The 72,089-nt window shown below is 38.4% G+C and overlaps 4 protein-coding genes across 4 annotated transcripts; 1 reads left to right on the top strand and 3 right to left on the bottom strand.

Annotated features, from left to right (window-relative positions):
- Window positions 1–10,157: 10,157 nt before the first annotated feature.
- Window positions 10,158–11,102, bottom strand: LOC126079565 (olfactory receptor 502-like). The gene has a single exon (XM_049890657.1). The coding sequence runs from the start codon at window positions 11,100–11,102 to the stop codon at window positions 10,158–10,160; it is 945 nt and encodes a 314-aa protein (XP_049746614.1).
- A 12,292-nt stretch (window positions 11,103–23,394) lies between these two features.
- On the bottom strand, window positions 23,395–24,340 carry LOC126079572 (olfactory receptor 502-like). The gene has a single exon (XM_049890665.1). The coding sequence runs from the start codon at window positions 24,337–24,339 to the stop codon at window positions 23,395–23,397; it is 945 nt and encodes a 314-aa protein (XP_049746622.1). The 5' UTR covers window position 24,340.
- Window positions 24,341–36,286: 11,946 nt separating this feature from the next.
- On the bottom strand, window positions 36,287–37,231 carry LOC126079562 (olfactory receptor 502). Its single transcript, XM_049890655.1, has one exon. It carries the CDS (start codon window positions 37,229–37,231, stop codon window positions 36,287–36,289), a length of 945 nt encoding a protein of 314 aa, XP_049746612.1.
- A 19,232-nt stretch (window positions 37,232–56,463) lies between these two features.
- LOC126080103 (olfactory receptor 10T2-like) lies at window positions 56,464–57,414 on the top strand. Its single transcript, XM_049891407.1, has one exon. The coding sequence runs from the start codon at window positions 56,464–56,466 to the stop codon at window positions 57,412–57,414; it is 951 nt and encodes a 316-aa protein (XP_049747364.1).
- Window positions 57,415–72,089: the final 14,675 nt, after the last annotated feature.

Consider the following 72,089-nt stretch of genomic DNA (forward strand, 5'->3'; position numbering starts at 1 on the left):
AGTAGTAGTGGTGTTAACTCTTCTCTGAAAGTTTGATAGAACTCTGCAGTGAAGTCATCCGGGCCATGGCTTTTTTTTTGTTGGGAGTTTTTTGATTACCTTTTCAATCTCTTTTTTTGTCATGGGTCTATTTAGTTGTTTTACTTCTGATTGTGTTAGTTTAGGTAGGTAGTGTTTTTCTAGGACCTCATCCATTTCTTCTAGGTTTGCAAATTTGTTAGAGTACAATTTTTTGTAATAATCTGATATGATTCTTTTAATTTCAGTTGGGTCTGTTGTGATGTGGCCCATCTCGTTTCTTATTTGAGTTATTTGTTTCCTTTCTTGTATTTCTTTGGTCAGTCTGGCCAATGGTTTATCAATTTTGTTAATTTTTTCAAAAAACCAGCTTTTGGCTTTGTTAATTCTTTCAATTGTTTTTCTGTTCTCTAATTCATTTAGTTCAGCTCTAATTTTTATTATTTGTTTTCTTCTCGTGCCTGATGGATTCTTTTGTTGCTCGCTTTCTATTTGTTCAAGTTGTAAGGACAGTTCTCTGATTTTGGCTCTTTCTTCTTTATGTGTGTGTGCATTTATCAATATAAATTGACCTCTGGGCACTGCTTTTGCTGTGTCCCAGAGGTTTTGATAGGAAGTGTTTTCATTCTCGTTGCATTCTATGAATTTCCTTATTCCCTCCTCAATGTCTTCTATAACCCAGTCTTTTTTGAGCAGGGTGTTGTTCAGTTTCCAAGTATTTGATTTCTTTTCCCTGATTTTTCTGTTATTGATTTCCACTTTTATGGCCTTGTGGTCTGAGAAGATGCTTTGTAATATTTCGATGTTTTGGATTCTGCAAAGGTTTGTTTTATGACCTAATATGTGATCTATTCTAGAGAATGTTCCATGGGCACTAGAAAAAAAAAAGTATACTTTGCAGCTGTTGGATGGACTGTTCTGTATAAGTCTATGATGTCAAGTTGGTTGATTGTTGTAATTAGGTCTTCCGTGTCTCTGTTGAGCTTCTTACTGGAAGTCCTATCCTTCTCCGAAAGTGGTGTGTTGAAGTCTCCTACTATAATTATGGAGGTGTCTATCTCGCTTTTCAGTTCTGTTAAAGTTTGTTTTACGTATCTTGCAGCCCTGTCATTGGGTGCATAAATGTTTAATATGGTTATATCTTCCTGATCAATTGTCCCTTTTATCATTATGTAGTGTCCTTCTTTATCCTTTGTGGTTGATTTAACTTTAAAGTCTATTTTTTCAGAAATTAATATTGCTACTCCTGCTCTTTTTTGATTGTTGTTTGCTTGATATATTTTTTTCCATCCTTTGAGTTTTAGTTTGTTTGTGTCTCTAAGTCTAAGGTGTGTCTCTTGTAGGCAGCATATAGACGGATAGTGTTTCTTTATCCAGTCTTAGACTCTCTGTCTCTTTATTGGTGCATTTAGTCCATTTACATTCAGTGTAGTTATAGATAAGTATGTGTTTAATGCTGTCATTTTGACGCCTTTATGTGTGTTTTGTTGACAATTTCATTTTTCCACTTACTTTTTTGTACTGAGGCATTTTTCTTTGTAAATTGTGTGTTCCTCATTTTCTTAGTAGTCGAATTTATGTTTGCTGAGTCGTTATGTTTTTCTTGGTTTTTATTTTGAGTTATGCAATTGTTAGACCTCTTTCTGGTTACCTTAATATTTAGCCCTATTTTTCTAAGTAAAAACCTAACTCGTATCATCCTATATCGCCTTGTTTTCCTCTCCATATGGCAGTTCTATGCCTCCTGTATTCAGTCCCTCTTTTTGATTATTGTGATCTTTTACATAACGACTTCAATGATTCCCTGTTTTGAGCATTTTTTTTTCTTTTTAAAATTAATCTTAATTTGTTTTTGTGATTTCCCCATTTGAGTTGATATCAGGGTGTTCTGTTCTGTGACCTTGTGTTGTGCTGGTATCTGATATTATTGGTTTTCTGACGAAACAATTTCCTTTATTATTTCTCGTAGCTTTGGTTTGGTTTTTGCAAACTCTCTAAGCTTGTGTTTATCTGTAAATGTTTTAATTTCGCCTTCATATTTGAGAGTTTTGCTGGATATATGATCCTTGGCTGACAGTTTTTCTCCTTCAGTGCTCTATATATGTCATCCCATTGCCTTCTTGACTGCATGGTTTCTGCTGAGTAGTCTGAACTTATTCTTATAGATTCTCCTTTGTAGGAGACCTTTCTTTTATCCCTGGCTGCTTTTAAAATTTTCTCTATATCTTTGGTTTTGGCAGGTTTGATGATAATATGTCTTGGTAATTTTCTTTTTGAATCAATCTTATATGGGATTCAATGAGCATCTTTGATAGATATCCTTTCGTCTTTCATGATGTCAGGGAAGTTTTCTGCCAACAGATCTTCAACTATTCTCTCTATATTTTCTGTTATCCCTCCCTGTTCTGGAACTGCAAACACACGCAAGTTATTCTTGATAGAGTCGCCCATGATTCTTAGGGTTTCTTCATTTTTTTTAATTCTTTTATCCGATTTTTTTCAACTATATTGGTATCAATTGCCTTATCCTCCTCCTCCCCCACTCTGCATTCCAATTGCTCAATCCTGCTCCTCTGACTTCCTATCGAGTTGTCTAATTCTGTAATTTTACTGTTAATCTTTTGGATTTCTGAATGCTGTCTCTCTATGGATTCTTGCAGCTTATTAATTTTTCCACTATGTTCTTGAACAATCTTTTTGATTTCTTCTACTGCTTTATCAGTGTGTTCCTTGGCTTTTTCTGTAGATCGCCTTATTTCATTTCTGAGGTCATCCCTGATGTCTTGAAGCATTCTGTAAATTAGTTTTTTATATTCTGCATCTGACAATTCCAGGATTGTATCTTCATTTGGGAAAGATTTTGATTCTTTAATTTGGGGAGTCGTAGAAGCAATCATGGTCTGCTTCTTTATGTGGTTTGATATCGACTGCTGTCTCTGAGCCATCTATAAGATATTGTAATGATTTATTTTATATTTGCTTACTGAGTCTTATCTTGTTTTGTTTTCTTTCAGTATATGTAGATGGGCTACTAGATTGCGCTGTCTTGATTGTTGTTGCAGCCTTTGAAACACTTATGTCCTATTACCAGGAGGTTTGGACTTTTACCAGGTATATAAGCCTAAGAGTCTATTCACTATTCTTCATTAGAATCTGATTTTGGGTCTCCAAGTATGTGGGGCAGATTGTCACCTATTCACTTAGAGGAGTAGTGGTGATAGTTGTGTGCACCAGATTCTAGTAGGAGCAGGGGGTCACACTCTGGGGAGGGGGGCAGAGTGCTGACTGGCTTCCCCCAAGTGCCAGTGAGGTAGGTGTGTCTCTATTCCTAAAGCACTTTCGTGGGTGGCCTCTGCAGCTGTACCTTAGGCACCTAATGCATGTACCTCTACAGATTGGTAGGTTTCACTATCCTCAGACCACTATGGCAGGAAGTTAGGTGGTTTAGGTGGAGCTTCAGCCCTCAGTTCCCCATTGTAGGTCAGTGAGGGCTCTGTTTAATAGGTAAAGATATCAGACCTGGGAAACTTGTCTTTCCAGTAATCCGCTAAAACAATTACAGTCAGATCACTAGCAAAATTGCCTTTGCATTATAATAGCCACCTTGTTCCCTGTAGGGATGAAAGCCTAAGACCATGGATCTCATATGCATGGCTGGAGCTGGTTCTGTATTTTTAGTCCAATTTCAGGAAGTCAGGGAAGGTTTTTTGGTCCCTGGATTTTTTGTAGCTGCTTCTCTCAGGCCAGGAGAATGGATTAGGAAAAGACAAAAAAAAAAAAAAAAAAACGCAGAGCACTTCACTCTCTGGCCCAGGAAATTCCAATGTTAATGAAGCCGCCTGGGAAGGGGAGGTAAGGGATCAGATTGATAGGAGAGAGTAGCACCCAGGAATATAGACAAAGTTACTTATCTTACTTGGTGAGGACTGTTTTATCTGAGATTCCCGAGGGGTGTGTAGCCTGTGTGTGTTGGCTGGGTCGAGATTGCCCCCGAGGGTCAGGCCCGAGTCTGGTGCTTGTGCTGTCTCAGAAGCCGTGGTCAGTTCCTCCGCTCCCAGTCCAAAGTCCAGCGCCATGGTTCCCCAGCTGGGACACCGCACTCCAGGCTCCAAAACCAGTCGCTGCCTCCCAGTGACTTCTCCTACTGTCTGCTGCATTGCTGTGCTGCCTGCATGTACTGGCTGGGCTTCCCCCGAGTTCACTTCTGGGGGCTAGGGCTGCATCCCGTGTTTGCACTGTCTCAGGAAGCTGTGCTCAGCTTCCCTGAGCCCAGTCCAAAGCCCGGCGCCAAGGTTTTCTGACTGGGATGCTGGCTCCAGGCTCCGAAAACAGTCAATGTTTCCCCGTGGTTGCTCATTCTCTCGTTAGCGCATCAATGTGCAGTCTGCTTGCACTGGCTGAGTCCCTGTCACTCAGATCAACTCTTTAGATCTGTGTTTGATGGTCAGGATTTGTAGATTGTCATGTATGTGATCGATTCACTTGTTCTTCTGAGTCTTTGTTGCAAGAGCGATCCAAGGTAGCTTCTACCTAGTCAGCCATCTTAGCCCCGCCTCCTGTATTTATTTTTAAGTTTCTTTTATTTCTTGAAGCTTAGCAGTATTATAGCCTCTGTTAATTCCCATATCTTAGTGATTCTGTTTCTGTGGTCTGTTGTTCCTACTGGTTTCTATGTTTAGATTCTTGTTTCCTTTTCTGTTAGACATTATTTTTCACTCTTTGATGATCATAATTATTGGCAGGAGAAAAAATGGCTTAGAATGAAGACCTTTCTCCAGATAGGATGTTCATGTATTTATTCAAGTCACCTTGTCTTAGACTACCTGAAGCCAAGTGTGGCCCTTTCTGTCTCTTGGGCTCGTAATTACCTCGTGACTTTGGTGTTCTTCATTCTCCTTTGTCCCAGGTGGGTTGAGACCAATTGATGCAACTTAGATGGCCTCTTACTAGCATTTAAGTCCCCAGACACCATTCTCGAAAGTGGGATGCCAAATGTTATCTTAATAGATTTTATTATGCCAATTAACTTAGATGTCCCCTGATACCATAGTCCCCAGACCCCTGTCCCTGCTCTCCTGGCCTTCAAAGCATTCAGTTTATTCAGGAGACTTCTTAGCTTTTGGTTTAGTCCAGTTGTGCTGACCTCTTCTGTATTGTGTGTTTTCTTTTCCTTCACCTAAAATAGTTCTTATCTACTATCTAATTAGTGAAAACTCATCTCCCTCCATCACTCCCTCCCCCCTGTCATAACCATCAAGGAATATTTTCTTCTCTGTTTGAACTATTTCTCCAGTTCTTAGAATAGTCGCCTTATAGAGTATTTGTCCTTTTGCAACTGACTAATTTCACTCAGCATAATGCCTTCCAGATTCCTCCATGTTATGAAATGTTTCATGGATTCATCATTGTTCTTCATTGATGCATAATATTCCATTGTGTGAATATACCATAATTTATTTCTCCATTGTACTGTTAGGGGCACCTTAGTTGCTTCCATCTTTTTGCTATTGTAAACAGTGCTGCAGTGAACATGGATGTGCATATATCTGTTTGTGTAAAGGCTCTTATTTCTCTAGGGTAGATTCCAAGGAGTGGGATTGCTGGATCATATGGTAGATCTATTGTAGCCTTTTAAGAAAGTGCCAAATCGATTTCCAAAGTTGTTGTACCATTTTACATTCCCACCGGCAGTGTAGAAGTTTTCCAGTCTCTCCACAACCTCTCCATCATTTATTGTTTCATGTTTTTTGGATTAATGCCAGTCTTGTTGGAGTGAGATGGATTTGCATTTCTCTAATGGCTAATGATCATGAGCATTTTCCTCATGTATCTGTTTGCCACCTGAATGTCTTCTTTAGTGAAGTGCCTGTTCATATCCTTTGCCCATTTTTTAAATTGGGTTATTTGTCTTTTTGTAGTTGAGTTTTTGCAGTATCATGTAGATTTTAGAGATCAGGCACTGACCGGAAATATCATAGCTAAAAACATTTTCCCAGTCTGTAGGTAACCTTTTTACTCTTTTGGTGAAGTCTTTGAATGAGCATAGGTTTTTGATTTTTAGGAGCTCCCAGTTATCAAGTTTCTGTTCTGTATCGTTAGCAATGTTTTGTGTACTGTTTATGCCATGAATTAGGGCTCCTAGCGTTGTCACCATTTTCTCTTCCATGATCTTTCTTGTTTTAGATTTTATATTTAGGTCTTTGATCCATTTTGAGTTGGTTTTTATGCATGGTGTGAGGTATGGGTCTTGTTTTTTTTTTTTTTTTTTCAGATGGATATCCAGTTATGCCAGCACCATTTGTTAAAGAGACAGTCTTTTCCCCATCTAACTGATTTTGGGCTTTTGTCAAATATCAGCTGTTCATATGTGGATGGATTTATGTCTGGATTCTTAATTCAGCTCCATTGGTCTATGTATCTGCTGTTGTACAAGTACCAGGCTGTTTTGACTATTATGGCGGTATGATAGGTTCTGAAATCAGGTAGCGTGAGGCCTCCCACATTGTTCTTCTTTTTCAGTAATACTTTACTTATTCAGGCCCTCTTTCCCTTCCATATGAAGTTGGTGATTCATTCCTCCATCTCATTAAAAAATGTCATTCGAATTTAGATCAGAATTGCATTGTATCTATAGATTGATTTTGGTAGAATAGACATTTTTAGAATGTTAATTCTTCCTATCCATGAACAAGGTATGTTTTTCGACTTATGTAGGTCTCTTTTGGTTTCTTGCAGTAGCATCTTGTGGTTTTCTTTATGTAGCTCTTTTACATCTCTGGTAAGATTTATTTCTAGGTGTTTTATCTCCTTGGGGGTACTGTAAATAGTATCAATTTGGTGATTTCCTCTTTGATGTTCTTTTTGTTGGTGTAGAGGAATCCAACTGATTTTTGTATGTTTATCTCATATTCTGATACTCTCCTGAACTCTGCTACTAGTTTCGGTAGTTTCCTTGAAGATTCCTTAGGGTTTTCTGTGTATAAGATCATGTCATCTGCAAATAGAGATACTTTTACTTCTTTCTTACCAAACTGGATGCCCTTTATTTCTTTATCTAGCCTAACAGCTCTGGCTAGGACCTCCAGCACAATGTTGAATAAGAGTGGAGATAAAGGGCATCTTTGCCTGGTTCCCAATCTCAAGGGGAATGTTTTCAAACTCTGTTCATTTAGGATGATGTTGGCTGTTGGCTTTGTATAAATGCCCTTTATTATATTGAGGAATTTTCCTTCTATTTCTATTTTACTGAGAGTTTTTTATCATGACTGGGTGTTGAACTTTGTCAAATGCCTTTTCTGCATTGTTTGATAAAATCATGTGATTCTTGTCTTTTGTTTTATTTATATGATGGATTACATTAATTGTTTTTCTAATGTTTAACCATCCCTGCATAGCTGGTATGAATCCCATTTAGTCATGGTGAATTGTTTTTTTGATATGTTGTTGAATTCTGTTGGCTAGAATTTTGTTGAGGATTTTTGCATATGAGTTCATAAGGAATATAGGTCTGTAATTTTCTTTGTGGTGTTTATACCCGGCTTTGGTATCAGGGATATGCTGGCTTCATAGAATGAGTTTGGGAGTAACACCTTTAGTAATAGTGGTGTTAATTTTTCTCTGAAAGTTTGGTAGAACTCTGCAGTGAAGCCGTCCGAGTGAGGACTTTTTTTGTTAGGAGTTTTTTGATTACCTTTTCAATTTCTTCTTTTGTTATGGATCTATTTATTTGATCTACCTCTGTTTGTGTTAGCTTACGTAGGTAGTGTGTTTCTAGGAATTCATCCATTTCTTCTAGGTTTTCAATTTTTTTAGAGTTCAATTTTTCATGGTAATCTGATATGATTCTTTTAATTTCAGTTGGGTCTGTTGTAATATCACCCATCTTATTTCTTATTCAGGTTTTTTGCTTCCTGTCCTGTTTTTCTTTTGTCAGTTTGGCCAACGGTTTATGAATTTTGTTAATTTTTTCAAAGAGCCAGCTTTTGGTCTTGTTAACTCTTTCAATTGTTTTTCTGTTTCCTATTTTATTTAGTTCTGCTCTAATTTTTATTTTTTCCTTTCTTCTAGTGCCTAAAGCTTTCTTTTGTTGCTGTCTTTCCATTTGTTCAAGTTTTAGGGATAATTCTTTGATCTTGGCCCTTTCTTCTTTTTGTATGTGTGCATTTATTGATATAAAGTGACCTCTGAGCACTGCTTTCACTGTGTCCCAAAGGTTCTCACAGGAAATGTTTTCATTCTTCAGTATAAATTTGTAATGAATGAAATGATTAATGCCCTGTGATGATTATTTTATGACATCATGAATATGCTGTGGTGCCCAGTTGTTTGGACAAACACTAGTCTAGATGTTGCTATTGAGCTATTCACATGGGATTAACATTAAACCAATTAATGTTAAACTAAGCAGATTACCCTCCAAAATGTGGATGTGCTTCATCCAAACTGTTGAAGGCCTTATGAGAAAACTATGGTTTCTTGAAGAAGGATTTGGCTTCAACACTGTAAGTAAACATTGCTAGAATTTTCAGCCTTTTACCTGACACATGGATTTTGGACTTTCTTGCCTGCCTAATCCTGTGAGCTAGTTTCTCAAAATCAGTCTCTCTCTCTGGTGGCACAGCAGTTAAGCACCTGGCTACTAACCAAATATTTGGCATTTGGAACTACCTGCCAGTCAGTAGGAGAATGTTGTGGCAGTCTACTTCCCTAAAGATTACACCATTGGAAACTCTATGTGGCAGTTCAGTTGAAATCAACTTGACCGCCATGAGGCTATTTACATATATTCCAGAATATATATACAGCTCTGGGTGATGCAAATGGTTTGCTTTGGTCTGCCAACCTAAGGTTGACAGTTCTAACCCAATCAACAGTGCTATGGATGAAAGAACTGGCAATCTACTTCCATAAAGAGTATAGCCAAGAAAAACATATGGAGCAGTCTAGTCTGTAACACGTGGTGTCACCATGAGTCTCAATTGATTGACGGCAACAGGTTTAGCTCCCATAATCATGTGAGCCAGTTCCTCTAGAAAAATCCCTCTCTCTCTTTAGCTGTGCTCACCACGAGATTTCCTCAAAATGACCAAACCTGCAGTTGCCGGAACAGAAGGCTCAAAGGTATGTTCTCTGTTTTTCTCTCTCTACTGGTTCTGTTTTTCTAGAGAAACCTGAATAAGACATGCTGTGTGTTCCTATTTACAAAAAGATTGAATTTGTGTCTGAATCACCAAGTCAGGAAAGAAAACAGAAATAAATGTAGCAGTCATCAGCATATAGAGATTAATTTAGCCTGTCCAGAGGGGTAGTCACTATTTCAGCTGAGAAACAGCCCCGTCCCCTTGAGTTTTATGAGCAGGATGTGGGCCTGATCATAAATTCCTCCAAGATTTTCTTCCTCACAGACTCAATGTCATCCAGTTTGCTGGATTCTCCTGGTAATCCTTTTTTGCTTTTGCTCTGCTTAGTCGCTGATGAGTTTGGGAACTGTGTTCATTCCCTCAGAGGAATTCATCTCTTCTGATCTGATAGCGCAATTCACAGGTTGGTCGGGGTGGTCTCATCCTCTTAGACTCTGGGGACACCTTATATCCAAGGCCACAGTCAGAACCCAGAAACACAGGCTGGAATTTTGAGAGTCTATAGAGACCAACCCTAGCAGATAAGCTTTCTTCAAGCACCATGTCTACAGCAGTTTTACTGTCAGGTTCCACTTTGTTATTTCCCCTCAGAAGGTACTCAGTCAAGACAAAACCAGGATTATCAGGCTCATCTCACCATAATCTGCTGTTGAAAATGAGCATGGCCTTAAACGTTTGTAGGTACAATAACTGTGACTTATGACATAGAATTGCTTTTGAAAAATCATATATGAATAAAACTTGAAAAGGATTTTCAGTAGATTAAGACTTTTTTATGTGAACCAATTTGTGTTTCTTAAATTTAAATTCAATTTAATTTACTAAAGTTAACTCACTCTTGTCTAAGATTTACTGTCTGAAGATCCACCCCCACGTATACTATGAAGCCTCATATGGCTAATTATTTGCAGATATATTTTGCTCACAGGAACCAAATTTCTTTGAATATTACGTTAATGGAATATTATTGCATCAAACCCTACAAAATAAGAGGTATTGCTAAGAAAATATTTTCCTACCCAGCTGTCTCCTGAGAGCAGCCTTAATCTCATTATTCCTGAGACTGTAGATGAGGGGGTTCAACACGAGGATCACCACCGTGTAGAGCACAGATACCAGCTTGTTCTGGTCAGTAGAGTAGCTGGACTTGGGCATCACATAAATGAATGTAACTGTCCCATAGTACAGGGTGACTGCAGTGAGGTGGGAGGTGCAGGTGGAGAAGGCCTTGTGGCGGCCCTGGGTGGAGGGCATCTTCAGGATGGTGATAAGGATATAAACATAGGAGATGGCTATTATAAACAGTGTGACCATAATAATGGAGAGAGCAGAAAATGAGGGGACCACTGCAGGGATACTGACATCAGAACAGGAAAGTTCAACTAAAGGAGCAAAATCACAGAAAAAATGGTTGACTCGATTAGGTCCACAAAAAAATAAAGAAAAGAAGGAAATGGTAAAAGAGGAAGCATTGAGAAAACCACCTACATAAGCCTCAGAGAATAACTGATCACCGACTTGCGTGGACATTTTAGTTGAATAAAGCAGTGGGTTGCAGATTGCTACAAAGCGATCATAGGCCATGGCAGCCAGAAGAAAGAACTCAACTGTCCCGAAGAAAGCAGCTGATCCATGTTGGATCCCATATCCAAGATAGGAGATTGTATTTTCTTCCACCAGGAAGCTTATGAGCATATTGGGTGTGACAGAGGATGAAAGCCCTATGTCAGTCAAAGCCAAGTGGCTCAGGAAAAAATACATAGGATGATGAAGCTGAGAAGAGATTCTGATCAGAATGATTGTGCTGAGATTGCCATATATGGTCACCAGATAGATACAAAGGATGACCATGAAGAGGATGACCCAAAGGGTAGGATCTTCTGTTAAGCCCAATAAAATGAACCCTGTCACTGCAGTGTGGTTCCCATCCACCAGGGAATCCATGAGACAATGTAGGTGGTATGAGAAATGATCTGTGATGAAAAAATTGCATTAAAGAAGTTATAAATTTCATGGCTCCATTTTCATTAACACATATATGGAAAGTCATTATAAATAAAGTTATCATTCAAATGTCATTGCGTATTACCTGTTCATATGCAATTAAATATATATACACACACACACACATTTTTGTCATTGGCAAAAACACCAGAAATTTCAACATATGATGATTTTCTTTTTCATATTTTTTTCCAAAAATGCATTTAAAGTGGTTTTAAAGCTAAAGAATAAAAAAAATAGAAACTGATTAGAATAACAAAAAGAATGGTGAGTATAATTCCAAACAAAATACAGGATTGTAAATGAAAACTTAAGAAAAAGCTATGATTAATCACAAGCTTAATAAATGATAAGAAGAGGGCTAAGATTTATATATATATATATCTGTATGTATATATATGTGTGTGTGTGTGTATACACATATCCAAAATCAAAACAACCCTTTTGCTATTGAGTCTATTCTGACTCATACTAACCCTATAGGACAGAGTAGAACTGCCTCATGTGGTTTTCAAGGAGCAAGTTTTAGATTTGAACTGCCAACCTTTTGGTTAGCAGCTGCAGCTCTTAACCACTGCACCACCATACATAGTTCCATTTTCAATAAAGTAATACTAAGTGCTGTCATTATTATTTTGTAGATGAGGAAACCGAGTGAAAGAGATTATGTAACTTGCACAAGGTTATATAGCAAGTGGGGAGTCAAACTGTGAAGGCCAGCAAGCCTGACATTTCTTTAGTAACTATTCTACAAATGAAGTTAAATAATACCTCAAAATCCAACACAGTTGCCAATAGATGGATATTAGGTTATCCTTTAAGGATTTTCACAGCTCATATATAAGGACTAGTTGTTAATATATTTTACAATGTCTGTGGGTCACCATGGAGCTCTGGTGGTGCAGTGGTTAAAATCTAGGCTGCTAACCAAAAGGTTGGCAGCTCAAATACTGATTGCTTCTCGGTAACCGATGGGCAGTTCTACCCTGTCCTATAGGGTCGCCATGAGTCAGAATCACCTCCACAGCAATGGGTTTGATTTTTGGTTTATTGGTTGAATAAGATCATCTAAAAAGAATAGAGATGCAACTGCTTTTGATAATAGTACCTGAAGGGAATTTCAAATTAGGGATGAATGGAGTCAGCTTTTTTAAATGTATTCAATTTATAAATACTTATAATTAAAATATTATTGTTTTATCAAGTACAGATAGCTCCCGACTTTGACCAGTTTCAATTCTGAGAAACCCTGTGTAAATTGGTTCTGAGGCAAGTCAAATACTTCTTTTTGTTTGTTTGTTTTCAGTTTTCATAGCTTTCTATACAGCAGTGTTTTAAACAGTAAATCATAACGTTGAACATCTTTGAGTGAACTTTTGAGAATGATAACATCAGCAAATTATGCCCTGCAGCACTGTATGTAGTACATATTACTAACAATAAAACAATAAAAAAAAATAAATAAGATAAAGAAAAAACAAAAACAGTCCTAAGTGTGGTTCATCTGTAACTCATAAATCGGGGACTACTTAGTGTTTGAAACATTAGTCTAATTACTACGCAAAACACTATGGGATTGATAATCAGGACATTAGTGAGGTGCATTTATTCACACAAATAATCATTTCCTATGGTAATAACGTTTTTATGGTAATAACGTTTCCTAATTGGAGCATTGTAGAATAAAATTTTGTTGTCTTCAACATAATACAAGTATGCATTGGTCCATGATAATGAGAACCAAACCCAGTGCCATCAATTCAATTTCAACTTACAGTGACCACATAAGACAGAGTAGAACTGGCCCACAGAGTTTCCAAGGAGCGTGTGGGAGATTTGAACTGCTGACTCTTCTGTTAGCAGTCGTAGCACTTAACCATTTCCCCACCAGGGTTCCCATGATATGTTCTGTGAAATAGGATGTTATGTGATTTGGAAGTTATCCATATTAAAAACCTTATAGGAGCCAGCTTCCAGTCGTCCTCGTCACAGCTATTGTCACTGCTGTTGCTCCTGGAACTGCAGGCAGAGAGCAGTGGAACCGGTGGTGGTAGGATCCAATCCAGGGGAAGTGAGGGAATGAAGACGGGAGAGGGCAGAGGCACCCAGCCCCACCCTCTGTTCTGCAAGCCTGAATAGTAGAAGCAACTCAGGCCCCCCACAGATCCAGCCTCAGCCACTGTATGACAATACTCAAGAGCCCAGCCCAGAGCCAGGTCCTCTGATTCACCTACCTGTATCCCACTTGTTGTCCAGTGCTGCAAGAGTCTGGGTTTGGGGTCTTTAAAGCTGTTAAAAAAACAATAATAAAACTCATTTCAGGCAAGTCAATTCCTACTCATAGCAACCCTGTGGAACAGTGTAGAACTGCCCTATCGGTTTTGCAAGGAGCAGCTGGTGGATTTGAACTGCTGATGTTTTGGTTAGCAGTCAGCTCTTAACTACTGGTCCAACCGAGCTCCATTAAAACGATTAGAGGGAAATAAATAAAAGGAGAGCTGCCTTCTATTAGAAAAAAAGAAACACCGTGGGACCGTGGACTATTTGCTGTCCAATGTTTTAAGCCACACACACTGTGTACAGCTGAAGAAAGTATAACCTAAAAATTTTAAAAGTTTACCCAGGATCACCCAGCTAGTGGCTAGGTTTGCTCACATCTCCAAATTTTCTGGCTTTATATTCTGAGCTTTGTCCCCTGTTAAAAGCATTCAGACCCACAAGCAGAGTATGTTTATCTGCCAAGCTATTTACTAACAATAAATACCCAGTGCATCTCAGAATCCACTCCATGGCAGTGGGTTTTTTTGTTTTTTGTTTTTAATGGCTAAATATCTTGTTTAGATAGTGTCCAACGATCCTATGAGTTTCTGGTCATATGGAATCCTGGTAACTTGGATTATCCCTTTTTACTTACATGAAACTGATTGTGGAAACAGGAATTCAGCCAAAGATTCTTACTAGCTGGTTGATGGCTTGATTACGTTTGCCCTCTTTCCCACCCTTGGCTTGTGAGTACGGACAGCCTTGTAAAGTGATGTGTTCTCAGATGGTAAATGAAAATCAATAGTTCAGATTCATTCACACACAGACACAAACTTTTGGAAAAAAACTCACTTATCTTTGGTAATAATTCTAAAGTCACCGTGGTTACATAGATTATCATTTATTATTCTTCTCCTTTGGAGATAAATCTCTGAAGAGTCTAGAGATTCAGCTGTGAATTCAGAAGCGCCGTGGAGCATCACCACGACCTGGAGCGCACACTGAGCAGTTGCGGTCCTCACAGGATTCTGCACATTCTCCAGTGGTCAATGTATTCTTTTGTTTCTCCGTAGACGTTCAGGCACAGGCCTATAACTTGCGTTTAATAATTATTGAGGAGTAAAAAAAAAATTTTTTTTATAATATAAATTGTCTCAGGGCATCTATGAGTCAGAATCGACTCTATGGGAACTGGTTTGGTTTTGGTTTTCTACCTAAATATTGGTTCCACGTTTACTTTGATATTTCTGATTAAGGGATAAAACCAAAAAACCAAACCCAGTGCTGTTGAGTCGATTCCGACTCATAGCAGCCAGCCCTATAGGACAGAGCAGAACTGCCCCATAGAGTTTCCAAGGAGCACCTGGCAGATTCAAACTGCCGACCCTTTGGTTAGCAGCCGTAGCACTTAACCACTACACCACCAGGGTTTCTGATTAAGGGATACTCAGTGCTCAACTTCAGATATAAAAAGGTAAGCTTAGCTTTTTCTGTTCTGTGTTGTTCATTGATGAAAATTTTTCCTGATATTTATAAGACAAGTCATTGAAGTACCTTGGGGAACATGAGGTGGAACTTTATGCAAAGTTGAATTTTAAATAACAAGAACTTTTAAGACATGTACGATAATTATTATAGCAAAAGTTAGAAAACACACATCTTGAAAATTGTATAGATAGGTAACTTGTAAAAAGAGGTTTGGAGGAATTCCAGATAAGAAATAGTCTTTCAGTCGCTGTCAATGCCTCAAAGGGTTGCCTTTGGAAGGATAAAGAAAAAAAACAAAAAATAGTTACCATCGAGTCAATTCTGACTCACACCAAACATATAGGACAGAGTGGAACTGCCCCATGGAGCTTCCAAGGAGCAACTGGTGGATTTGAACTGCTGACCTTTATGGTTAACAGCCATAGCACTTAACCACTACACCACCAGGGTTTCCATAGGAAGGGTAGTCATGGTAAACAGGTATTGTCAATCTGAAGACAAAAATCTTATCTTAATTCTCTTGCTAATCCTAATTTTAGAAACTCTTATCTCCCTCCCTAAAGAATGAGTGAAGTAGGGTTTTCCTCCAACAAAGAACCAACATTCATTCAGAGCTTATTTTGTGCTAAGAACTATGCTTAACATTTTACATAAGTTCAAATTCTCACAAGAATTTCGCGAGGTTACCTACTTCTATTATCCTTATTTTTCACATGAGAAGACTGAGAATGAGGAGTTGAAGCAACTTGTGCTAGTGGGAGAAATTTATTCTTGATATTAATACAACACAGGAATTTCAAACTAGGGAATAGTCACCTTTTGTAAATTTATTAAATATTTGTAGTTAAAATATTCCTTTATGAAGGAGTGTGAAATATCAATCTAATCAGCGTACAAAACACTATATGACTAATACCAGGATGTAATTAAAGTACAATTATTCAAAAAATAAAATCCTTTTCTACCGTAAAAATGTTTCTAATTGGAGTATTACAGAATGATATATTATTTTTGACATAATATACTGTTGAATCAAGTGTAACCTCACAAATTAAGAAGTTTAGTGAGGATCACTCAGCTAATGGCCAGGTTGACCCTCATTTGTAAATTTTCTTGCTTTTTATCCCGGGCTTTGTCCATTATGTCTCCTTTACTGTGATCCTAGAGCACTGAGACCCACAAATAAAGTAAATCTTTCTTCAAAGATGTTTAAAATAAATCCCCAAAGAATATAGAAGCTAATGAATATATTAACATTGTGAATGTCACGTGTAGATAGTGTTAAAGATCATATGAGTTTCTGGACTTACGTACGGGTGGATAAATAAGGAGTCCTGGTAATTTGAATTAAGCTCATTTTTTCACTCTAGCCTGACTGGAAACCTAAGTGAATTCAAACTTACTTGCTAGCTGACTGCTTGGTTACATCGGCCAGGTTACCCAACTATGGCTTGTGAGCACAGACACAATCTTAGAGAGCAAAGTGTTCTCAACGGTAAACTATAAACAATACGTCAGTTTCACTCCAAAACCAAACACCCAGTGCCGTCGAGTCGATCCCAACTCATAGCGACCCTACAGGACAGAGTGGAACTGCCCCACAGAGTTTCCAAGGAGCCCCTGGGGGATTTGAACTGCCAGCCCTTTGGTTAGCAGCCGTAGCACCTAACCACAATGCCACCAGGGTTTCCCCTCAGTTTAACTCACAGATGCTGAAATCTCACCTCTTGAAATAATTCATTCATCTTTCGGTAATAAATCCAAAGTCACTGTATTTATACAGCGGCCACGCTATCTTTCTAGCTCTGTGTTATTGTTTGCCTTTGGGGATCAATCTCTGAAGATTCAAATGTGAACTCAAAAGCGGCAAAGATCATTATCACGTTCTCCGGGGGAGACTGAGCAGTTCGAATCCCGCAGGCCAACCAGCCTTAGGGTTCTGTCGGTTCCCAAGCGGCCTATGTATTAATTTTTTTATTTTTGTTTCTATGTAGGTGTTGGTGCACTTTCATTTGACAATTATTGGGGTATAATAAGATAAATTTCTCTTAACTAAATATTAGTTTTAAATTTTCTTTGATGTTTAATCTTAAGGCAGACTAAAGTTCACACATAAAAAAGGTAACATTATGTTCATTCATTCAACTTGTTCAATTTGTAAGTATTTGGAACTGAGAATAAGAAAGTCTGTTTGATACCTTGGGGAATATGAGGTAGAACACCATGTGAAGTTGAATTTTTTATAACAAAATTATTTAAGACATGTACATATTTTTTCTAGCAAAAGTTTTTAAAGTAAGTACCTTAAAAGTTGTATGGATTGAGAACTATGAAGTAAAAAAGTTATGCATGGTTTCCAAATAAGACAGTCTTTCATACTTCATGCCTCAAAGGGTTGACTACTGGTTTGTGGCTTATGTGACTAGGGAGATGATGGTAGAAGCTAGTATCTTCAACCCAAAGACTCAATGTAATTCTCTTGCTAATCCTCAATTTACAAAGTCCACCTGATGCTCCCCATGGCAGAAGTGGGAAAGTGGCTCATAAGAAAAATAATGGCCCAGCACCCCATTCTACACAAATACTAATAAGCAAGTAGAGAACAACAAGGACTAATGGCTTTGAGCATCTTTTCATGTATTTTTAAGCCATTTGAAAGTCCTCTTCAGTGATCCTTTTGCTGTCATATACGATAATCCATCATTAAGAAGTACATGCTGTAGTGTGCCCCTATATTTTCTTGTAAGAATTTTATGGTTTCATATTTTGGTTCTTCATCTATTTTATTTTATTTTATTTTTTATATACTATTTTTTTTTTTATGAGGCGTGGACTCTGATTCATCTTCCTGCACATGGAAATCCAATTTTTCCAGCATAATTCATTGAAGAGACTTCTTTCCTTACTAAATAGGTTAGCCCTCTTGTCAAAAATCAGTTGATCACAGATGTATGATTTTATTTCTGGACTCTCAGTGCTATTCCATTGGTCTATGTGTCTATTATTTTACCATTCCCAGGTTGTTTTAATTACTGTAGCTTTATAGTATGTTTTGAAATCAGGAAGCCTGAATCCTCCAACTTTGTTCTTCTTCAAGATTGCTTTCGCTATTTGGGGTTCCTTCTCCTTCCATATAAATTTAAGAATTGGTTTTCCATTTTTTCCAAAAAAAAAAAAAAAGGCTGTTAGAATTTTGATGGGGATTGCATTGAATTTGTAGAAATTTGGGGTATTACTGACAGCTATGTTAAGCCTTCCAATTCATGAACATAAAATGTCCTTTCATTTATTAAGGTCTTCTTTAATTTCTTTTAGTAATGTCTTACAGGATTTTATGTACAAGTCTTTCACCTTCTGCAATGACATAGCAATAGTGTCGGACCTCGTCTAAATTCAGGGAGAATGAGAATCAGCATCAGAACAAAGCTGATTGATATGAGGCTGAGGTCAGACATACTTCTACTCTTCAAAGTTTTTACTAATTCTGACACCAGCTGTCCTCCCCACTGCACTCTGTACTTCTTTGGTGGATTCGATAATTTGTTACAACAGCCACACACAACTCACAGGCCATACTCACAGTTACATGGTTTATTAAGGAAGGAACATGGGATCAGGATTAACTTGGAAGTGTCATGATAAAACACCAGATTTATTTTTTAGTTTACTTGGAATTGTCTCAATAGCAATGGGTTTGGTTTTTTTTTTTTTTAAAGAAATAAAAACAGAGTTTTATTGAAGGATAAAACGTTTCACAAAACGGGCAAGCACACAAGCACCCAGGCAAGATTCTGTGGTGTGTTCCAAACTGTAGGGAGAATGGTGAGGTTTTATCAAGTGGAGCAAACAAATGACTGCAGTTCCGGGTGGAGGGGATTACATGGCAAAAAATTACAAGGAGTTTCTTCAGCTACAAAATTTCCTAACATTAATTTCTAACCTCTCTAACATATCTGACCAAGACATTTTTCTTATAATTATTAAGTCTATTTGTTACATTCTGAGATTGTTACATCCTGAAGTTTGTTTAACAAGGCATTCTGTGGGAATAATTTTAATTACAGCTGTATGCCTGCCTTTTCCCCCATATTAAGGTAACTAACTTATGATTTTACCTAGTTATGGGTTTACAAAGAGTTAGCAGAAATGGAGCAGATGATTCCAGTGAGTGACTATGTAGTTTGATTAAGAATTGTTCAACTCATGTTTACCTCATCTTGGTTAGAGAGTTATAAAACAGTTACAGGCTTCATCTTAACATTATCAATTCTAATTCCATTTCCTAATCTCTAAGGAAATGCTTGACATAGGCATCCTTGTAAGAACAAGCTGAATAAACACTCTTAATAAACACCTTTAACAAACAATTCTTCATCTGAGCCAGAAATCCGGCTATTGAGCCCTTTGTGTTCCAAGCAGTTAAATTTTGACAAAAAGGCTAAATTTTCTCTTTAGAACAGTAGGAGTGAAGATTTCAGTTTAATTCAGATTGGGGTTTAAATTTAGGCCTGAAGTCATCCATTTCAGTTATGCCAACACCTCAGTTTTAAGGTTTAAAGTCCACATGCGGAGAAGCAACAGAAATAACTCAGGATATAGTTCTTCAATCAGGACAGCTTCTCCTCGACTGCTGATGCCAGGCCCTCACTATCAGGGCTTGGGTCTGGCCTCTATCTCTGCCCCTGCTGGCCTGGCCTCTGACTGCACAGCCCCACCCCCACCCCCTGGGCCTGGACTCTGCCTCTGCTCAGGCCTGTCCTGGAACTTATTAACTCTACCAACAAGTGGCTGGAGACATCCCACAACAACAGCAAGCCTCTTACCTGAAGGCCCTCATTTCTTGTTCCATGGGTCAGCAAGTGCACTGTACCCACCTCACTCCTTGAGCCAGGAAGCCCACCATGCCGTCTCATGCTGGTCTTCAGTGTTACAGCTCTTTCTGTCTCCTGAGTCTAGGAGGTTCTCAGTACAGGAACCGCATGTCCAAAAGATACACTCCACTTCAGGCTCTTCTTGATGGTAGTGAGGTATCCCCTCAACCTTTATGGGATGGGTGTTTATACGGGCAAGTGACTCAATCTTATTGGGCACATTTTATACACCCTGTTTCCATAATAACTGGCGAATCTCCTCAGCGGACTAACTGACCAATCCCCTCTCAAGTGACTCTATTTGCATAACTAATATCTTCTGCTGGCAGGGACTGGCTTCTTCCTTGGGTAACTATAACAAGGGAAACTATGACAACTCCTTAGGGCCAGGAAAAAATCTCCCAAGCTGATTGCTTCTTGCTCTCGCTTATACAGAAGCAAGGCAAAAGGCTACACAAAGAAACTCATTTCCCTTATATTCCTTATCTTGTTTGGTGTTTTTATCATGAAAGGGTGTTGAATTTTCTCAAATGCCTTTTTTATATTGATTGAAGTGAACAAGTGGTCCTTTCCTTTGTTCTGTTAGTTTGCTGTATTACACTGGTTGATTTTCTAATGTTGAACCACTCTTGCATTCCTGGGATAAATCTCACTTGATCATTGTGTATAATCCTTTAATGTTTTTTGATTTGGTTTTGCTAATATTTTGTCGAGCTGATTGTATTTGTTTTTAAGTTTCTTTTATTTCTTGAAGCTTAGCAGTATTATAGTCTGTTAATTCCCTTATCTTAGTCTTAGTGATTCCGTTTCTGTGGTCTGTTGTTCCCACTGATTCCCATGTTTAGTCTCTTGTGTCCTTTTGTGCTGGGCATTAGTTTTCAGTCTTTGATGGTCATAATTATTGACAGGCAAAATAAAGGCTTGGAATGAAGACCTTGCTCTGTATAGGATGTTCATGTATTTATTAGAGTCACCTTGTCTTAGGCCGCTTTAACCCAAGTTCCAGGCTTAACTTTCCCTAGATTTCCAGGAAGCAAATCTGTACAAAGGCTTGTTTACTTCATGTTTCTCCCTGCCATCTCAGTGTATATGAGGTGTATGAATTAGACTTCCTCACCTGGACATGCCCTAGAGTTTGACATCTGCCTCTCTCCCTACAAAAACACTAAATCCACAGCCCTAGTTCTTAGCATTTTCTTCTTCTCAAATCTCCTCATTGAAAAAGCATTTTTGAGTGCTGAGCTCACCTCTCTGGGTAATCACAGTTTATCTGGGTTCTCACTTATTATCCTGTAAGCTCTAATGTGATTTTATGATGTATTTAATATTTCATCAAGGTTTATTTAGTTTGTGTTCATCATGAGAGTTGATAAAATTACCAAGCCTGCCCTTGCTGGAACAGAAGCCTCAAAGGTCAATGCCTCTACAGGGGCAGCAACACATCTGGCATGAAATGTCTTCACCTATTTTGGTCCTTTGTTCAGGTATTACCTACTCAGCGAGGTCTACACTGACATGTCAGTCTCCCTTACTCTGCTTTGCTTTTTCTTTCTCCACAGCACTCACCAACTTCTAACGGTCCAAATCACATACTTGTTAGTTTTGTGGTGTGTCTCCACTGCAAGAAGATTAATTCTAGGAAGGCAGACGCCTTTGTATGTCAGTTATATTTCCAATGGCCTTTTTTACATAGTACCAGATATGTTAGAAGCACTCAGTATAAATTTTTTTAATGAATGAAATGATTAGTGCCCTATGGTGATTAATTTTATGTCAACATGAATAGGTAATTGTGCCCAGCTGTGTGGACAAACACTAGATGTTGCTATAAAGGTATTCACATGTGATAAACATTAAATCAATTTACCTTAAACTAATTTTTTTTTTTTAACCAGATTACCCCGAATAATGTGGATGTGTTTCATCCAAACTGTTGAAGGCGTTACAAGCAAACTATGGTTTCCTGAAGAAGAAGGAGTCAGCTTCAACACTGTAAACAGACATTGCTGGAATTTCCAGGCTTGTACCGGAAATACAGATTTTGGACTTCCTAGCCTACTTAATCCTCTGAGCCAACTTCTCGAAATCAATCTCTCTTTCTAAGGTGGGGCAGTGGTTAAGCACTTGCTACTAACCAAAATGTTGCCAGTAAGAACTCACCAGCCACGAAGCAGGAAAAAGGTTTGGCAGTCCACTTCCATAAAGATTACTTTCCTTGAAAACTCTATGGGGCTGTTCAGTTAAATCAACTGGACTGCAAAACTGTTATTTACGTATATTCCTGGCCCTAGGTGGTGCAAACAGTTTGCTTTTGGCTACTAACCTAAAGGTTGACAGTTCTAACCCACCCAACAGTGCTGTGGATGAAAGACCTGGCAATCTGCCTCCATAAAGATTGCAGCCAAGAAAACCATATGGAGCACTTGTAGTCTATAACACATGGCGTCACCATGAGTCTCAATTGATTGACAGCAACAGCTTTAGCTCCCATAATCGTGTGAGCCAATTTCTTTAGAAAAATCCCCCTCTCTCTATTTAGCTGTGTTCACCATAAGAGTTGCTTAAAATGGCCAAACCTGCAATTGCTGGAACAGAAGCCTCAAAGTTCTCTCCTCTCATTTTCTCTCTCGACTGTTTCTCTAGAGAATGCTAAATAAGACATGCCCTGTGTTTCTGTTTATAAAAAGAGGCAATTTATGTCTGAGTCATTAAGTAGGGACAGGAAATAGAAATAAATGTAGCAGTCATCAGCATATAGAGGTGACTTTAGCCTGTCCAGAGGGGCAGTCACTATTTCCTCTGAGAAACAATCCCATCCCCTGGAGTTTTATGAGCAGGATGTGGGCCTGATCATAAATTCCGCCAAGAGTTTCTTCCTCACACTCAATGTCACCAGTTTGCCTGATTTTCCTGGAAATCTTTTTTTGCTTTTGGTCTGCTCGGTCCCTGATGAGTTTGGGAACCGTGTTTATTCCCCCAGAGGAAGTCATCTCTTCTGATCTGATTGAGCAATTCACAGGTTACTCAGGGTGGTCTCATCCTCTTAGTCTCTGGGGACCCCTTATATCCAAGGCAGGAGTCAGAACCCAGAAACACAGGCTGGAATTTTAAGAGTCCATAAAGACCACCCCCAGCAGATAAGCTTTCTCCAAGCACCATGCCTATAGCAGTTTTACTGTCTGGTTCCACTGTGTTATTTCCCCTCAGAAGGTACTCAGGGAAGGCAAAACTAGGATTATCAGGCTCACCTCAGCATAATCTCCTGTTGAAAATGAAGATAGCCTTAAAGGTTTAGATGTACAGTAACCTTTACCTGTGACATAAAATAGCTTTTGAAAGATAATATATGAATAAAAATTAAAAAGTATTTTTAGCAGATTAAGTTTTTCTTCATGTGAACCAGTTTGTATTTCTTAATTCTAAATTTAATTTATTAAAGTTAACTCACTATTGTCTCTGATTTACTATCTGAAGGTCCACCCCTATGTATACTATGAAGCTCCATATGGGCTAATTATGTACAGATATATTTTGCTCTTAGGAATGAAATTTCTTTTAATATTACAGTCATGGTATATTATTGTATCAAACCTTATAAAATTAGAGGATTGTTAAGAAAATATTTTTCTACCAAGCTGCCTCCTGAGAGCAGCCTTAATCTCATTATTCCTGAGACTATAGATGAGGGGATTCAACATGGGGATCACCACCATGTAGAACACAGACACCACCTTGTTCTGGTCAGTTGAGTAGCTGGACTTGGGCATCACATAAATGAATGTAACGGTCCCATAGTACAGAGTGACTGCAATGAGGTGGGAGGTGCAGGTGGAGAAGGCCTTGTGGCGGCCCTCAGTAGAGTGCATCTTCAGGATGGTGATGAGGATGTAGATATAGGAGGTGGCTATGACAAACACTGTGACCATAAGGATGGAGCCAGCAGAAAATGAAAGGACCACTGCAGGGATACTGACATCAGAACAGGAAAGCTTAACTAAAGGAGCAAAATCACAGAAAAAATGATTGATTTGATTTGGTCCACAGAAGAATAAAGATAAGAAGGAAATGGTAAATGAGGAAACATTGAGAAAACCACCTAAATAAGACACAGATAATAACTGATCACAGACTTGCGTGGACATTTTAGTTGAATAAAACAGTGGGCTGCAGATTGCTACAAAGCGATCATAGGCCATGGCAGCCAGAAGAAAACACTCAATTGGCCCAAAGAAAGCAGCTGATCCAAATTGGATCCCACATCCAAGATAGGAGATTGTATTTTTCTTCACCAGGAAGTTTACAAGCATATTGGGTGTGACAGAGGATGAAAGCCCTATGTCAGTCAAAGCCAAGTGGCTCAGGAAAAAATACATAGGATGATGGAGCTGAGAAGAGATTCTGATCAGAATGATTGTGCTGAGATTGCCAGATATGGTCACCAGATAGATGCATAAGATGACCATGAAGAGGATGACCCGAAGGGTAGGATCTTCTGTTAAGCCTAGTAAAATGAACTCTGTCACTGCAGTGTGGTTCCCATCCGCCAGGGAATCCATGAGACAATGTAGCTGGTATAAAAAAGATCTGTGATGAAAAAATTGCATTAAGGAAGTTATCAATTGCATGACTCCATTTTCATTAATACACATGTGGAAAGTCATTATAAATAAAGATATCATTCAAGTGTCATTGCATATTACTATGTAATGATAAATGTATATTTGTCTTTACATGTTTATATGCAATTATATATATATATACACATTTATTGTTATTGGTAAAAACACCAGAAAATTCAACATACAATGATTTTCCTTTTTATATTACATTTTTCTAAAAATGCATTTAAGGTATTGTTAAAACTAAAGAATAAAAAATAGAAAGTGATTAGAATAACAAAAGGAATGGTGAGTATAATACCAAGCAAAATACAGGTTTTGTAATGAAAACTTAAGAAAAAGCTATCATTTATTAGGAGCTTAGTAAATGATGAGAATAGGGCTAAGAATTATATATATATATATATCCAAAACCAGAACAACTCAATTGCTGTTTTGTCGATTCTGACTCATAGTGACCCTATAGAGGACAGAGTAGAACGGTCCCATAGGGTTTCCAAGGAGTGGGTGGTGAATTTGAACTGGTAACATTACGAGTAGCAGCTGTAGCTCTTAACTACCTCACCACAATACATAGTTCCATTTTATTTCTATAAAATAATAGTAAGCGCTCTCATTATTATTTTGTAGATGAGGAAACCAAGTGAAAGAGATTATGCAGGTTGCACAAGGTTACATAGCAAGTGTGGAGTCAAAATGTGAATGCCAGAAGTCTGACATTAGCAACTATGCTATAAAAAAAAAAGCTATAAATGAAGTTAAATAATACTTATCTCAGTGTCCAATACACTTGCCAATTGATGGATATTCCATTATCCTTTAAGGATTTTGACAGCTCATATATAAGAGACTAATTAACTATTTTACAATGTCTATGGGTAACTATGGAGCCCTGGTGGTACCGCGGTTAAGAGCTAAGCTGCTAACCAAAAGATTGGCAGCTCAAATCTACCAGCTGCATCTCGGTAACCCTATGGGGCAGCTCTACTCTGTCCTATAGGGTCGCGATGAGTCAGAATCGACTGGAGGGCAATGGGTTTGGTTTTTGGTTTATTTGTTGAATAAGATCATCTAAAAAGAAGAGAGATGCAATTGCTTTTGATAGTAGTACGTGTAGGGAATTTCGAATTCGGGATGAATGGAGTCATCTTTTGTAAATGTATTCAATTTATAAATATTTGTAATTAAAATATTATTGTTTTATCAAGTACAGGTAGCCCCAAACTTTGACCGGTTTCCAAAGAAACCGGGTGCTAATCGGTTCTGATGCAAGTCAAATACTCCATTTTCTTTTTTTTAGTTCTCATAGCCTGCTGTACAACAGCGTTTTGAACAGTAAATCATAACATTGAACGTCTTCGAGTGAACATCTGAGAATGAGAACATCAGTAATTATGTGCTGCAACATTGTATGTAAGACATGTCACTAACGGTCAGATAAAGAAACCAAAACAGTAACCGAGGGTCCTGAGTGCTGTTCACCTGTAACTCATAAATCGGGGACTGCCTGTAGTTTGAAATATCAGTCTAATTACTATGCAAACACTACATGATTGATAATCAAGACATTAGGAAAGTGCATTTATTCGAGAAAATAATCATTTCCTAATGTAGTAATATTTTTTAATTGGAGCATTGTGGAATGAAATTATATTCACTTTAACATAATACAGATGTGCATTGGTCCATGATACATTCTGTGAAATAGGATGGTATGTGATTTGGACGTTATGCTAACACCATACTAAAAACCTTATGGGAGCCAGCTTCTCATCCTTGTCACTGTGATTGTCACCACTGGAACTGCAGGCAGAGGCCAGTGGAACCTGTGGTGGTAGGATCCAATCCACGGGAAGTGAGGGAGTTTAGAGGGGAGAGGGCAGAGGCGCCCAGCCCCATCCTCTGTTCTACAAACCTGAATAACGGGGGCAGCCAGGACCCCACAGCCCCAGCCTCAGCCACCACCTGACAAAACTCAAGAGCCCATGCCCAGAGCCATGTCCTCCGACTCACCTGCCTGTATCCCACTTGTGGTCCAGTGCTCCAAGAGTCTGGGTTTGGGGTCTTTAAAACCATGAAAAAAATAATAGTGAAACTCATTGAGAGCAAGTCAATTCCTACTCAGAGCCACCCTATACGACAGAGTAGAACTGCCCTGTAGGGTTTCCAAGGAGCAGCTGGTGGATTTGAACTGCCTGTGTTTTGATTAGCAGCCAGCTCTTAACCACTGGGCCACCAGAGCTCCATTAAAACTGTAAGGGGGAAATAAAAGGAGAGCTGCTTTCCATTAAACAACAACAAAAAAAAACTTCATGGGACCGTGGACTATATGGTGTCCAAGGTCTTAAGCCACACATGCGTGTGTACAGCTGAATGAAGTATAACGAAAAAATTTAAAAAGTTTACCCAGGATCCCCCAACTAGTGGCTAGGTTTGCTCACATCTCCAGATTTTCCTGCTTTATATTCTGAGTTTGTCTGCTATTAAAAGCATTCAGACCCATAAGCAAAGTAAGTTTTTCTGCCAAGCTATTTACTAGCAATAAATACCCAGTGCATCTCAGAATCCACTCTTGGCAGTGGTTTATTTCTTTCTGTTTTTAAAATGCCTAAATAGCTTGTTCAGATAATGTGGAATGGTGGTATGACTTTCTGGTCATACGGAATCCTAGTAACTTGGATTATGCCTTTTTAGTCACATGAAACTGATTGTGGAAACAGAGTAATTCAGCCAAAGATTCTTACTGGCTGGTTGATTCCTTGATTACGTGTGCCTTCTTTCCCACCCTTGGCTTGTGAGTACAGACTGCCTTAGAGAGTAGTGTGTTCTCAGACGGTAAATGAATATCAATACTTCAGATTCATTCACACACACACACAAGCTTACCTCTTGGAAAAAGAACTCACTCATCTTTAGTAAAAATTCTAAAGTCACTGTGGTTTTACAGATTATCATTTATTATTGTTTGCCTTTGGGGATAAATCTCTGAAGATACTAGAGATTCAAATGTGAATTTAAAAGCACCATTGAGCATTACCACATCCTGGAGCGCACATTGAGCAGTTGCGGTCCTCACAGGATTCAGCAAATTCTCAAGTGCTCAACTTATTCTTTTATTTCTCTATAGATGGTCATGCATAGTTCTATAACTTTCATTTAATAATTATTGAGGAGTATAATAAAAATTGTCTTATAATATAAATTGTCTTAGGGTGTCTATGAGTTGGAGTCAACCCTATGGCAAGTGGTTTGGTTTTGGTTTTCTACCTAAATATTGGTTCCACGTTTACTTTGATATTTCTGATTAAGGGATACTCAGTGCTAAACTACAGATATAAAAAGTAAGCTTAGCTTTATCCATTCTGTGTTGTTCACTGATAAACATTTTTTACTGATATTTATAAGACAAATCATTAAGTACCTTGGGGAACATGACGTGGAACTTTATCCAAAGTTGAATTTTAAATAACAAGAATTTTTAAGACATGTACATTAATAACTACAGTAAAAGTTAGAAAACACACATCTTGAAAATTGTATACAGAGCTAAAGCATAAAAAGAGGCTTGGAGGAATTCCAGGTAAGAAATAGTCTTTCACTCACTGTCAATGCCTCACAGGGTTGCCTCCTGAAGGGTAACTCACAGTGTAGGGAGGATAGTCATGGTAAACAGGTGCTGTCAATCTGAAGACAGAAATCTTATCCTTAAAGTCTTAACTCCCTCCCTGAAGAATGAGTGAAATAGGGTATTCTTCCAACAAAATAAGAACCAGCATTCACTCAGAGCTTATTTTGTGCTAAAAACTATGCTTAACATTTACACAAGTTCAAATCCTCACAATTAAACCATTTCATGAGGTTTACCTACTTTTATTATCCTCATTTTCCACATAAGAAAACCGAGAATGAGGAGTTTAAGCAACTTGTGCTAGTGGGTGAAATACAGTTGTTCTTGATATTAGTACAACACAGGAATTTCAGATTAGGGGATAGTCACCTTTTATAAATTTATTAAATATTCTTAGTTAAAATATTTTTGTTTTATGAAGGAGTATGAAATATCAATCGAATCACCATACAAAACCCTGATACCCAGGATATAATTAAAGTGCATTTATTCAAACAAATCAAATCATTTTCTACTATAACAATGTTTACTAGTTGGAGTATTGTAGAATGAAATAATAAAGTATAGCCTCACAAGTTAAGAAATTTAGCCAGGATCACCCAGCTAGTGGCCAGGTTGACCTTCATCTGCACATTTTCTGGCTTTTTATCCTGGGCTTTGTCCATTGTGTCTTATTGACTGTGATCCTAGAGTACTTAGACCCATAAATAAAGGAAATCTATCTGCAAAGATGTTTAAAATAATAAACCCTGAAAGGATCTAGAAACTAATGAATTCATTAGCGTTGTGGGTGAATGTCATGCATAGAGAGTGTTAAAGATTATACGAATTTCTGGACTTATGGGCAGATAAATAAAGAGTCCTGGTAATTTGAATTAAGCTCATTTTTTCACACTAACCTGACTGGAAACTTGAATGAATTCAAGGTTACTTGCTAGCTGACTGCTTGATTACATCTGCCTGGTTACCCAACTATGGCCTATGAGTGCAGACACAATCTTAGCAAAGTGTGCTCAAATGGTAAATTATGATCAATCCATCAGATTCCCTTACAAATGCTGAAATCTTACCTCTTGAAATAACTCATTCATCTTTCAGTAATAAATCCAAAGTCATTGTATTTATATAGCAACCATGCTATCTTTCTACTATGGTTTGCCTTTGGGGACAAATCACTGAAGATTCAAATGTGAACTCAGAAGCATCGAAGATCATTATCACATTCTCCAGTGGAAACTGAGCAGTTCAAATCACACATACCCAAGTAGTCTTAAGGGTTCTGTCGATTCTCAAGTGGCCTATTTACTTTTTTATTTTTGTTTCTATGTAGGTGTTGGTGCACTTTCATTTGACAATTATTGGGGTATAATAAAATAAATTTCTCATAACTAAATATTAGTTTTTAATTTACTTTGATATTTCATCTTAAGGAATACTAAATTCCATACATAAAAGGTAACATTTTAGCTTGTTCATTTCATAAGTATTTGGTGGTGAGAGTAAGAAAGTCTGTTCGATATCTTGGGGAATATGAGGTAGAACACCATGTAAAGGTGAATTTTTAATAAAATTATTTAAGACATATACATATTTTTTCTAGCCAAAGTTTTAAAATAAGTACCTTAAAAGTTATATAGATTGAGAAATAAAGTTATGAGTGATTTCCAAATAAGACAGTCTTTTATACTACCTGCCTCAAAGGGATGACTTACTGGTTTGTGCTTATGTGACTAGGGAGATGACAGTAGAAGCTAGTATCTTCAACTGAAAGACTCAGTATAATTCTCTTGCTAATCCGCAATTTACAAAGCCCTCCTGATGCTCCCCTTTGTGGAAGTGGGGAAGTGGCTCATAACAAAAATACTGGCCCGGCACATTCTACACAAATACTAGTAAGCAAATAGACAGCAACTAACCACATCAATGACTAATGATGTTGAGCATCTTTTCATGTGTTTTTAAGCCATTTGAATGTCCTCTTCAGTGATCCTTTTGCTGTCATATCTGATAACCCATCATTAAGAAGTACATCTTATAGCTGTGCCGCTATATTTTCTTGTAAGAATTTTACGGTTTCATATTTTGGTTCTTCATCTATTTTAATTTTGTGTGTGTGTGTCTGTAGTATGAGGCATGGACTCTGATTCATTTTTCTGCACACGGAAATCCAATTTTTCCAGCACAATTTATTGAAGAGACTTCTTTCCCTACTAAATAGACTTAGCACCCTTGTCAAAAATCAGTTCATCACAAATGTATGATTTTATTTCTGGACTCTCAGTGCTGTTCCAGGTTGTTTTAATTACTGTGGCTTTATAGGATGTTTTGAAATCAGGAATCCTAAGTCCTCCAACTTTGTTCTTCTTGAAGATTGCTTTAGCTATTTGGGGTTCCTTCTCCTTCCATATAAATTTGAGAATTGGTTTTCCATTTCTGCAAAAAAAAAAAAAAAGGCTGTTCGAATTTTGAGAGGATTGCTGTAGGGTAATGCTATTCAGCTATAAGCATGACCTCCCTGGTGGAATCAGCTTTGCTCTTCCCTGAAGCATGCTGCAGATGAATTTGGGATGAGCTCGGGCTAAGGTACAAGGCCAGGGGTGTCATGAGTGGGCCAGTGGCCAAGGCCAAAGAATGCCTTAGCAACAAGAAGGAAAACATCTGGGCCTGGAGATGTAGTCCCTGGGAACACTGACTGCCCAAGGACGTGGGAGAAAACAATGAACCTTCGTCCCGGTTTGAATGGTATATAAGCTTAGGTCCCTTGCTGGGTGGTTGCGGAAAATACTCCAGCTGGCCACCACTGGAGAGCAGCTGATTGCCCCTGTCAATAAGTTTTCCTTAATAAACTCATGAACCTGGATAGGGCTATGTGTCAGTTCTTCGGATTATCTGCCAGGATGCACACTGAGGGTCTTTCCTTGCTGGGGCTGTCCCCTGATAATTGCATTGAATTTGTAGATTGCTTTGGGTAGTATTGACATCTTAGCTGTGTTAAGCCTTCCAATCCATGAACGCAGAATGTCCTTTCATTTATTAAGGTATTCTTTAATTTCTTTTAGTAATGTCTTATAGTTTTTTACGTACAAGTCTTTCACCTTCTGCAATGAGGTAGCAATAGTACTGGACCTTGTTTAACGTCAGGGAGAATAAGAATCAGCCTCAGCACAAAGCTGACTCATATGAGGTTGAGGTCAGACATACTTCTTCTCTTTAAACTTTTTACTAATTCTGACACCAGCTAACCTCTCCACTGCACTTTCTACTTCTCTGCTGGGTTCAATAATTTGTTCCAACAGCCACACAGAACTCACAGACCATACTCACAGTTACATGGTTCATTAAGGAAGTAACATGGGATCAGGATTAACTTGGAAGTGTCATGGTAAAACACCAGATTTACACTCTGCTAGTTGGAATTGACTCGATGGTAATGGGTTTGATTTTGTTTTTTCTTTTCTTTTTTTTTTTGAGAAATAAAAACCAAGAGCTTTCCTGTAGGATAAAACATTTCACGAAACAGACAAACACACAAGCACCCAGACAAGATGCTGCAGTGTGTTCTGAATTGCAGGGAGAACAGTGAGGTTTTATCAGGTGGAGCAAAGGACTGCAGATGTAGGGGTAGGGGGAGGGAGGGCTACATGGCAAAAAATTACAAGGAGTTTCTTAAACTACAAGCTTTCCTAACATTAATCTCTAACCTCTGTAACATGTTTGGCCAAGATATTCTTCTTAACATCAGTAAGTCTATTTGATATATTCTGAGATTGTTACATCCTGAGATTTGTTGAACAAGGCATTCTGTTGGGAATCATATTAATTACAGCACTACACGTGCCCTTCCCTCTTCTTAAGGTAGCAGGCTTATGACTTCACCTAGTTATGGGTTTACAAAGAGTTAGCAGACACAGAGCAGGAGGTTCTAGTGAGTGAAAATGGAGTTTAAGACTTGGTTAATTGGTATTTACCTCACCTAGGTTACGGAGTTAAAAGACAGTTATAGGCTTCATCTTAACATTATCAATTCTATTTCCTAACCTCCGTGGACATGCTTGAGATGAGCATTCTTTTAAGACCAAGATGAATAAACATTATGAATAAACACCTTCAACAAACATTTCCTCATCGGAGCCAGAAATCCTGACTCTTGCTCCCTTTGTGTTACAAGCAGTTGAATTTTGACAAAAAAGGCTAAATTTTCTCTTTAGAACAGTAGAAGTGAAGATTTCAGTTTAATTCAGAATGGAGTTTTAATTTAGGCCTGAAGTCATCCATTTCAGTTATGCCCCTAGATTAGCTTTAAGGTTTAAAGTCCACGTACAGAGAAATAACAGGAATAACTCAGGATATAGTTCTTCAATCAGGACACCTTTTGCTTGGCCGCTGCTGCTAGGCCCTCACTCTCAGGGCTTGGACCTGGCCTCTACCTCCGCCCTTGTTGGCCTGGCCTCTGTCCCCACCTGGTCCTGGCCTCTGCCCCTGCTCGTGCCTGGCCTGGAGCTTATTAGCTCCACCAACAAGTGCCTGGAGGCACCCCACTACAGCAGCAAGCCTCCTACCTAAAGGCCCTAAGCTCTCTTGTTCTATGGGTCGGCAAGTGCACTGTAGCCACCTCACCCCATGGTCCAGGAAGCCACAGTGCTGCCTCATGCTGGTCTTTAGTGTTATATAGCTCTGTCTCCTGGGTCTAGGATGTTGTCAGTACAGAAACCCCAGGTCCAAAAGACACACTAAACTTCAGGCTCTCCTTGATGTTAGTGTAGTACCCCCTCAACCTCTGTGGGATGGTTGCTTATATAGGCAAGTGGCTCATTCTTATTGGGCTGATTTTACACACCCTCTTTGCATTTCTTTGCATAATAACTGACCAGTCCCCTCACTGGACTAAACTACAGTGACCAAACCCTCTCAAGTGGCTCCATCTATTTGCTTAACTGACATTTTCTACTGGCAGGGACTGGCTTTTTCCCAAGGGAAACTGTAACTGTTTCTCAGGGCCCAGAGAAAAATCTCTGAAGCTGATCTCTTCCTCTCTCTTATACAGAAGCATGGCAAAAGGCTACACAAAAACACTCATTTCCCTTATAGGCCTGTCTTGTTGGTTTTTATCATGAGAGGCTGTTGAATTTTGTCAAATGCCTTTTCTATATTAATTGAGATGAACAAGTGGTCCTTTCCTTTTTCTTCTAATTTGGTGTTTTCTACTAATTTGATTGCCTTTCTTATGTTGAACCACCCTAGCATTCCTGTGATAAATCTCACTTGATTATGCTGTATAATCCTTTAATAATATGTTTTTTGATTTGGTTTGCTAATATTTTGTTGAGTTGATTGTATTTATTCTTAAGTTTGTTGTAATTCTTTATGCTTAGTGGTGTTATACTCTCTGCCTGTTAATTCCCATATCTTAGTCTTAGTGATTCTGTTCCTATGGTGTGTTGTTCCTACTGGTTCCCATGTTTAGACTCTTGTTTCCTTTTTTGTGGTACATTATTTTTCACTCTTTGATGGTCGTAATTATTGGCAGCACAAATAAAGGCTTGGAACGAAGACCTTTCTCCAGATAGGATGTTCATGTATTTATTCAAGTCGCCTTGTCTTAGACCACCTTAACCCAAGTTCCAGGCTTGAGTTTCCCTAGATTTTCAGGGCTGCAAATCTGTACAAAGGCTTGTTTACTTCATGTTTCTCCCAACCACCATGGTGTATATGAGGTGCATAAATTAGACTTCTCACCTGGACATGCCCTAGGCTTTGACTTCTGCCTCTCTCACTCCAAAAGAACACTAAATGCACAGCCCCCGTTCTTACCTGCTTTTCTTCTACTTGTCAAATCTCCTCATTGTAAAAGCACTTTTGAGTACTGAGCTCACTTTTCTGGGTAATCACAGTTTATTTGGGTTCTTACTTATTACCCTGTAAGTTCTAATATGATTTTATGATGTATTTAATATTTCATCAAGCTTTTATTTAGTTGTGTTCATCATGACAGTTGATTAAAGTTACAAAGCATACCATTGCTGGAATAGAAGCCTCGAAGGTCAATTCTATGTATGTACACAGGCAACAGCTAGCATGAAGTGTCTTCACCTATCTCGATCCTTTGCTCAGATGTTACCTTCTCAGCAAGGTCTACACTAACATGTCAGTGTTCCTTACTCTGCTTTTTCTTTCTCCATAACACTCACCAGCTTCTAATAGTCTATATCATGTACTTGTTAGGTTTGTTGTCTGTCTCCTCTGCTAGAAGATTAATTTCAGGAAGGCAGACACCTTTGTTTGTCACTTATTTCCAGTAGCCTACGTGGTACCAGAGATATTAGACACAATCAGTATAATTTTTGAATGAATGAAATGATTAATGCCCTGTTTTGTTTTGTTTTGTTTTGTTTAATGGTTAATTTCATGTCAATATGAATAGGCTATGGTGCCCAGTTGTTTGGACAAACAATAGTCTAGATGTTGCTATAAAGATACTGACACGTGATTAACATTTAATCAAGTGACCTTTAACCACGCAGATTACCCTCCATAATGTGGATGTGCTTCATCCGATCCGTTGAAGGCCTTACAAGCAAGCTATGGTTTCCTGAAGAAGGATTCAGCTTCAACACTGTAAATAGACATTGCTCTAATTCCCAGCCTTTTACCTGACATATGCATTTTGGACTTCTTAGCCTGCCTAATTCTGTGAGCCAATTTCTCAAAATCAATCTCTCTCTCTCTGGTGGCACAGTGTTTAAGCACTCAGCTACAAACCAAAAGATTGGCAATTCCATCTCACCAGCCACTCGGCAGGAGAAAGATGTGGCAGTCCGCTTCCATAAAGATTACAGCATTGGAAACTCTATGGGGCAGTTTAGTCAAAATCAACTGGATCTCGAAGAGGTTATTTACATGTATTCCAGAATATATATATGTCCCTGGGCTGTGGAAGCAGTTTGCTTTTGGCTACTAACCTAAAGGTCGACAGTTCTAACCCACCCAACAGTGCTGTGGAAGAAAGACCTGGCAATCAGTTTCCATAAAGATTACACCCAAGAAAACCATATGGAGCAGTTCTAGTCTATAACACATGGTGTCACCATGAGTCTCAATGGATTGACAGCAACAGGTTTAGCTCCCATAAGCATGTAAGCCAATTCCTCTAGATAAATCCTTCTCTCTCTTTAGCTGTGCTCACCACGAGGGTTACTTAAAATGAATGACCAAACCTGCAATTGCTGGAGCGGAAGGCTCAAAGGTATGTTCTCTCCTTTTCTCTTTCTACTGGTTCTGTTTCTCTAGAGAACCGTGAATAAGACATAGTGTATGTTTCTGTTTACAAAAAGGTGCAATTTGTGTCTGAATCCTTAAGTGGGGACAGGAAACAGAAATAAATATAGCAGTCATCAGCATATAGAGGTTAATTTAGCCTGTCCAGAGGGGCAGGCGCTATTTTAGCTGAGAAACAGTCCAGGCCCCTGGAGTTTTATGAGCAGGATGCGGGCCTGATCGTAAATTCCTCCAAGAGTTTCTTCCTCACAGGCTCAATCTCATCCAGCTTGCCTGATTCTCCTGGAAATCCTTTTTTCTTCTGCTCTGCTTAGTCCCTGATGAGTTTGGGAACCTTATTAATTCGCTCAGAAGAAGTCATCTCTTCTGATCTGATTGAGCACTTCACAGGTTAGTCAAGGTGGTCTTGTCCTCTTAGATTCTGGGGACCCCTAATACCGAAGGCCAGAGTCAGAACCCAGAAACACAGGATGGAATTTTATGAGTACACGAAGACCAACCCCAGCAGATAAGCTTTCTCCAAGCACCATGCGTTTAGCAATTGTACTATCTGGTTCCACTTTGTTATTTCCCCTCAGAAAGTAATCAGTCAAGGTACAGCTAGGATTATCAGGCTCATCTCAGCATAATCTGCTATTCAAAATGAACACGGCATTAAAGGTTTAGCGGTATGATAACCTTGACTTATGACATAGAACTGCTTTTGAAAAATGTGTGAATAAAACTTGAAAAGGATATTCAGTGGATTGATTTTTTTTCCTGTAAACCAATTTGTGTTTCTTAATTATAAATTTAATTTATTTTTTTAAAGTTAACTCACTATTTTCTTTAATTTACTGTCTGAAGATCCACCCCCAGGTATATTATGAAGCCCCATATGGGTTAATTATATGCAGATATATTTTGCCCACAGAAACCAAATATCTTTTAATGTTACATTAATGGTATATTATTGCATCAAACCCTACAAACTCAGAGGTTTTAAGAAAATATTTTTCTACCAATCTGTCTCTTCACAGCAGCCTTAATCTCATTATTCCTGAGACTGTAGATGAGGGGGTTCAACATGGGGATCACCACCATGTAGAACACAGACACCACCTTGTTCTGATCAGTAGAGTAGCTGGACTTGGGCATCACATAAATGAATGTAATGGTCCCATAGAACAGAGTGACTGCAGTGAGGTGGGAGGTGCAGGTGGAGAAGGCCTTGCAGCGACCCTCAGTGGAGTGCATCTTCAGGATGGTGATGAGGATATAGATATAGGAGGTGGCTATGACAAACACTGTGACCACAATGATGGAACCAGCAGAAAATGAGGGGACCACTGCAGGGATACTGACATCAGAACAGGAAAGTTTAACTAAAGGAGCAAAATCACAGAAAAAATGATTGATTCGATTTGGTCCACAGAAGAATAAAGAAAAGATGGAAATCATAAAAGAGGAAGCATTGAGAAAACCACCTACATAAGCCACAGAGAATAACTGATCACAGACTTGTGTGGACATTTTAGTTGAATAAAGCAGTGGGTTGCAGATTGCTACAAAGCGATCATAGGCCATGGCAGCCAGAAGAAAGCACTCAACTGTCCCAAAGAAAACAGCTGAACCAAGCTGGATGGCACATCCAAGATAGGAGATTGTATTTTCTTCCACCAGGAAGTTTACAAGCATATTGGGTGTGACAGAGGATGAATAGCCTATGTCAGCCAAAGCCAAGTGGCTCAGGAAAAAATACATAGGATGATGGAGCTGAGAAGAGATTCTGATCAGAATGATTGTGCTGAGATTGCCAGATATGGTCACCAGATAGATGCACAGGATGACCATGAAAAGGACGACCTGAAGGGTAGGATCTTCTGTTAAGCCCAATAAAATGAACCCTGTCACTGCAGTGTGGTTCCCATCCACCAGGGAATCCATGAGACAATGCTAGCTGGTGTCAGAAAAGATCTGTGATAAAAAAATTACATTAAAGAAGTTATAAATTTCATGGCTGCATTTTCATTAATACACATATGGAAAGTCATTATAAATAAAGATATCATTCAAGTGGCATTGTGTATTAACATGTAATGATAAATAAATATTTGTCTTTACCTGTTGATATGCAATTATATTTATTTACATTTATTGTTATTGGAAAAAACATCAGAAAATTCAATATATGATGATTTTCCTTTTTATATTATACTTTTCCAAAAATGCATTTAAATTGGTTTTTAAATCTAAAAAATAAAAAATAGAAACTGATTAGAATAACAAAAAGGAATGGCGAGTATAATACAAAGAAAAATATAGGTTTTATACTGAAAACTTGAGAAAAAGCTACCACTTATTACAAGCTTAGTAAATGATGATAATAGGGTTAAGATATATATATATATGTACACCCATACCCAAAGCCAAAACAAATGTGTATCTGTCAAATTGATTCTGACTCACAGTGACCCTATAGGACAGAGTAGAACTGCCTCATAGGGCTTCCAAGGAGCAGCTGGTGAATTTGAACTGCCAACTACTTGGTAGCAGCTGTAGCTCTTAACCACTGCACCACCGTACATAGTTCCATTTTATTTTCTGAAAAATAATATTAAGTGCTTTCATTATTATTTTGTAGATGACGAAAATGAGTGAAACAGATGATGTAACCTGTACAAGGTTACATAGCAAGTGGGGAGTCAAAATGTGATTGCCAGCAAGTCTGACATTTCTTTAGTAACTATGCTATAAATGAAGTTAAATAATACGTCAAGGTCCAGTGCAATAGGTGGATATTAGATTATCCTTTAAGGATTTTGATAGCAAATATATAAGAGACTAGTTAGTTAATATATTTTACAATGTCTATGGGTCACTTCGGAGCCTTGGTGGTGCAGTGGTTAACAGGTAGACTGCTAACCAGGTTGGCAGTTCAGATCCACCAGCAGCTTCTCGGTAACCCTGTGGGGCAGTTCTACTCCTTCCTATAGGGTCATTATGAGTCAGAACCTACCAGACAGCAATGGGTTTTGGTTTGGGTTTATTGATTAAATAAGATCATCTGCAAAGAATAGAAATACAATTGATTTTGATAATTGTACCAGAAGGAAATTTCAAATTAGGGATGGAAGGAGTCACCTTTTGTTAATTTATTAAATTTTTAGATATTTTTAATTTAAATTTTTAAAAATTTATAGATTTTAACTATTTAATTTTATATATTTGCTTTATCAAGCACAGGTAGTCCCTGACTTTGACCTGTTTCCAGTCTGAGAAATCTGGCGTAAATCAGTTCTGATGCAGGGCGAATATTTTTATTTTATTTTTTTTAGTTTTCATAGCCTGTTATACAGCAGTGTTTGGAACAGTAAATCCTAACATTGAACATCTTTGAGTGAACTTTTGAGAATGATAAATCAGCAAATTATGTACTGTAACATTGTATGTAGTACATATTATTAACAGTGAGATACAAAACAAAAACAGGCAGTCCTAAGTGTGGTTCATCTGTAACTCATAAATTGGGGACTACCTGTAGTCTGAAATATCAATCCAATTTCTATGCAAAACACTGTATGATTAATAATCAGGACATAACTAAAGTGCAATTATTCAAACAAGTAAAATCATTTCCTACTCTAATAACGTTTTCTAATTGGAGCATTGTAGAATAAAATTATATAATTTTTTAACATAATACAGATCTGCATTGGTCCATCATACATTCTGTGAAATAGGATGCTATGTGATTTGGACGTTACACTAACACCGTATTAAAAACCCTGTGGGAGTCAGCTTCCAGTCGTCCTTGTCGCTGCCATTGCCACTGCTGCTGCTAGAACTGCAGGTGGAGGCCAGAGGAATGGGTGGCGATGGAGAGGAAGTGAGGGGGGAGAGGGCAGAGCGCGCCCAGCCCCACCCGCTGTTAGGAGCAGCCAGGGACCGCCCCCGCAGCCCAAGCCGCAGCCACCACCTGACAAAGCCCAAGACCCCACGCCCAGAGCCCTGTGCTCTGACTCGCCTGCCTGTAACCCACCTATGGTCCAGTGCTGCAAGAGTCTGGGTTTGGGGGTCTTTAAAAAGATTTAAAAAAAACTTCTTGCTGTGGGCAATCAATTCTGACTCAAAGCGACCCTATAGGACACAGTAGAACTGCTCTATAGGGTTTCCAAGGAGCAGCTGGTGGATTTGAACTGCTGACATTTTGGTTAGTAGCTGAGCTCTTAACCACTAGGCCATCAGAACTCCATTTAAACCATTTAAAAACAAGCAGACCATAGCCAACAAGTCCACTTTGACTCATAACAACCCTGTAGGACAGAGTAGAATTGCCCTATAGAGTTTCCAGTGAGTGCCTGACAGATTCAAAATACCAACCTTTTGGTTAGCAGCTGTAGCTCTTACCCACTACACCACCAGGGTTTCCTGAGAACCATTACAGGGAAATGATAAACAAAAGGACAGCTGCTTTCCCTTTAAAAAAATTTGCAGGACCGTCGACTATATGCTGTCAAATGTTTTAAGCCACACATGCCTGTGTACAGCTGAAGAAAGTGTAATCTAAAAATTTAAAAAGTTTACCCGGGATCCCCCAGCTAGTGGCTTGTTTGGCTCCCATGTCCAAATTTTCGGGCTTTACATTCTGAGTTTTGTCCACTGTTAAAAGCGTTCAGACCCATTAGCAAAGTAAGTTTTTCTGCCAAGCTATTTACTAACAATAAATAGCCAATGCATCTCGGAATCCACTCCATGACAGTGGTGTTTTTGTTTTTGTTTTAATAATGGCTAAATATCTTGTTGAGATAGTGTTGAGCGATCCTGAGTTTCTGGTCATATGGAATCCTGGTAGCTTGGATTGTCCCTTTTTGTTCACATGAAACTGTGGACAGAGAGTAATTCAACAAAAGGTTCTTACTAACTAGTTGATTGCTTGATTACATCTGCCCTCTTTCCCACCCTTGGTTTGTGAGTACAGACAACCTTAGAGAGTAATGTGTTCTCAGATGCTAAATGAAAATCAATACTTCACTTTCATTCACACAAAAAAATTCTTACCTCTTGGAATAAGAGCTCACTCATTTTTCAGTAACAACTCTAAAGTCACCGTGGTTATATAGATTATCATTTATTATTCTTTGCCTTCGGGGATGAATCTCTGAAGATTCTAGAGATTCAGCTGTGAATTCAGAAACGCCGTGGAGCATTATCAAGCCCTGGAGCGCATACTGAGCAGTTGCGGTCCACACAGGATTCTGTAAATTCTCACGTGGTCAATGTATTCTTTTGTTTCTCCGTAGACGTTCATGCAGAGGTCTATAAATTTCATTTAACAATTACTGAGGAGTGTAATATAAATTGTCTTATACCTAAATATTGGTTCCAAGTTTACTTTGATATTTCTGATTAAGTGATACTCAGTACTAAACTTCAGATATAAAAAGGTAATCTTAGTTTTATCCATTCTGTATTTTTCATTGATAAATATTTTTTTACTGATATTTATAAGACAAGTCATTAAGTGCCTTGGGGAATATGAGGTGGGACTTTATATCAAGTTGAATTTTAAATAACAAGAATTTTTAAGACATGTGCATTAATTATTATAGCAAAGGTTAGAAAATACACATCTTGAAAATTGTATAGATAGAGAGCTAAAGTATAAAAAGAGGCTTGGAGGAATTCCAGACAAGAAATAGTCTTTCACTCACTGTCAATGCCTCAAAGTGCTGCCTCCTGAGGAGTAATTTGCAGTATAGAGAGGATAATCTTGGTAAACAGGCATTGTCAATGTGAAGACAAAAATCTTATCCTAATTCTCTTGCTAACCCTAACTTTAGAAACTGTATCTCACTCACTGAAAAATGAGTAAAGTAAGGTTTTCCTCCAACAAAATAAGAACCAACATTCATTCAGAGCTTATTTTGTGCCAAGAACTATGCATAACATTTTACATAAATGTAATTCTCACAATTACAACAATTTCGTGAGGTTAGCTATTTTTATTATGCTTATTTTTCACATGAGAAAATGGAGAATGAGAAGTTTAAACAACTTGTGCTAGTGGGTGGGTGGTTCCAGCTCACAATGTCAGTTTCCCACTTCAAGTGTCAACCACCAAACTGTCCAAATTAATGCCCCAGACCTCCTCTGAAGATTAAGACTTTCTGGAGAGCCACTAGCAACATCTTCAGCTCACATGCAAGGAGTGCCCAGATATGGGGACAGTTAAAGCCCGTAGGGGCAATCCACAACCAGTGGTGGCTGGAATTTACTGCAGAAACAGCCTTCTCACCCTTTAGATGGACAGTTCTGGAAGGCAATCTCTGTGTTTCCCACACGTTCCAGGGGAATCAAGCTGTTGTGGCAGTGACTTTGACTACACACCCTTTTATTGGCTTTTCCTCCTTGGCTGTCTCACCCTCAGTACTTCCTTACTGCTGCTTCTTTGGATCACCTCCCAAGTGAACTAACCACAGCCAAATCTTTGTCCCAAGCTCTGCCTTCCAGGAAACTCAAACTAAGACAGAGATGTACACCCCTGCCTCCATTAACAAGAAAATTAAGGAGGTCTCTTTTTTTTTTTTTTCTGATAATCACCCAGAGTTTGGTGTATCATCCATGGAATGTGAAAGACATACGGATTGGTGTCAGACTCATGCCTACATTGAGAAGATGGCTGGATCCGTAGTCAAGTACAGCCTTTGCCATCATTTACCTCTTGTCCCTTCTCCAACTATAGCACTGTAGAAGCCAGCGGTAGCCTAGTGAGTATAGGAAGGGAAGTACTTATGTGAGAAATTCCTGGAGATGCTGACCCTGCACTTCTGCCCTCCCTTCCTATTGCAAGCTACTGAGCCTGAGTCAGACACAATTGGGCACAGGCAAAGGGACCAAAGAGCAAAAAATTCTAATTTAGAAGAAATTGAAGTTTTGATTTTAGATTTATCTGGGATTTTTAATTTCAGAAAATGTATGTAAATAATTGGGACTGACCCAAAATCTACAGAATATGCCTGTGATATTATCTGGAGACAGGGAAGAGGAAATTGATAGGGAGGCATTGAAGTGACAACAGTGAAAAAATTAAATCACCTTTTGTTGGCATCCTACTGAATCTTTTGTCCAGAAATTTTTTACATTTTTATTAGAGTGACAACAGCACTTATTTTCACCTATGGTATTTGTAACTTCATATAGTGAATATTATCATTTTGAAATATGAGCTTATTTTGGGGGGTTCTCATTTGGCACTAGTTCAATCAAATATTTTCTTATGAATAATTTACATATAAATAAGTGTAGAAAATAATTAAGCCAGAACCTAGTTGTGTAAGGAAAGGGTAATATTACCATAGCAACATGAATGGTCATAAGAGAAGGTAGGCTCAGCAGGCTTTACTGCCTTCTGTATAAGTCAGTGAGAAAGCTATGAAAGAGTCCAGGGAAATGAGGGACTCACCATATTCTATAACTGAGACAGGACAGTAGTTTAGGCACAGTTCTGAGTATTTGGCAGTAACATGGTCGGAGGGATTTGTATGGTGTTTATTTTGCAGTAAAAGTTTTCATGGCCAACTTCTTATTCTGAAGACAAAGTCAAAACAGAAAACTTCTATATGGTGAAATGGGATTTGCTCAGCTGACCAAGTCATCAGGGCATCAAGGGATGAATGGGAATCTCTGATTTTCAGAAATAAATGAAGAGAATCTAAAGTGATAAATATTTGCATTGATATAAAAATATATTGTATGACTCTTAATTCCTTTAAGATATATAAAACACATATATAACTATAGCACAAAGTTCATAGAAGGAAAATAAACATATACGTTTTGGTATTTTTTCTAAATTGCTAAGAATTGCTAAAATATTAACTACAGGTAAACTGAAAACTAAGCCACACTTATTTTCATCCTGAGAACCCAAAACCAATCCCACTGCCATCAAGTCGATTCCGACTCATATTGACCCTATAGGGCAGAGTAGAACTGCCCCATAGAGTTACCAAGCAGTGCCTGGTGGATTCAAACTGCTCACCTCTTGGTTAGCAGCTGTAGCACTTAACCACTACACAACCAGGGTTTCACCCTGAGGGCAACCACTAAAAAAGTAATGCAAAGAGATATACCTAGTGCTAATGGATAAATTAAATGGAATTTAATTTTTTTTTCCAAATAATCCAAAAGAAAGGAGAAAAGGGAAAGTGAGGAGGAAAAAAAAAAAAAACCAACCTGATACAGCATCTATGCAAAACCTTCCGGCTAACATCATTATAATTGTAAAATATTAAGCGACTTCCTTCAACGCTTTGGAAAAAGCTAAGGAGGTCCATTCTCATCACTTCTATTCAGCATTTTACTGGATGTTCGAAGCATTGAAATAAGTAATGAAAAGTAATGAAAAGCATGAAGCTGAGCTAAGAAGAAGCAAAATTGTCTCCATTTGCAGATAACTGTTCATGCAAAAAATTCTAAGAAATATACAAAACATATATTAGTGCTAATTTAGTAAGGTTGAGGCATACAAGGTTAATACATAAAAATTAATTTTAGTTTTACAAACTAGAAGCAAACAATGTAAAAAGTATTTCCAATAAACAAGTCCTTTGTTTTGCAGAGCTCCATCATGCAATCTCCAACATTGTTCCTATCACCAATGTCATATTTTTCAACTTCTGTTCCTTCTTTTTGTTTCCAACATTTGCATTCCAACACCAGTAATTGTCAACACAACTTGATGGCACGTTTGATCAATTTCAGACTCAGCTGTTCTTAAGAATCTGCAATTTTTTGATCTTTGCCATTCATGGTTGGTGCATCAATTTGAATAAGAGTCATAGTAACTAGTCTTCCTCGTAGGCAGATGGATTTTAGCCTATCACTGACAGCATTGTATTTCAGGATAGATTTTGAATTGTTCTTTTTGAAGTGAATGCAATGCCAATTCTTTTCAGTTTGTAGTTCGTAGCATAGTAGACCACTTGATTGTCAGATTCAAAATTGCCAATACCAGTCCATTTCAACTCACTAGGATATTGATCTCCAAGCCTTCATTTCATTTTTGACGACTTCCCATTTTCCTTGATTCATACTTTGTACCTTCCACATTCCAATTATTAATGGATGTTTGCAGCTGTTGTTTCTCATTTTGAGTCATGCCACATAAGCAAATGAAGGCCCAGAAGGCTTACTCCATTCACATTATTAAGGTCCCTCTACTTGGAGGAGGCAGTTCTTCCCCTGTTATATTTTGAGTGCTTTCCAACCTGAAGTGCTCATCTTCCAGCACTGTATCTAACAGTATCCTGTTGTTATCCACAAGGTTTTCATTGGCTAATATTCAGAAGTACATCACCAGGCCCTTCCTCCTAGTCTGTCTTATTCTGGAAGCTCCACTGAAACCTGTCCACCATGGGTGACTGTCATGGATTGAATTGTGTCACCAAAAAATATGTGTAACAATTTGGCTAGGTCATGATTCCCAGTATTGTGTGATTGTCCACCATTTTGTCATCTGATATGATTTTCCTGTGTGTTGTAAATCCTATCCCTACGATGTTAATGAGACGGGATTAGCAGCAGTTATGTTAATTAATGAGGCAGGACTTAATCTGCAAGAATGGGTTGTGTCTTGAGCCAATCTTTTTGAGATGTAAAAGAGAGAATCGAGCAGAGAGACATGGGGAACTCATACCACCAAGAAACAAGAGCTGGGAAAATAGCACATCCTTCGGACACCCAGGGCCTCTGCGCTGAAAATCTCCTCGGCCAGGGGAATATCGATGACAAGGACCTTCCTCCAGAGCCAACAGAGAGAGAAAGTCTTCCCTTGGAGCTGATACCCTAAATTTGGATTGGTAGCCTACTAGACTGTGAGAAAATAAATTTCCCTTTTTTAAAGCCATCCACTTGGGGCATTTCTGTTATAGCAGCACTCGATGACAAAGTCAGCGACCTTCCTGGTATTTGAAATATTGGTGGCACAGCTTCCAGATTCATAGCAACACTCAAGCCACCACAGCACAACAAATTGACAGAAGGGTGCTGGTACTACCTTTGAGGATGCACAATAAAGCCTCTGTCAGTGTGTTGTACTGTGGTGGCCTGTGTGTTGCTGGGATGCTGGGAACTCTGCCACCAGCATTTTAAATACCAGCAGGGTCATCCATAATGGACAGGTTTCAACGGAGCTTCCAAACTAGGAAGAAAAATCTGGTGATCTACTTCTGAAAAAATTGGCCAGTGAAAACCTTATGAGTAGCAATGCAACATTATCTGATATAGTGCCAGAAGATGAGCACCTCGTGTTAGAAGTCACTCAAAATACAACTGGGGAAGAGCTACCTCCCGAAATGGAGTCAACTTTAATGATCTGGATGGAATAAAGCTTTTAGGAACTTCATTTGCTGATGTGGCATGACTCAAAATAAGAAGAAACAGCTGCAAGCATCCATTAATAATGGGAATGTGGAATGTATAAAGTATGAATCTAGGAATATTGAAAGCCATCAAAAATGACATGGCAAGCGTAAAAATTATTATCCTAGGCATTTTTTTTCTAGTTTGGCATTAGTGAGCTAAAAAAATACTGGTACTGGCCATTTTGAACCGGACAATCATATGGTCTACTATGTCAAGAATGACAAATGGAAGAGGAATGGCATCACATTCATTGTCCAAAAGAATATTTCAAGATCTAGCCTGAGGTACAAAGCTGTCAGTGGCAGGTTAAATATACATACACTTACAAGGAAGACCAATTAATACACCTATTATTCAAATTTACGCACTAATCAGTACTGTCAAAAATGAGGAAATTAAATACTTTTACCAACTTCTGTAGTCAGAAATTGATCAAACATGCAATCAAGACACACTGATAATTACTGGTGATTGGAATGTAAAAGTTGGAAACAAAGAAAAAGGATCTGTATTTGGAAGATAAGGCCTTGGTGGTAGAAACGACACCAGAGACCACATGATAGAATTTTGTAAGACCAATAACTTATTCATTGCAAATGCCTTTTTTCAACAACATAGATGGCAACTATGCACACGTGGACCTCAATGGATGGAAATGCAAGAATCATATCTACTACATCTATGGAAAAAGATGATGGAGAAGCTCAGTATTATCAGTCAGAAAAGACCAGGGGCCAACTGTGGAACAAACTGTCAATTGCTCATATGCAAATTCAAATTGAAGCTGAAGAAAATTAGAAGTCTGTGAGAGCCAAAATATGACCTTTAGTATATCCCACCTGATTTTGGAGACCACATCAATAATATATTAGAAGCATTGAATACTAATGACCAAAGACCAAACGAGTTGTGGGATGACATCAAGGGCATCATAAATGAAGAAAGCAAGTGGTGGTGAAAGGGACAGGAAAGAAAGAGAAGACCAATATCAATGTCAGAAGAGACTCTGAAACTTGCTCTTGAATATAGAGTAGCTAAAGTGAATGGAAGAAACAATGAAGTAAAAAAGCTGAACAGAAGATTCCAAAGGGCAGCTTGAGAAGACAAACTAAAATTTTATAAGGAAATGTGCAAAGACCTGGAGTTAGAAAACCAAAAAGGAAGAGCACGCTCAGGATTTCTCAACATAAAAGAACTGAAGAAAAATTCAAGCCTCGAGCTGCAGAAATGAAGTATTCTATGGGCAAAATGTTGAACAATGAATGAAGTATTAAAAGATGGGAGGAATACACAGTCACAATGCCAAAAAGAATTGGTCAGTGTTCAACCATTTCAGGATGTAGCATATGATCAGGAACTGATGGTATTGAAGGAAGAAGTCCAAGCTGCACTGGTACATCGGCAAAAAACAAGGCTCCAGGAATTGATGGAATACCTATTGAGATGTTTCAGCAAATGGATTCAGTGCTGGAGGTGCTCGACCATCTATGCCAAGAAATTTGGAAAAGAGTTACCTGGCCAACTGACTGGAAGAGGTCCATATTTGTGCCCATTCCAAAGAAAACTGGTCCAGCAGAATGCAGAAATTGTTGAACAATATGATTAACATCTCATGCGATTAAAATTTTACTAAAGATAATTCAAAAATTGCTGCAGCAGTACATTGACAAGGAACTGCCAGAAATTCAAGCCAGATTCAGAAGAGCATGAGGAATGAGGGATATCATTGCTGATGTCAGATGGATCTTGGCTGAAAGCAGAGAATACCAGAAAGGTGTTTACCTGTGTTTTATTGACTGTGCAAAGGCATTCAACTGTGTGGATCATAAAAAATTATGGATAACATTGTAAAGAATGGGAATTCCAGGACACTTAATTGTGCTCCTGAGGAATCTGTACATAGACCAAGAGGCAGTCGTTCAAAGAGAACAATGCAATACTGCATGGTTTAAAATTGAGAAATGTATGTGTCAGGGTTGTATTCTTCCACCAAACTTAGTCTGCATCTGGAGCAAATAGTCTGAGAAGCTGGACTATATGAAGAAGAACGGGGCATCAGGGTTGGAAGAAGACTCATTAACAACCTGCAATATCCAGACGACACAACCTTGCTTGCTGAAAGTAAGGAGGCCTTAAAGCACTTATTGATGAAGATCAAAAACTACAGCCTTCAGTATGGCTGAACATAAATAAAACAAAACAAAAATCCTAACAACTGGACCAATAAGCAACATCATGATAGATGGAGAAAAGATGGAACTTGTTAAGGATTTCATTTTATTTGGATCCACAATGAATGCCCATGGAAGCAGCAGTCAAGAAATCAAACAGTGTATTGTGTTTGGCAAATCTGCTGCAAATGACCTCTTTAAAGTATTAAAAACAAAGATGTCACTTTGAGGACTAAGGTGCACCTAAACCGAGCCAAAGTATTTTCAGTCACGTCATATCCATGTGAAAACTGGATGATGAACGAGAAAGACAAAAGAAGAGCTGATGGCTTTAAATTGTGGTGTTGGCGAAGAATATTGAATATACCATGGACTGAATGAAGGATGAATAGGTCTGTCCTGGAAGAAGTACTGCCGGAATTCTCCTTGGAAGCAAGGATGGCAAGACCTCATCTCAAGTACTTTGGAAAAATTATTAGGAGGGATCAGCCCTGGAGAAGGACATCAGGCTTCGTCTTCAGCAAAAAGACGAAGACCCTCAATGAGATGGATTGACACAGTGACTGTGCTCAAACATAGCAATGATTGTGAGGATGACTCAGAATTGGGCAGTGTTTTCTTGTGCTGTAGATAGGGTTGATATGAGTTGGAACCAACTCAACTACATCTAAAAACAACAACAATAAAGTGTATGAAGCCCTCATTCCCATGTATGCATTGACTCTGTCTTACAACAAGTTCTCTAAAAGTGAAACCTTAGGCAAAAATTCTTATACAAGTGATTCAATGATGACGTGCTCTCAGGTGAAAACTGTTAGTGAATGAAATAGGGAGGAGCCAGACAAAGATGTAAGGTCATCTGAAGTGTAACTTCATCCTGGTTTTGCATGGAGCTTTGGATCATAAATGGCACCTCAGAGTTGTTGTATCTTGAGGGAAGGAGGTGGGTTTCCTTGTTTATTTGCTTGTTTTGTTTTGTGTCATTCAGTTATTGGGCATGGGCCACCCTAGTGTAAGGGCATGCACTTCCAAATAGTTCCAGTCAATTATATTGCTTTCAGCTGAAAGCATTTCTAAAAAGGGTACAGCTGTGAGCTGTTAGCAGCAAGCTCTCAAAGAAACTGGGGAATGTGCCCACCAGCCTGGTAAAGAAGATCTAGAGAGGGTACAAAAATAATCTACCTACCTTCAAAAGTCCCAAATTATTGCTATATACAAGTACAGTTAATCCTGTGACAGCCAGAACTCCATGGGTCTGCCTTGTTTTTTTGGATCTCACAAGTTTTCTTCCTTTGACAAGGTGCAGCCTTGCCACTTTTCTGTCACTCTCCATTAGTGAAAAATATTTGAGTTTTCCTTCTCTCACAGGTTTCCACCTTACACAGGTTCTGACTTTTGTGGATTTTACTCTACCTAGACTGCTACAGCACATCTATTAGTATCGAGGTTTTGGTAGTGAGTGGAGACCATGCCAAGTAATTGCCTCTCTGTATGGAATTCCTTCTTCAAGGCTATAATTTCTGTCTGGGTTTGTTATATATTATGCAAGCCAAGGGCATCTTGGATGAGGTGGTATTTGTGAACAGACAACATTTTGGAGGGGGAGATCAGGGAAAGTGCATTTCAGATAGAAGAAACAGGCTACAGACCAAGAAAAGTACAAAACTTAATCAACAGACAGTGAGTTAACAGGTTTGCCTGAAGAGCTGATGTTTTAAGAGCAGATTTTAGAGATAAGACTTGATAATACATTAAGTTTAGGTTTAGTTGGTAGAAGAATTTGGCTGCCAAGCTGAAGAGAGAGGCAGTTAGGAGCCATTTGTGGATATCACCAATGGCAGTGCAGTAACTGGGGATTTCAGTGAAAGTGGCTTTTCTTTCTCAGCGAGGTCTTCTTCAGGAGAGTTGCCTGCTTGGGGAGCAATGATAGTGATCAAACTATGTGTTCATTTTCTTCCCACCCACTTGCTTCTGACTGATTCCCCAGGTGATGTCTTCTCATGACATGCCATCCTCTTGCCCTGTGAATAGGGCAGAACAGACCTGAGGGACATGGCAAATTTTCAGAATTATAAAATTAGTAACAATGTACAGGAAGTAAAATATGCCAGAGAGAATCATCTACATTCCAAGATATGTTTTTAACAAGTTGAATCTCAATCATTTTCATTGTTATTCAGAAAAACAAGAACAAATATCACTGAAGAGTCTCTATAGTATGTCAGGATTTAAAAAGCAATTTTTTGGGCATCACATTGTGTGGTAGATCCACAGAACATAAGACTCATAGCATTTAAAAGAATGATCTCAAGATAATGGTCTCCAGTGGTCTCAGGACTCTCATTAAAGTCTTCCTGGAACTGAGCTCCACCCCTAAGGAATGGAGAAAACACCACCTTTTCTATGATAGAAGACTTTGTAATTTCAGGTACAGAAAGTGAACTTAGCACAGAATTTTAAGAGGCAAATTGGTCTCAAACTCATCACTGAATTATAGACTTATGAAATCACAGGAAGAACTCCAGAAAGCCATACATGAGTTGTAGGACAGCTAAGTTACCTCTATAGCCTAATTACCTACCTCATGATTTTCAGATAATGGAAAATGATTCTCCTTCTGTAGAAGGTGGGAATTTCAGCTTTCTATTCCTCTTTACACTGAACAACAACAACAACATTCCCCTTTATAAAAAACATTGTTGTATGTCTTTAATAACCACCCTAGTGGCATAATGGTTAACAGTTGTGGCTGCTAAAATGTTAGCAGTTTGAATCCACCAGGTGCTCCTTGGAAACTCAGTGGGAGTTCTGCTCTGTCCTATAGGGTCACTATGTGTCAGAATCTACTTGATGGCAACACGTTTGATTTTGGTATAGATGTTAAGAGCTTGTTAGAGTGTACTGAAAAAATGATGAGTTAAATTAAGAATGTTGTCAATTCTCTATTCCTGGAAGAGGCAGAACCCAGAAAACTACTTGAGGGTAGGTTTGAAGAGCTGAAAGGAGAACAGTATGGCAAACTCAAGGCAAGATTCAGGTGTGGAAAGAGATTAGATTGTGCAAAACAGAAAGACTTACACAGGGTTATAGGCATCTTGCTCTCTAGTGACTGCAAGGGCATTGGGAGGAATATACATAAAATCATACTGGCATACCCTCTATCATCACTGCACTGATTAGTATAAGGAAAGCACTAAGAATGATTTTGCAAACTACAAAAACGAAAAAAGACTAACCCACTGCTGTTGACTTAATTCCAACTATAGGACAGAGTAAAACTGCCTCATAGGGTCTCCAAAGCTATAAATTTTTATGGAAGCAGACTGCCACATCTTTCTCCCTCAAAGTGGCTGGTAGGTTCAAAAACACCGACCTTCCGGTTAGCAGCCAGGAGCTTAACAACTGCACCACCAGGATTCCTTTGCAAACTACACATACCCTGATATCCTAGAGATTCTGAAGCTTGCCAAAACTTCCAGTTGGTGTGGGTGAGTACATACTATTTTGATAAAGGTCCTCTAGCAGTTCTAATATGCCCCTTGGACATTAGCCACTTAAATAAGTCAAGTGTGATTTGTCAAGGGTTCTGTCTTGGGTGAGAAATTTATAATCTCTTACTCCTATAAGCAAACCACTGGTGGAGTTTTGAGAAGTATTGTTTTCGTGGTTCACCATTTTTAAATTTACTTAAGCAAACATGTAGTATCTATATGTGTGTTCACATTGCTAGGTGACATGGTCTTGCCCTCATGATTCTTATAACCTATTTAGAAAGCAGCCAGCTATCTTCAGTACATTTCCAAATGAAACAAGTGTTAAATACAGCAAATCATGAACTGAGAAGGAATTAGTAAATATACCTAAGAAATTATCATGGAAGGCTTCCTGAAGAAGATGGGGTTCCATTTATTCCTATAGTCAGTAAATTAACCTTACTCAAAGACCTATATTTACGAGCTTAGGCTGCAAGTTGGGGCATAAAAATTTTAAACTAAGTCTCTTCCCTGTCTAGCGTAGGTGTCAAGTTTTTAAAAGGTTTCATCACGATAAAATAGGGTACATATCTAGAAGAAATGATTAAAAAAGATGGGGAGGTAAGGGAGGCTTCCTTGAAGAGGTGAAATTTAAATTATCTTTTCAAGAAAGTTAGGTTTTAGAGGTAGAGAAGGGCAGGAAAGACATTACAAGTTAGAGGAAACAACGTGTATAAACTAGAGGAGCCATGAAAGGACATGCCATGTTTGGGAAACAGTGGTATGTTCCCTATATGGCGAAGGTTGGTGGCGAAGATGAGCCTGGATAGGTAAGACCTTGAATGCCATGCTAGAGCACTTGCACTTGGGGAGGACATATAATTGACTAGCCAAGCAAGTGGACCTCCAGAATTCTCACTGCCTTGCTGTGCGTATGAGCTTCTCCGCTTATCAGCTATGTCATCTTTGGAAAATTACGTAACTAAGCCATAATTTTTCATTACACACATGGGCATAACAACAGTATCTCTTAGGGTAGCTATGAGGACGTATGAGGCTGTATAATTGAAGCATGCAATAAAGTTTAAAAGTTGTTGCATAGTAATTAACCTGTAAGCAATGGAGATTCAAAAGAGGTCTATAATAAAGAGAAGTAGCATGATCATAGATTTGACATATCTGACTTCAAAAGCTGGTAGTAGGTGAAGGATATGACTGGGAGAGGGAGAGACTAGAGAGCTGCTAAAGTCCAAATGAGTAGCAAAATAGAATTCAGAAGATATTTTGGCGGGGGGTAGGTGTTTAGGATCCTGGAATCTAGAAAATGTGGGCAACAGGAGAGAATCAGGAGTCAATAGAATCCAAGCTAGGGCCTGATAGGTGAGTAAAACTGTCACAGGATGTGAAATAGGGTAGGGAAATTTGAGGCAGAGGGAACACCATGTGCAGAGTCACAGAGCATGAAGGCGTATGATGTGTTTGGAAAATAAAGGATACAATTGTCTGAACCAGGAGTGCTCAGCCAGGAGTCGTATCTTGGTATTAGTTTGTGAACATCATTGAATAACCATACTGGGATATTGCAACTTCATCCTATACGTAGTGTGTAGGTATTCACTTTTTTCAAACTTTATTAGTGAGTTGATAAATCATGTGTTTAGGAGTCTAACATCTGGTCATAATGTGGTACATGAAGTAAACACGTGACAGACTTGTGACTAATAGACAACTAAGAAAGTATATCTACCCTATGGGACAGACATAAGACAATGGCAAAGGGAATAAAAAAAAGAGAGATAGAGATATCGGCAAACAGCATTTTGGGAAGTGCGAAGTGATTATTGGGTGTGACAGATGAGGAAGGAGTAATAGATGGAGTCTGATGGTAGCTCTCTCCGATGGCTACAACTAAAATAGGAGGTAGAAGAGGGCACTTTCATATGTGGGGAAATACGGACTGTTCTTTCTGAAAATCTTGCTTTAAATGCTTGGAGGACCTTTGGGCACTAGAGATATGCCAGAGGAGTTTGGAGTCTCTTTTTTAGTACAGGCTGGAATTGGACAATTACAAGGTAAGTGGTAGCTGAAGCAATAAGAAAGAAAAGATTTTCCTTTAGAGTAAAAGCACAGGGAAACTTTGACAGGAAAGAGAGTTTGCATGGCGAGGTCTTAGAAGCCAAGCTATATGGGGCTTTTCTCCCACCTTAGAGTCTTTGTATTAGCTGTTCCCTGTATCTGTAATGCTTCCCCCTGATGTTTATGTGTTAGTTGATTTTCATTCTCATTTCCATTTAAGTATGTTACCTCCTCAGAGAGAGGTTCCCTGGCTCTACAAACCAAAGTAATTAAGCGCTCTTATTCTTTTATATCATAGAAATACTGTGTGTCTGGTTCCTTGTTGTGTTTCCCATGCTCCAAGTTGCCTGGCATATCATAGGCAGTCGGTCAAAACATGTTGAATTACTTTATACACTCTGGTAGTCACTTAACCTCACATTCATCTTTTTTTTTTTTTATAATTTTTATTGTGCTTTAAGTGAAAGTTTACAAATCAAGTCAGTCTCTCACACAAAAACTTATGTACACCTTACTACATACTCCCAGTTACGCTCCACCTAATGATACAGCCCACTCCCTCCCTCCACTCTCTCTTTTCTTATCCATTTCACCAGCTTCTAACCCCCTCTACCCTCACATCTCCCCTCCAGGCAGGAGATACCAACATAGTCTCAAGTGTCCACCTGATCCAAGAAGCTCACTCCTCACCAGCATCCCTCTCCAACCCATTATCCAGTGCAATCCTTGTCTGACGAGTTGGCTTCGGGAATGGTTCCTGTCCTGGGGCAACAGAAGGTCTGGGGGCCATGACCGCCGGGGTCCTTCTAGTCTCAGTCAGACCATTAAGTCTGGTCTTTTTATGAGAATTTAGGGTCTGCATCCCACTGGTCTCCTGCTCCCTCAGGGGTTCTCTGTTGTGTTCCCTGTCAGGGCAGTCATCGGTTGTAGCTGGGCACCATCTAGTTCTTCTTGTCTCAGGATGATGTAGTCTCTGTTCATGTGACTCTTTCTGTCTCTTGGGCTCGTATCGCATTCATCTTTTGTAAAATCAGAATGAAAATTCCTACCACATAGACTTGTGATCTCTCTAACACTCAACATATTGCCTGGAACATGTTATGCATTGGGTAAGGCCTGGTTACCCAACCTGAGCCCTCTGATAGCCTTTGTCCAGAACTGCAGTGCAGATAGAAGATAGTAACTCTTCAACTAAGGATATATTTTCTGCTTTTGCTTTAATCTTTGTGGAACCTACAAAATAATTTTCAACAATGCTTCTCTCTCTTTCCCCCACCTGTTCACTTCCCACACACTTGTTCACTTCCCACACACTTGTTCACTTCCCACACACTTGTTCACATTATTTTTCTATTCCTTCACCTTTAACAGTGACTGACATTAAAATAAATAAATAAATCTGTGGACACTTCCTATCATTTTTCTTCCCTCATCTCTCACATGGAGGGGATGTTTAATGGACAATAGAAATAGAAATATGACTTTTGATCTGAAAAACTTGAGTTGATTTTCCTCATGCCTTTACTGCAAAGAAAACCATTGAACTAGTATATTTTTATGGATTGAATTACATCCCCCCAAAATATATGTGGTAAATCCTATCCTCCATGCCTGTGGTTGTAATCTCATTTGGGAATGGGTTTTCTTTGTTCTGTTAATGAGGTAGGGTTAGTGTAGGGTGTATCTTGAGCCAATTTCTTTTGAGATAAACCCATTGCTGTCGAGTTGATTCTGACTCACAGCAACCCTATAGGACAGAGTAGAACTGCCCCATGCGTTTCCGAGGAGCACCTGGTGGATTTGAACTGCCCACCTTTTGGTTAGCAGCTGTAATTTTAACTACTATGCCACCAGTGTTTCCTCTTTTGAGATATAAGAGAATAAACAAGTAGAGGAGATGGGTGAAGAGATATGCCAAGTCACATGAAGACTGCCCAGGAGCAGAAGCTCAGAAGATACGAGGACCTTCTTCTAGAGCCTACAGAGAGAGAAACCTTCCACTAGAGCTGGCACCCTTAATACAGACTTCTAGCATCCTAAACTGTGAGAAAATAAACTTCGGTTTGTTAAAGTCATTCACTTGTATTTGTGTTATAGCAGCACTCAATAACTAAGACATATATCAACTAGAAAATGTTCTGAAGTTTCTGCTAAGAAAACAAAAGGCGATCCAAATATCATGACCAGAATATACAATTCGGGAATAAGGTATCTCCAAAATAATTTGACTCCAAGATAGTCCGTTATATAGTATTAAGCATTTGGAAAACAATATCAATGAGAACTTCTTAAGCACTTCAAAATTATTGATATGTCTTATGAAATGTTGTCTTAAGAACTACTGATATTGTATGTGCCAAACTGCAGTTGTTACCATGAGTAGGAACCCAGCAGAAATTACAAGTTAAATTCATTTATCTATTCTACTCACCATCATAATGATCATTCTTACAACGTTTGTATAGTAGGGAGCACCTCTGAAGATAGAATTAAAATGTCAAAGTTCTCTTGGAAATGTTTTCTCGTTCTTTCTAGACTTTTTAAAATGTTATTTTGATTTTATTTATTCAATAAATGGTTTACTAAGAACTCCTGAGTGCCAGGCTACCATTAGATCACACAAAAACATTTGAAAGATGTGACTTCTCAAAGATCAGTGGGTAAGAACACAAGCACTTTTATTCATGTTTTCCTCCTTTCATGCAGATTCTGACTATAGAGGAGAGAAAGGAGTGCCTAGGTGAGTGGCTTCTGAGAAGATATTTGGGCTCACTCTTTGGCATTCGTACAGATTATCCTGCAAAAATCTTTCTTCTCTTCACTCAGACACCTGAGCCTTGATTTCAGCCAGCTGCACCTAGCTTCCTTCTCACAGGTTTTCACATTAAGAGTTGTCTTGCCCTTATCTGGGAACCCTTAATTAAAGTCCAGTTGACATTAGTGCAGAAGGAGCACTTTAAAATTGCCTCAATGTCTTGACCTCAAGCATACCTGCACCTTGTGGGAGATAGCTGTTGAGCCCACCAGGAGGATGGACAATCATACCGCAGTGACCACATTCCTTCTGTGGGGATTTTCCAGTTTCCCAGAGCTACAGGGTCTCCTTTTTGTGATCATTTTCTTCTCCCATGTAACCATCCTAGCTGCAAATGTGTCCATCATGGTGGCCATCAAGCTCAGTCACAACCTTCACACTCCCATGTACTTTTTCCTCTGTTGCCTATCCTTTTCAGAAACCTGTGCCGCTATGGTAATTATCCCCCGCATGCTGGTGGACTTGCTATCAGACAGCAAAACCATTTTTCTTCCTGAATGTGCTACACAAATGTTTTTCTTTTTTGGCTTGGCAGCCAACAACTGCTTCATCATGGCCGCCATGTCCTATGACAGTTATACTGCCATCCACAACCCACTGAACTACCATATGCTAATAACCCACAGCATCTGCTGTCAGCTGATGATGGCCTCTTTTGTGGTTGGGTTCTTGGTTTCTCTATGCATTGTCATCACTGTATTCAACTTGTCATTTTGTGACTCCAAAATCATCCAGCACTTCTGTGACATCTCACCCATGGTCTGCCTTGCTTGTGATTACACTTTTATTCATGAAATGTTTATTTTTGTACTGTCTGTCTTTGTGCTGGTGGGCAGCTTTATTTTGATTATGGTTTCCTATTCCTTCATTGTGTCCATAGTTGTAAAGATGCCCTCTGCAAAAGGTAGATATAAAGCCTTCTCAACCTGCTCTTCCCACCTCACTGTAGTGTCCATACACTATGGATTTGCTTCCTTTGTCTATTTGAAGCCCAAGAACAGTGGATCATTTGGTGAAGATATGCTGATGGCTGTGACATATACCGTGCTGACACCTCTGCTTAACCCCATCATTTACAGTCTAAAAAACAAAGAAATGCAGCTAGCCCTAAGGAAAGTAATTGGCAATGCAAATAAGTTTATTCTTCTTCTACAAAAAGGTAACTGATAGTAAACAAAAGAATTCTTAACATTTAAGATATTTGGAAGATGAGATTTGAGACTTTTAGAGTTGATTATGTTTAAATGAGATTTTGAGTTCAGATTTGATGCTGGAATGGATTAATACTTTGGGTAATACTGGGAAATGGTGAATGTATTTTACACATAGGAAGGATGTGAATTTTGGTCAGTCAAAGGATAGACTGTTATCACTTGAATTGTACCCTCGCCCCAAAAGATACATTGTAGTCCTGATTCTTAGAACTTGTGAATGTGACCTTATTTGGAAATACAGTCTTTGCAGATATAATTAAGACATAGTTATACTAGATTAGGGTGGGCCCTAATCCAGTGACTGGCGTTCTTACAAGAACAGGGATATTTGAACACGGGGGCACACAGGAAGAATGCTGTGTGAAGACAGAGGCAAAGATTGGAATGTTGCATCGACAAGACAAGGGATAGTAAGAAGTGCCAGCAATGAACAGAAGCTAGAAGAGGCAAGGAAGGATCCTTCCCTAAAGCCTTCAGAGAGATCATGGCTCTACTGATGCATGGACTTTGGAATTCTAGCTTCTCCAAGTGGTGAAAACAGTTAAGCACTCAATTACTAGCTGAAAGGTTGGCAGTTTGAATCCACCCAGAGGTGCCTTGGAAGACAAACCTGGCTACCTACCTCTGAAAGGTTACAGCCTTGAAAGCTTTATGAATCAGTTCTACTCCTGCACACATAGGGCTGTCATGAGTCAAAACTGACTCAAAGGCAACTGACTTAGCTCTCCAGTGCTGCTATAACAGAAATACCACAAGTGGACGGCTTTAAAAAACAGAAGTTTATTCTCTCACACTCTAGTAAGCTGGAAGTCTGAATTCAAGGCGCCAGCTCCAGAGGAAGGCTTTCTCTCTCTGTAGGCTCTGGAGGAAGGTCCTTGTCTTCAATCTTCCATTGGCCTAGGAGCTTCTCAGTACAGAGCTCCTGGGTTCAAAAGACACACTCTGCTCTTGGGACTACTTTCTTGGTGGTATGAGTCTCCCCTGTCTCTCTGCTTGCTTCTGTCTTTTGTATCTCAAGAGAGATTGACTCAAAATACGATCTAATCTTTTGCAGATTGAACCCTATCTCATTAACATAATTGCCTCTAATTCTACCTCGTTAACATCATTGAGGTAGGATTTACAACACATAGGAAAAACCTCAGATGACAAAATGGTGGACAATCACACAATACAGGGAGTCATGGCCTAGCCAGTTGACACACGTATTGGGGGAACACAATTCAATCCATAACAGCAACTAACAACAAGCCTCCTGAATTTGAGAGAATAAATTTCTGTTGTTCTAAGCCATCAGTTTGTGGATACTTTGTTATGGCAACCCTATACAGGATGAAATTCGTATAACATAAAATCAGTCATTATCCATTTTAAAGCATACAATTCGGTAGAATTTAGTACATTCACAATGTTGTGCAACCATCACTTCTATGTAGTTCTAAGACATTTTCAATGTGCCAGAAAGGAAACTCCATACCTATTAAGCAGTCACTGCTTACTCCCTCTTGCTCCCAATTGCTTTAAACCACCAGTCTGCTTTCTGTCTCTATAGATACACATTTTCTGGATGTTTCATATAAGTGAATCATAAAATATGTGACCTTTTGTGTCTGGCTAATTTCACTTGTACTGTTTTTGACATTCATCCACATTGTAGCATGTATCAGTACTTTTTATGGCTGAATAATATTCCAATGTGTGTATTTTCCACGTATTTGACTATTGTGAATAGTCATTCTATGAACATTTGTGAATATGTATTTGTTTGAAATCCTATTTTCAGTTCTTTGGGATTTATACCTAGGAGCAGAATTTCTGGGTCATATGATAATTCTATGTTTAACATTTTGAGAACCTCCAAATTATTTTCCACAGCAGCTGTACCATTTTATATTCCCATCAACAATGTATGAGAGCTTCAATTTATCTATATCTTATCCAAGATGTGTTACTTTCCAGTTTTTGTTTGTTTGTTTTATGGTCAACTTAGTGGATGTGAAGTGGTATCTCATTTTGGTTTTGATTACATTTCACTAATGACTAATGACCTTGAGCACTGTTTCGTGTGCTTGTTGCCTTTTTGTATACCTTCCTTGGAGAAATGTCTATTAATGTTCTTTGCCCATTTTTAATTGTGTTGTTGCTGTTGAGTTTTAAGAATTTTTATGTATTTTGGATACTATTATCAGATATATGGTTTGCAAATATTTTCTTTCATTTTATTGGTGTGTCTGTACTTTCTTGATAGAGTCCATAGATGCACAAAAGTTTTTCATTTTGTTGAAGTCCAATTTATCTTATTTTTTTTTTTGTTGCTTGTACTTTTGGTGTCATATCTAAGAAACCATTTCCAAATCCAAGGTCATGAAGATTTACACCTGTTTTCTTCTAAGTGTTTTAAATATTTAGCTCTTACTTTTAGGTCTCTGATGCATTTTGATTTTTGTACATGGTGTGTAGTAAAGATCAAAATTTATTCTTTCACATATTCATTCTCTCATCACTATTTTTTGAAGACATTGTTCTCTCCCATTGAATGATCTTGGCACCTTTGTAGAAAACACATTAACCATGGATATATGAGTTTATTTCAGGACTCCCAAGTCTATTTCATTAATCTACTTTAATAAAATACTTTGTTCAATAATATTTCAAACAAATTAGGAAACTTTATTGGAATGGATAAATTTTTGGACAAAATAGACAAAAGAAATAGACATTTATAATATATCAATTTCCATGGAAACATTTCAGAAGTTTGTCAAGGAGCTATTCTCTCCCATCCCCATCAAAGCATTAGACTATATAGTATCACAATTTCAGTGAAATTTGTGAGACCTGGAACTGGTCAGGACTGCCTGGTTTTTCTGAGTCTTGTAAGATTCCCACCTTTGACAGGGTGCAGTCTTGTCACTTTTCTATCGCTCTCTATTAGTGGAAAATATTTGAGTTTCTCATCTACATGGACTCCACCTTTTGCAGATCTTACTGAAATTCACTCAAATCTTCAAGAAACACGTACAGGTAGCCCCCAACTTAGGACACGTTCTAGTTATGACAAACCACACAACCAACAGTGTACCTGGAACATTGCATCTTTCTGTGAGGAAGTTACTGGAAAATGTATGCAGGAGATATGGAAAAAATTGCTGAGTTAAGTGAACATGCTCCAAGCATTTGATCAGGATAATATTATGGAAGAGATCAGTGGGAAAATTGCCCAAATGGCAAGAAGGCTGAAGTTAGAACTTAATACTTCCAATGTAGAGCAGCTCATAGATCATGAAGAAAAGGAATTGATAGATCAGGACTTAACGGATTTTGAGGAAGAAAGAAATAACGAAGAAGAGGAAGGAGAAAAGTTATCAAAAAAGTTTTACGGTGAAAGAATTAGTTGGAGTTTTTTCTAAACTAAATCAGAAGCTTCGGTTGCTTGAAAACATAGACTCAAACTCCTAATCTCTTTACTAAAGTTGAAAGGCAGATTTGGGAAGCAGTGAGATGTTGCCTCAAAATATATGAAGAAAAAAAGAAAAACACCACACAGACAACTCTCATTAATATTCTGACTAGAAACTCCATCCCCATTCCCAGGGATAATCTAGATGATCCAGAAACTTCCACAATGGAGTTATTAGAGCAACTGACATAATGCCAACACCTTCCACTCTTCTTCATTGTCAGAGTAAATTTTTGTGATTTGTGTGTTTTTTTATGTATGTATGTATCTTTTTTTTTTTATGTATCATCGTCAGAGTAAATTTTTATGATTTGTATATTTTTATGTACATATGTATTAAATATATCTGTAAGTTTATTTTTAATGTTTCCAACCACCAAAGGCAAATAAAGATCAAGTTTATAAAGATAATAGAAGGCAGTAATGATGAAAACTAAAAAAAATATTAATAATAAAGAAAAAGAGAGAGAGATATTCTACTTATGTCAGAACCAACTTATGATGAAGTCTTTGGAACGGATCCCTGTCATAAGTCGGGGACTGCTTGTAATTTTAATGGTACTTAAACTGAGTTAGAGCATAGGAAAATATAAGTTGCTTCTAAATTATAACTTGCAGAGATGGAAAATGCTTTATATTTTGTTACCATGGTAGTGAAGTTCTACAGTGGATTGTGGGACAAGTCAGATGGTGTAAGAAAGGCAAGACATTTTGAGATAGCATTGTCTAATGAACTGTAAATCTACATGATGAGTGATGCTAACTATGCTGTTGAGCCTAATGGCAAAATCCCCAATAAATAAGGAGAAGTAATCATGTGGTCATAAGGACTCGGGAGAATAATATATGCTTTCCTTTTTTTTTTTTTTTTTTCCATAGCTGGATAATATTGGTCTCAAAGAAGGAAAAGTTTTGTTATGAAGGTGGCAAATTAATGATTTTGAAATATAGTAAGGAGCTAGGAGAATTTTATCATTCTGTCCTGGTGCCTCAGGATATGGGAAATGAATAACTTCTCTTCAAAAATGCTAAGAAGAAGTTCTCTTCTTGGACAACCAGGTTTCAGTTAAGATAAGGAGGTAGAGAATGTACTTTGTAAAAAGTTGATGAGTGAAGTCGAGGGAGGATTCCAGAAAGCAAAGTAAAATATCTTGAGAGGAAAGCCTAGCAAAGAAAGGAGAATGAGAAGAGAGAAAACATGCTGTTGTGCTATAATAAAAGCAGGCAGTGGGAGGTCATCTAAGGGCTTACACTTGAGACTTGAGTCTTGGCTCCAGGGACTATAGGTGGTGACACACCTATTTAGTCTTAAGGCTTCAGTGTTTTTTCAATGTAGAATTAAAAGTGTGATTGAAAGTTTTAGACCTCAAATCTCACAAACTTAATCTTTGTATATTCCCAAATGCCCCTGCCCTGTTAAATGTTAAATCCTTTGTATTCCCATAATTTTTTTTAAGTTTTTCAATTGATTAATTCTTAGGAAAAAAATAATTCTTTTGAGACCTGGAGTTAGAAAACCAAAAGGGAAGTACATGCTCGGCCTTCTCGAGCTGAGAGAGCTGAAGAGAAAGTTCATCTCTCAAGTTGCAATATTGAAGGATTCTACGGGCAAAATATTGAATAGTGCACCAAGCATCAAAAGAAGATGGGATAAATACACAGAGTCACTATACCAAAAATAGTCGGCTGATATTCAGCCATTTCAGGAGGTAGCTTGTGATTAACAACTGATGGTATTGAAGGAAGAACTCCAAGCTGCACTGAAGGCATTGGCAAAAAACAAGGCTCCAGGAATTGACAGCATAAAAGTGGCATGGGGACAGTGTCTGACCTCCTCTGACTTCACAAGGGGAAGAAGAATGAATATCAGCAGCCCAAGGCTGACTCCTATGAGGTAGAGGTCAGACATGCCTCCTTTCTCTGCCATCTTTACCAATTTCGACACCAACCATCCCTCCCACAGCACTCTGTACTGGGTTTGATAATTCAATGCAGTGGCCACACAGAACTCACAGACCATAATCACAATTGTGGGATTTATTAGAGAAATAACAGGTTACAATTCAGGCTTAGGAACACTCAAGAATACAATTCTTCCATCAGGACAGCCACTTCCCAACTGTGCTCACAGCCACGCCTCTCCCTGGCCCTAGGCTTCTGCCTGAAGGCATTCAACTTTCTCTCTCTGTGGGCCAGGAAGCCCAAGTTGCTGTTTCCTGCAGCAAGATCTCTGCTGCTGGGTCTTGACTGCCGATCTCTCCTTCCTTGGTGGTAATCAGGGACCCTTCTTTCCCACTTCTGGGAGGGCTCATTTTCCAGCCCAGTGGAATGGCAAAACTGACCGGTTCCTTTGGTAGGCTACAATTACTCTATCATACAGTCCAACCCAATCACCTGGATGGGAGTTATAAGACTATGGCTAGAAAGGCCACACAAAAGTGATCCATCCTACCACAGAGAGAATACCCATTGAGATTTTTCAACAAACATATACATACAACATGGGAAACACTCATTCATCTATGTCAAGAGAATTGGAAGGCAACTTCCTGGCCAACTGAATGGAAGAGATCCATATGTGTGCCTATTCCAAAGAAAGGTGAGCTAATAACATGTGGAAATTATAGAATAATATCATTAATATCACACACAAGTAACATTTTGCTGAAGATCATTAAAAAATGGTCACAGTAGCACATCAACAGGGAAATGCCAGAAATTCAAGCCAGATTCAGCAGAGGGCATGGAACAAGAAATATCACTGCTGATGTCAGATGAGTCTTGGCTGAAAGCAGAGAATACCAGAAAGATGTTTACCTGTGTTTTATTGCAAAGGTACTCAACTGTGTGGATCATAACAAATTGTGGATGACATTGCAAAGAATTGGAATTCTAGAACACTTAACTGTGCTCATGTGAAATCTATACATAGACCAAGAGGCAGTCATTTGAACAGAACAAGGGGATACGACATGGTTTATAATCAGGAAGGATGTGCACCAGGGTTGTATCCTTTCAGCATACTTATTCAATCTCTATGCTGAGCAAATAGTCTGAGAAGCTGGGCTATATGAAGAAGAACACAGCATCAGGACTGGAAGATTCATTAACAACCTGCGATATGCAGATGACACAACCTCGCTTGTTGAAAGCAAAGAGGACTTGAAGCACTTACTGATGAACAGCAAAGACTACAGACTCCAGTATGGATTATACCTCAACATAAAGAAAACAAAAATTCTCACAACTGGACCAGTAAGTAATGTTATGATAAAAGGAGAAAAGACTGAAGTTTTCAACAATTTTACTTGGATACACAATCAATGCTAGTGGAAGCAGCAGTCAAGAAATCAAACAACATATTGTGTGGGGCAAATCTGCTGCAAAAGACGCCTTTAAAGTGTGGAAAAGCTAAGATGTTACTTTGAGGACTGAGGTGCGCCTGATCCAAGCCATGATAATTTCAGTCGCCTCATATGCATGGGAAAGCTGGACAGTGAATAAGGAAGACCAAAGAAGAATTCATGCCTTTGAATTGTGTTATTGACAAAGAATATTGAATATACAATGAACTGCCAGAAGAATGAACGAATCTGCCTGAAAGAAGTACAGCCGGAATGATTCTTAGAAGTGAGGATGGCAAGACTTTGTCTCACATACTTAGGACATGTTACTAGGAGGGACCAGTCCCTGGAGAAGGACATCACGCATGGTAAAGTAGAGGGTCAGCAAAAAAGACAGAGGTCCTCAATGAGCTGGATTGACACTCTGGCTGCAACAATGGGCTCCAAGAGCAATGATTGTGAGAATGTCGCTCTACCTCGCAGTATTTCCTTCTGTTGTACATAGGATCACTATGAGTCAGTCTGAACTTACTTGAAGTCACCTAACAACAGCAATAATTCTTTTGAGGCTCAATTTTGAACCATATGCAAGTTTTTTACATCTGAATCAAGGTGTGATACTCAGAGTAATTACCCAGAACTAAGAAGGAATCTTTAGTCACACTGTGATATTTAATTTCTTAAATTTATGTATAAAGTAGCTCATATTGCTTTTGAAGCAAATCTTCAGCATCATCCTTTTAAAATATCTTTTGCATTAAAGTAAAAGTTTTCCTTTATTGTGCGTCTTGTGCAATATTTCTGTCAGCTTCTAAAGTGTGTTGTATTTAAGTGAAAATGTTGAACTTCAGAAAAAATAAAACAGATTTTAAGTTGTAGCCAATGATGCTTTCCAAGCCACAATATTACATTATTAGAATAACAGAAAATGATTTCATTAAAAAAAAAAAAAATTGAGTATAAGGCTTATCTTTGAAAAAAAGTATAATTTTTTTCCAATAATTAAAAAAAGCCAGATGACCTATAATGACAAGTGAAGGAAATATCTAAATAAAACTGAAGCTCAGCTGGCTCTGGAGAGAGGTAGGACTTCTACAAAGAATAACTGAAATTGAAGATTTTCCTTGGCTTCCTTGGAGGAGTAAATGCCAATGCTGAAGTGGATAAGAACAGTCAGTAGCTATAGTTATACCTTTTCATGCACAAAAACAAATTTTTACAATGGTTCAAGGGTGAAATGGTGGCCATAATTCATAACTTCACTGTCATTGATTTTCTCCTCATCTAGCACTTACTTTGCCTGGCACATCGGTTTCTCACTTCTTGTGGCATGATGTTGTTTCCATATCTGTGTTCCTACCACACTGTGATATTCTCAGGAATAGGAAAGCAGGAAAGAAAGAAGGTAGGTGGTGATGGAGTTGGAAGAAAGGAAACAAGGAAGGAAGGAGAGAGAAATGGAGGAAGGGAAGAGAGATGTGAAGAGAGAGAAAAGAGAAATCCATTGTTCATTCCTCACCTGTCACAGTGCCTGATGCCTGGGACCCAGCAGGTACCCCACATCCAGGAGACTTGCCCTGTTTGCCTCCTCTCTGACCATCTTCTGAATTATCATCTTAAAATCATAATTGTATTACCCAAATTAATCCTTACATTGAGCCTACAATACATATTGCCTTAATAATGAGAAAGTAGTAATTGTGATTTGAATAGAATGTTTGACTATAATTTAAGATCTTTATTTTTTTCACATTTTTATTTGAATAAAATATACCACACTTTTTTTTATTTACTTGTATCTCATGTCAAGTAAATAAGCAAACAAAAAAAAAAGTTGTGTATTTAATTTTTTTAAATTCCAATTCAATATTTGACCACCTACTAGCCTTATTTGGTCTCTGACCCCAACTGGAAACTCAACTGGGCTGATTGGTGTGTTGTGGAAGAAAATTATAAAAGAAGACTCAATGCAAAAAGAAAGAAAGAAGTTAAATAAAGGAACTCTTTGACATGTACTCCCAAAGAGATGTAAACGTTCCCTAAAAATTTTGTTAAAATGAACTAACTTTTTCTGTCTTCCAGAACTTGTGCAGAACTTTGCAGGTGCCTCAGCGAATAGATTGCCGTGCAAGAGAGGTAGGGAACAAGGGGTGATGTAGCATCTGCCTTGCTCTTCTGTGATGCTTGCCTTTGTAATCCAACTACCTTGTCCACACACAGTGGTCCCAGACAACAGCCAGCATCAGCAACCAGACACGTTAGTGAACAAAATTTTTGATAACTCCTGTTGTACCTACTAAGCCCTGTCTAATAAATATTGTATTATTTAAAGCCACTAAGGGTGGGGAGGTTTACTACACAAGCATATATAACCAGAACAATCTATTTAGTGGATATACGGAACTCACAGTAAGATTCTTTTAGTTGGATAATATGTTTGAAAAAATTAAGAAGACAGTGCAATAACTGGAGATTTGGGTTAAAGTAGATTTGCCTCTTGAGCAAGGCCTACTACAGAAGAGTTGCCTCATCAGAAAACACTACAGCAATCATACTGTGTGTTCCTTTTCTTTGTTCTATTCTTCTTCTTACTGATTCTCTGGGCCACAGCCTTGTATGTCTAGCCACTTTAGGTCCTATCTTTAGCCCTGGGATAGAGAAGAAGAGACCTGTGGGACCTGGCAAATTTTCAGAAGTATTCAAAAAAATGGAATTGAGTACAAAGTAAAATATACATGAGGGAATCATCCACATTCCAAAATGTTTTTTAACAAGTTAAATTTCAATTTCTCGAGCTCTTGTTCAGAAGAATAAAAATAAACTTCACTGAAGAATCATGATGGCATGTCAGAATAAAATCAATCTTTTGTGGACATCAGTGATGCCGAGGTCCACAGAAAATAATCTTCCAGGTATCTAATGGGAAGTAAGAAACTCAAAATAGTGTCAAGGGTTAATGATCTCAGGGGGCCTCAAAACTCTCATTGTAATCCACAAGGAACTGAGCTCCAGACATATGGAATGGAAAAGACAATACCCTATCTTCCGTAAGAGACTTCATAATTCTAGACATAGGGTGGACTCATCACAGTCATTCAAAGGGCACGAATGGCTTAAAAACTTCCTTAAGTTACATTATAAGAATTGCAGAAAACTGTGTGAGTTGTGAGGCTCTAAGTTCATCCTACAGCTTAATTTTTTCATGATTTTAAGAGATATGAAGGTCATTCTCCTTTGGCACAAGGTGAGAATTTTATTTTAATATTTCTATTTACCCTGTGGAATCTTAAATCTAAGGAGCTCTGGTGGTGCAATGGTTAAGCAAGCACTCAACTGTTAACTAAAAGGTCTGCAGTATGAGCCCACCAGTGGCTTCACAAGACAAAGACCTGGTGATTTGATCCTGTAAGAATTACAGCCTAGGCAACCCTATGCAGGCAGTTCTATTCTGTCATGTAGGGTCACTATGAGTTGAAATCAACTCCATGGCACCTAACAGCAACAACAACAATTTTAAGTCTATCTGGGTAATATCATTGCATCAATAGAAATGAGCAGAAAGGGTGAAAAAAAAATTTTTTTAAAGTATGAATTTCTTCTGCAACTTCCATAGTTTCACTCATAACCTGATCATAAATTTGTAGCCATCCGATTTCACTATAAAATTGTCACAATAAATCACTAACAATCTGTATCTTTGTCTCCCCCCAATCTTTTATTACGTTTGGTCAGTGTGACCACTAGATTTCATAATTATGCAGTTGTGATGTATAAGAGCAGCAATCATTCCTTTCAGGGATCTGAAATAGCCTCATGGAAATAACTAGGGAAATTGAGTTATTCACATATATGAAGGGAACCCAGGTAGCCATTTACAACCAACAAAAGCATGGACCTCATAAGCTTATGAAATATGTAACCTTGTTCAAATGGTCTAATCATAATTCATACCTGCAACTCAATAAAACATACCCCTTTATTTTCCAGAAATTTTAAAACCTTTTCCAAACAGTGTAGAAAACAACGGAGAAAGATGCGTCAACACTCACTTTTATACTGATTGGGTTGAAAGAAAGTTAAATGCACTTAGTGATAAATATTCGCCTTTTTTCTACCTTTAAAAATTGTCCCTTAAGCAGGAATTAAGGTTAGCAGCCAGAAAAAACCTCCCATTCATTCTGGAGAGGAAGGATAAGTGACATGGTGGACCCAACCCTCCCCAGTGTGGCTATAATTTGATGTACATCTTAGAAGGCAGATTAGTGTCCATTGTCAAGAGTTTTGATATGGGGATAGGACAAGAGAGTCTACAAGATAGCCTAAAATCCAAAAGCAGCCCAAAACTCCAGTAAGTCTTACTATCTCAAAGAATCAGGCATTCTAAGTGCAAGGATGGGGCTTGACAAACACTGGACAGGAGTTTCAGGGATAGAAATCTGTTATGTCCTGTTGAGTCTGTACAAGTGGTTTGAACCAAAGGCAGTTAATATATTACCAAATGCTGGGCCAAGAAACATGCTCTTCAATTCCTGCTTTTCATGGTCTGCAAGGGTCACTGGGGTAATGAGATGTCACACTGACATATTCTCAATCCTTACCTCCCTTGAGTATTATGAGAAACATGGTATTTAAGATGAATACAAATGAAAACAGAAATAGAATCACAGTGAGGGGTTTTAAGACTATGCATGCCACCTTCTTTTAAAGATTTTAATTTTCTTCTCTTAGAAAGGCCTACCAGAAACTTGGTTTGGGTGTGAGTGGGGATGAATAACTTTCGTGAAGGTTCCCTAGGCGATTCCAATGTGCCTGCTGGTGGAGAAGCAGTATGTCAGTTAAGTATGATTTGATACCTCAGTAAATCAAGTGTACTGTCTAGAATTAAGAAAATAATAATTCTTTTCTGCTATGCTCCAATATAACCGCTCCTAGAATTTCGTGGGGCTTTCTTTTAAGAGGGAGGCACCACAATTTATTCAACTAGGCAAGCATATATTAAACATTGATTTGTAAATGTTACTTTACTAGGTGACATGGCTATGCCTTCATGAGTCATAAAATCTATTGAGGGAGGAAGCCATCTATCTTTGGTACCTGTCCAAATAAATAAATCCAACAAGCAATAGTGTTGGGAAGAAATAGTCAGTGAACCTAAAAAAAGAAAAATCATATGAGGCTTCCTGGGGAAATGGCAACCCATTTACTCATTGAAATCTCCTGATGTAAACACATATATTTACCAATCTTAGGCTGCAAGTTGGGGACACACAGTTGTAAAATAGGCCTCTGCTCTTATTACACAGGAGTCAAACATGTAGAAATGTCATCATAATACAACCAGTTGTAAACACAGGAGGAAAATTATTAAATCTATCGGAATGATTGAGGAAGTCTTCCTAAGGAAGTGAGATTTGAATTGTGTTTGAAACAAAAACTGCAATTTATGAAGCAGAGAAGAGCAGGAAGAACATTGAAAGTTAGAAAAAACAATGTGCGCAAAATAGAAGAGCTCAAAGGTCGTGTCACGTGGACAGGAGTGATATGTTGTACATATAATGGAGGTTGGTGACAGGAGATGTAACTGGACAGGTAAGACCATAATGCCACTTAGTGCACTTAAAAGTGGAAAGGCAGGTTTATATAGTAGTCAAGAGGGTCGTCTCCAACGTCACTCTGCCTAGGTGTGAATACCAGCTCCTTTTCTGACCAATTTTATCACCTTGACAAATTAAGTAACTCTAATCAACCAATAGTTGCCTTGTCTCAAACATGGTCAGAAATAACTAACATTTATCTGCAAAGGTGTTGAAGAGGATACATGAGAGGTGTTCTGGATACATTGGCTTACTTTCTATTGCTGGAACACATCAAGCTCATTCACAGTAAGGGTTTTTTATTTTTTTTTATTGTGCTTTAAGTGAAAGTTTACAGTTCAAGTTAGTTTCTCATACAAAAATTGTTATGTGACCCTGGTTGCTCTCCCTCTAATGTGACAGAACACCATGTATTTCCTGTGTCCATTCAACCAGCTCCTGTCCCTTTCTGCTCTCTCATCTCCCTCAGGACAGGAGTTGCCCATTTAGTCTCATGTATCTACTTAAGCTAAGAAGCACACTCTTCACAAGTGTCATTTTATGTCTTATAGTCCAGTCTAATCTTTGTCTGAAGAGCTGGCTTCAGGAATCGTTTTAGTTTTGGGCTAACAGAGAGTCCCGGGGCCATGTCTTCTGGGATCCCTCCAGTCTCAGTCAGACCATTAAGCCTGGTCTTTTTGCTAGAATTTGAGTTCTGCACTGCACTTTTCTCCTGCTTCGTTAGGGACTCTGTTGTGTTCCCTGCCAGGGTGGTAGCTGGGCCACACTAAGGGTTTTTGCACTAGGTGTTACCTGAGCATGGAATGCTTTTCTCCTTGATGTTTGGCCATTTACTGGAATTTCAATTGCTGCTGAGTGTTGCTTCTACAGAAAGCACTATGCAATCTAAAGTAGTTACCCAGGTACTCACTCTCACCTAAATTTCTAAAAAATTCTCTTTGTGGCCTATTTCTCTATCTGAGATGGGAAAGATTATATGTGTGTCACCCACCTTATATTTCCCGTGCTTAAAAATGCCAGACACATAACAGGCATTAAGTCAATACTTGTTTAGTAATATATTGGCTGTGGATAGTCACCTATTCCATGCCTTAATTTAATCTTTTCTAACTTTAGGATTAAAGCACCTCATGGTGTTGTTGGAGAATTTAATGAAGTAATTCTACCAAACATTGAGTATCTTGTCCACCACGTTTTAGATACTGAGGAAATGTTGTTTACCTCAATTGCTACCTCCTATATTCTGTGCTCAGAAATTCAGTGCATAAAAAACACAGAAATTCATCAACTAAAGGTATATTTTCTTTGTTCTTCTAGCCCTGTGGATCATACAGAATGCTTTGCAGTGTTTCTCTCCCTGTCTTTCCCCTACCACTGATCTCACACCTCTGTTTCCTCACTATTTTCCTTTCCTTTAACTTACAGATGTACCTGAGCTGAAAACCAAATTGTATGGGAAATGCTTAAGTCACTTTAATGCTGTCCTCTACCACACAGAGTGAATATTTCAAGAAAGGGTGTAAATAAAATATGACTTGGAACAATGACCTTTCGAACTTGAAATAATTTTATCAGGGCTATATTGCAAAGCAGCCCTTTTTTTTTTTTTGGCCACTATAGCATTTAGAAAGTATTCTGCACATTTTGGAGAAAACACAAGAATTGATCAGGATATCATGAAAAAAAAATGCCATCCTGGTTTGAAGTAGCCTCTTCATAATCATTTTGACTCCAAGATATACCTGGTTGGGACACTGTTATTGGACATCTCAAGTCTTAACTTAGCATTGCGATTAGAAAATTGCTATAAATTTTAATATGATAAATTCATTTATCAGGTTTACAAATTAGAAAAACTGTCAGCCAAGCACCTTCTGCATTCTGGGGAACATCTCTAAAGACAGGATTTCTTTCAAAGAAAGGTTAGAAGTCATTTAAAAATTTCCCTTAACCCTCCAGCATTTTGGGAAATAAAGGAATTGTTTTTACAGATTCAATCAGCATTGCTTAGGCTTTCTATATTCCAGGCTACCTTTAGGTCACGCATAAACATTTCACAGATGTTAGTCACATAGTCCCGTAGGTGAGAGCATAAACACTTTTTTTCTTCATATTTTTCCTCTTTCCTGAAGATTCTGACTGCAGAGGAAAGAAAGGGGTGCTGAGGTGAGTGGGCTTCAAGAATTATACTTGTGCCCAATCTACAACATTCATACATTTTCTTCTACTA

The sequence above is a fragment of the Elephas maximus genome, chromosome 7 (genome assembly GCF_024166365.1).
Source record: "Elephas maximus indicus isolate mEleMax1 chromosome 7, mEleMax1 primary haplotype, whole genome shotgun sequence".
NCBI classification, from domain to species: Eukaryota; Metazoa; Chordata; class Mammalia; order Proboscidea; family Elephantidae; genus Elephas; species Elephas maximus.

Coding starts and splice junctions, on each gene's coding strand:
- LOC126079572 (XM_049890665.1), bottom strand. CDS start 24,339: ATGGATTCCCTGGCGGATGGGAACCACACTGCAGTGACAGAGTTCATT.
- LOC126079565 (XM_049890657.1), bottom strand. CDS start 11,102: ATGGATTCCCTGGTGGATGGGAACCACACTGCAGTGACAGGGTTCATT.
- LOC126079562 (XM_049890655.1), bottom strand. CDS start 37,231: ATGGATTCCCTGGTGGATGGGAACCACACTGCAGTGACAGGGTTCATT.
- LOC126080103 (XM_049891407.1), top strand. CDS start 56,464: ATGGACAATCATACCGCAGTGACCACATTCCTTCTGTGGGGATTTTCC.